This window comes from Pelobates fuscus, chromosome 2 (genome assembly GCF_036172605.1).
Source record: "Pelobates fuscus isolate aPelFus1 chromosome 2, aPelFus1.pri, whole genome shotgun sequence".
Classification (NCBI taxonomy): Eukaryota; Metazoa; Chordata; class Amphibia; order Anura; family Pelobatidae; genus Pelobates; species Pelobates fuscus.
The window spans coordinates 149602917-149675005 of NC_086318.1; positions in this window are offsets into that span (position 1 = coordinate 149602917).

Below are 72089 nucleotides of genomic sequence, written 5' to 3' on the forward strand. Positions count from 1 at the left end.
AGCAAGACATCTCATGGAAAATCATGGCTGTTTATCCTTATATTAGACTATAATTCAAAGTCTACACTCCAAGAATATGACATATGCATGTATGTAGGAGGAACTAGTAATACAGCTAGGAGGAACTAGTGATTAGGCGTAGCATGTATGTAGGAGGAACTAGTGATCAGATAGGACTCAATAGGGTCCCATGCGAAAGCGGAAATGACATTGTCTGGAATATACCCAAAGAGAATGCAGAAAGCAAAAATAGTACTTGTCCCAACGTCATATCCTTAGTCATATCCTTAGTCATATCCTCAGTCATCTGCAGTTTTTTTAACAGACTTGTTCTGCCGGTCGTTCTGCATAGTTTTTTTTCCAATCTACCCATCTTATAGTGGTGGACATTGCGTGATAAGGAATTGGTATTATGTCCGTAAATTAAGATAAAACCAATCCAACAGGTTGAAAAATTACCTGAAATTACCCCCACAGTGTCGATGACAGCAGTTCTTAACTATAGATTTAGCTTATTGTTCTTTTTCCATCTGTGTACTGTGTACCTCTAATGTGTACTGTGAAGATCATAGTGTACAATTACATTGTGAAAGATATGATTTGTCCTATGATTATGCCACAGGTATTGTGTTCACACAATGTACGTCCTCGTTAACAGTGTACCTTGACAGGTTAAACAATTTCATTATCCTTCATATTTATTGATATTTTCAGCAGTACTCATGTTCATTATATTGTGTTTCTTATGAGAAAAAAAAACAAACAATTATAAATAAAAAAATATTCACTGTATGTATGCACCGTGCAGAATGCTGGGAATTTTTTTTGTCTGTTTTGGTGCAGTTTTATTATTTTATTATGGATGTTTATTCCATTTTGGACATCTGCGTTTCTTGTATATATCACTATAATGTCTGTTATATACGTTGGACTTACACATAACACATAACACATAATAAGTATGTGGATGAAGTATGTACCTTGTAACAAAAGTTAACCAGGACACTGTATATTATGACAGTACAAACAAGTCATAAGTGCATGTCATTTACATTTTAGAAAAATTACTTCCATGTTTGAGAGTAGTTTCCTTTTTTTGGACAATTTTTATTCGTTTCTGGGATACAGAAGGATAAAAAGGGTGGGGAGGCTGTTGGTACAATATCAAAGACTTCTCAACAGTACAATAAGTATAACATCAGTCACCTCTTCACTATGTTTCAGTTCAACTTGTCCTTTCTTATGTTATGCACTTCAGGCGTCAATGACCTTTTTGGTGAGCGACCTTTCATGTGCAGGGGAGGTGGGGGGGCAAGGGCGGGAAAAGGAGGGGTACAGAAAGAAATTGAGAGTTTGTGGGGGGGATATGAGTGGGGGCTGACACGTTCATTTTTACTTGTTTTATTTCCTAATTGTGATAATAATCAGTGCATCCTATTTGGCCTGTTTTCGTTTTCTATTATCGCTGGGATCTAACGTCTCCAAGGTCTCCCGAGGACCTTTCCCTTGTGGTCTATTGTTTGGCTTTTGTGATCCCTCCTTCCTTTCTTTGTGATTGTGAACCTGCATAGAGGAGCACCTCTGTTCGTGTCAATAAAACTAAAAACTAAAAACTATGTACATGTGGGTGAACAAGCCCGGTGCGGGCGGCTGTCTCCTCTTTCTCTAACTTTTGTAGTGCCCTTTCCCTGTGGAGGGGGTGTTTTTATCGTGTCACAAGAACTAGTCCCTTTTTTTTTTCTCTCTCTCTCTCCTACTCCCTCTCCACTCCCATCACTGTTACCCACTTCGTGTGGGCCAAGATGGCGTATTTGTTGGTTGGGTTTTGTCTGTTCAGTCCCCTTTCGTACTCCAGGTTCGAGGTTATTTGCTGAAGTAGGGCCTCCCTATTGGGTGCTTGCGTTTGTTTCCACGCCCTAGCAATTAGGGTGTTGGTTGCTGCTAGAATATGAAACAGTAACCAGGAGTTTGTTGTATTGTATTCTTCTAAACCCATGAACAAGAGTCCACACTCTGGTGTTATTATGACCTCTCTACCTAGTGCTTTTGTCGCTATTTCCTCCACCTCCCCCCAGTATTTGGCTATGCTTGCACACTTCCACCATATGTGGTACATCATTCCCTTCTCTTCTCTGCATCTCCAGCATATGTTGGAAGTGTTTGGGTAGATTTTTGCCAATCTCTCAGGCACCATGTACCAGCGGTACTGTAGTTTGTGCATCTGCTCCAAGTGGGATGCGCAATTGTCCTCTTTTTGTATTTCAAAAACGCTTTTCCCCATTGTTGTTCAGTATAGGTTGTCTGTTTGCCATGCAGTTCTAAGTTTGTCTAGGGTACTTGCAGACTGCTGGATTAACAGATTGTATAGGGTGGATAATAGCCTCTTGGGCTGTTTTGTGGCTTTACATAGTTGTTCAATGCGTTTGGTCATGTCTGTGTCAGTGTCATTTTTAGATCCTTGGATCATGGATTTCACTTTGAGGTATTGGAAAATGGTGTTGTGTGGTAGTGCATATCTGCGTTGTAGGCTATTTTGCCTTTGTCATACAGCTGACTGATTGTTGTGCATTCCTGTTGTACCTGTTGTATGGGCGGTAATCAAAGGTGGGGTTTGCTAAGTGCAGACTGTACAAGGGGGTCGCTCGCGCCCACCCTGTGGTGCTTCTCCATTGTGACCTGAAAGTGTCCCATATCTTAAATAAAAGTCGTGTAGTGGGTGGCACATCTTGGTGCACCTTCCTGTGTGTATGGGTTTATCCAGAATAGATTTCTCAGGCCCCTGGGACATGCCTAAGAAGCCTCCATGTCCACCCACTGTGGCACCTCCTCCTTTGCGTGGGCCTGTATGACCGTGGTCAGGAGAGCCGCTTTGTAATATTGTTTAATGCCTGGCATCCCAAAGCCCCGTTGCGCTTGCAGTTTGCACACTATTTTGGCTGGCACCCTGGCTTTTTGGTGAAGCCTGTTATGAGTTTCTGCAGTTTATCTAGGTATGTTTTTGGTACATGGATTTGTATGGTTCTTATCAAGTATTGACATTTTGGTAACACTATCATTTTGACCAACCATCCTGCCCAGCCATGACAGGAACTTCCCCTCCCAACCCTTCAGGGTGTTCGCTATACTCTTCAGCAGTGGGTCATAGTTTGCCGCTAGTAAGTCTGTTGGGTTTTTTGTGAGTTTGATCCTTAAGAATGTTAAGTGGTCCCACCTCCAGTCTAGCGTGAAAGATTTCTGTAGGAGCTCCAACTTATTTTTTGTAATTCCCACTCCCATGGCTTGTGTTTTTGTGATGTTTAGTTTATAGTAGGAATGTTTTCCAAATGTGGTTGTTTCCTGTAGCAGGTTGGGGAGAGAGATTTGAGGTTGGGTGAGTGTCAGTAAAATGTTGTCTGCAAATAGATTGGTCGTGTACTCCCTTTCCTTGATCGTGATGCCGTGTATGTTTTTGTTGGCTCTTTATCCTTGCCGCCAGGGGTTCCAGGGCTAATACATATAGCTGGGGCTATAAGGGACACCCCTGCCTTGTGCCGTTTGTTAGTTTTAGGGTCTCTGAGAGGAACCCTGAGTTTAGCACCTGGGCCCCAGAGGAGCTATACAACGCTTCTACCATCGACGCAAACCCCTCTGGGATATCAAACTTGTGCAGCACCGCGCGGAGGAATCACCAGTTCAGGCGATCAAATGCCTTCTCCGCGTCCAAGGAGACCAATAGACCTCCTTGTTCCTTTCTGTGGAGATGATGCAAGATATTGAGCACTTTTCTCGTATTGTCAGACCCTTGTCTCTCTTTGATGAAGCCCACTTGGTCGTTATGTATAATAGTTGGCAGGATTGCCCCCAGCCAGAGCGCATATATTTTTGCCAGAATTTTGGCATTGGTATTTAGTAGGGATATAGGCCGGAAGTTCTGTGGCGTTGTGGGTGATTTTCCTGGTTTGGGTAGCGTGTGCGCCTTTAACATTTCAGGGGGTAGGGTTTTTTGCTCAATGGCCTGTGCATAGTTTTTGACTATGTAGGGTGCCAGGATGTTGCCAAACTTTTTATAATATGTGTTGTCTAGCCTGTCAGGTCCTGGGGACTTTCCCGATGGCAGAGACTTTATTACCCCTATTATTTCCTCTGTGCTTATTGGTTTCGTGAGTTCCTGCTGTTGACTGCTCGTGAGGCGCGGTAAAAGTAGTTTACTTAGGTATGTTTGTATGTCTTGCTCTATTGGTTGTGGGGTTGTGGGGTCTAGTTTTAGGTTGTATAGTTTGGCGTAGTAGCGCGCAAATTCATCGCTTATGGTTTTTGGGGTATTTAATTTTAGTCCTGCGTGCGAATAGAGGTAGGCTATCTTTTGGGAGGCTTGTTTGGCCCTAAGTCTTTGCGCTAGTAGTTTGCTAGCTTTGTTGCCTTGGGTGATGTTTCAGGCATTGCAGGATGTGCTCTGTGTGGTCTAAGGCTTGTTTATTTAGAGTTCTAGTTATTTGTAGTATGCGCTGTCGTTTGTCATCGGTAGGGGAGATTTGGTTTTGGCGGGTTATGTCATATAGTTCTGTCATATGTTATGTCATATATAAGTTGAGTGTAAGTTTTTGTGTCTGCGGAGGTATGATGCACGCCGTATCAACAGGCCTCTCACCACTGGTTTGTGGGCCATCCAGACAGTTGTGGATGAGACGTCCGGTGTCTCATTTTCCACAAAATACTGTTTCAATTGGGTAGATAAATCGGCCACGAAATGTGGGTTATGGAGAAGGGAGTTGTTAATTCTCCAGGGGCTACAGTGCTTGAAGTCATATAGATCTTTCATTTCCAGGAGTACTGCGGCGTGATCCGACCATGTGATTTGTGCTATGTCACAGGTCTTGATCTGGTTGAGGTGGGGGCCTGATAGGAGGTACCCATCTATTCTGGAATATAAGTTATGAACGTGTGAGAAATGTGTGTATGCTTTTTCCGAGGGGTGCGTAATTCTCCATGTGTCATAGTAGTGGTAATTGTATAAAAGGGTCTGGAGGGCTTTACTTTGGCGCCTAAGGGTTCTGTATCTACCACTAGATCTGTGTATGGTCGTGTCCAAGGTTGGGTCAAAGATGTGATTAAAGTCTCTGCAGATGAGTGTTATTCCTTGCCTTATTGATGTCAAGGTTTGACATATTTTGTGCAAGAAGTTCCTCTGATTTTGGTATATGCTTGCAATTGTATACTCCATGTCATTGAGTGTTCCCACTATCACTACATATCTGCCCAGGGGGTCCACATGTTGCGATTTTAGGGGGAAGGATACATGTTTACTTATCAATATAGAGGTGCCTTTGGACTTCGTTGGGGAGGTGGAGTGAAACTGATGTGGGTATTCCATAGCTAATACCTTTGGGTGGTCATTTGTGCGGAAGTGGGTCTCCTGCAGACAGACTACGTCTGCGCCTTGTGTCTGTAGTTCTCGGGTTAGTAAGTGTCTTTTTGCTGGGATATTTAGTCCCCTTACATTATGTGTGTATACTTTCATGTAGGGTCTAGCATGAATGGTTGTGCTGAGTATTGGGAATGTCTGTTTGTCGCGGGGTGGCCCACTCCTCCCAGTGCCATCAAGCGGAGTTTGCCTGCCCCTTGGGTCTGTGTGGTGTTTCCACAGGTACTTTGGCTTAAGTTAGGACTTATGTTTTCCCGTTTACCATTGGAGGCACATGACTTGTCGGTCCCTAGCATAGTCCCCAGCGTCATGAGCAACCGGCCACGTTCCGCTGAGTACGACAGCATAAAAACATAACCAAACAGTAAAGAAAGTATATACAATATTTAACTTTGCCCTGGTTAGACACTTCATTCAAGTGCTTTCGGGGTAGAAGCTCTCTGCCTGGGACAGTGTACGCTTTGCATAGGCCTTTTCAGCTATGGCAATCTATTTGGTTACTACTTTTTTTTTTGCGTTTATCCAGTGTAACAATTGGTTTTCCGTAATTTGTAACCGGGGTACATTACAGTGCGTCTCTCTGGGATCCCAATCCCTTCAAAACCTGGTTCCCCCTTATATTCCTAGACACTTATAACTACCCCAAAGGCAGTATCCAACTCCAGTTTCCCTAGTTAACAGTGTAGGATTGTAACTGTGTTTGGACAATGGAATAAGTATAACATTTACATTGATTGTAACCTAAGCAGAAATACTGTGGTAATACTTGCGGCTCATCTCAGAATGGTCTATTAAGCCTTCTCCGTCACTATGTCCATACAGTTTATGAATGCTTGGCTCTCTTCCAATCTGGTACTAAACTTTTCGGTTCCTTTGGCTTGTTGTTTTGGGGTTCAGATGCCATGCCTATTCATTCAATAAGCGGGCGCCTTCCTCCGGAGTGGAGATTATTATGGTTTTGCTGGCTCTCTGCACCAGCAACTTGACTGGATACCCCCAGCGATACACGATCCGCTGCTCCCTGAGCGCTGCAGTGATGTCATGAAATTCTCCTCTTTTCTTGAGCGTGAATGCTGAGATGTCTGCGAACAGTACGATGCTCCGGTAGCACTCCGGCAGGTCTTTGCGTGTTCTGCTGCTCTTCAATATGGCCTCCTTGGTGTAGTTATAGTGCATGTGCACCAAGATATCCCTGGGTGCATCCGATGGGAGGAATTTGGGCCTTGCCGTTCTGTGTATTCGATCAAAGAGGAGCATGTCTTGTGGCATGTTGGGCACTAGTGCCCTCAGGTACTCTGTGACATGCGCTTTAAAGTCATTTATGCCCACAGCCTCTGCTACTCCTCTCAACCTGCAAATTGTTTCAGCGGCTTCTATCCTCCATGTCCGCCTGTTTTACTTCTTCTGCTGTGATGCGCTCCGCCATTTGCGCTAGCTTATCCTCCATGTCGTTGTATGCCTCCTCAGCGCAGGCCATTTTTTCCTCGAGCCGTGAGGTTCTGGATCCAAGATCCCCCAGCTCTCTGCGCAGGTCTCCTATGGAGGCCTGCACACTCTTCATAATCTTAGCAGACATCGCGTCCAGCATACCTTGCATTATTTCTTGGGTTAGAGGTCCCTGATTGATTCCCCCACAGGGAGCTGCCTCATGGGCGTCGTCTGCGCCATCTTGGCTTCTCGCTGTCTGGGAGGATTCTTTGTTTGTTTCGGAGCGAAAAATTGCGCTTTGTCCGCCTTCTCCGTTTGTCTTTTCGTTTTATGGTAAGACATTATAGCAAGTTAGGTTGGTGGTTGCCAATGATTTGTGGGGCAATTGCTCACTTTAGGCCTTTTGGCACGGAGCTGCTGTTACATGTGAATTCTCCCGCTGAAGTCCAGGCCATGCCCCTGTAGTTTCCTTTTTAAGCAAATAATAACATTTTTAATACATTTTAAACTGACAAATTGAATGATTACATAGATGGTAGGTAAAATGTGATATTTCTAATTTCTTTCAAGCAGGTTAGATGAGGTTAAGTCCATTTTCTTTACTTTGTAATTTTTTTTTTTTTAAGGTGTTTTTTTTAGGTGACACTCTAAGGCCTGCAGAACACCCTGATTAAATTTATAATAATATGAAATAAATATTTCAGCTTTCGTTGAATCTACAAGTTAAGTGTCATGGTGGTATAGAGGAGAGTGCATGGTCAAGGTTACTGAGTGGTGATGTCATATGGTTTTGGATCCAGAGGAGGACTAGGTGAACATGGAATAGAAATCTTCCAGTAAAGGAACTTTGCATGTGCATATGAATCAAAAGTGAAGTCAAGAGTGTGTTGCAGTCTTTGCAGTCCTCCAGTTGCTTATCATGGAGAAGCTTTTCAATCTATGGGGTTGCAGGTGTGTGTCTATGGACTTTTCTCCTGTACAGACTGTGGATGCGCTCTGGAAAATAGCATGAGGGACGTAGAGGATGGAGGACAATACACTTGTCTTGGACCTGTATTGTCTATCCTATTACTCAAACTTACTATAACATGTCTGTAATCGTAATACCATACATTAAAGCGGCACTGTCATGCCGAATTCCGTTTTTTTTTTAACCCCCCTCCCGCCTCAACTACATCCAATCGACCCCCTAGTCATCCCCAAATGTCCCTATGCCCCCCACATTACCTATTTTTTATTCTTTATTTTCTGCCCGATCTTTATTCAGGGCGCCGCCATCTTTGTGTGGGTAGGTGAAGTCCCTGTGGGACACGTCATCTGCCCACACTAGATAGCCCTGAGATTCCCGCACATGCCCAGTGAAACACCTGGACATGCGAACGGGAATTTCACCTATTCATTCATTCATTCATCAGACAGACGAATGAATGAATAGAAAAAATCAGACGAACAAACTAACACTGTGTATCAGTGTTAGTTTGTTCGTTCAGTTTATTACAAGGAGGGAGCTACCGGTGTGCAGCTCCCTCCTTGTAATATGTAACTATAGAAGCGGCAGGGAGCAGAGCTCCCCACCACTTCATAAGCCCCCCAGGTCCCCCCCTCACTCTATGGGGGTCAATATGACCCCCATAATAGCACAAGGGAGATTAAAATCTCCCCAATGCCCCTACTCGCTATATCGCGAGTAGGGGCATGTCCACTAAACAGTGAGCAGCCTGTGGCTGCTCACTGTAAAAAAAAAAAAAAAAAGGGTAATAAGGGGGGATGGGGGGCCTACTGTCCTCCCCCGCTGGCCCCCACCCCTGGACGGCGGGTGGGGGCCATAATGGGAATGAGGGGGGACCTACTGTCCTCCCCTCAGGCCCCCACCCCTGGGCGGCGGGTGGGGGCCATAATAGTAATAGGGGGGGGACCTACTGTCCTCCACCCCCCGGCCCCCACCCCTGGGCGGCGGGTGGGGGCCATAATAGTAATAAGGGGGGGGGACCTACTGTCCTCCAGCCCCCACCCCTGGGCGGCGGGTGGGGGCCATAATAGTAATAGGGGGGGACCTACTGTCCTCCACCCCCCGGCCCCCACCCCTGGGCGGCGGGTGGGGGCCATAATAGTAATAAGGGGGGGGGGACCTACTGTCCTCCAGCCCCCGGCCCCCACCCCTGGGCGGCGGGTGGGGGCCCTAATGGAAAAAAGGGGGGGGGACGACCTACTGTCCTCCCCCCCGGCCCCCACCCCTGGGCGGCGGGTGGGGGCCATAATAGTAATAAGGGGGGGGGGGATCTACTGTCCTTCCCCCCCCCGGCCCCCACCCCTGGGCGGCGGGTGGGGGCCATAACGATAATGGGGGGGGACCTACTGTCCTCCCCCCGCCCCCACCCCTGGGCGGCGGGTGGGGGCACTAAGTAAATTCCCCCCCCCCCATCAAGGTGACTAGGGGTGCCCAAGCCCCTAGTCACCCACCCCCCACCCAAATAAAAAATGCCCCTACCTACCCCCCTCACCCTAAAAAATAGTGAGGGGGGAATAAAATTGCTAACCTGTAAAGTAAAATTAAACTTACCATTCGACGTCTTCTTTTTTCTAAAATCTTCATTTTTCAGCCCCAAAAAAGGCCAAATAAAAAACCATCATAGCCGTCGAACTAAAAATAAAATAAAAAACCCGAGCGCAAAAAAAAAAACCCGACGAAAAAGAAAAAACCCGAGCGCACAAAAAAATAATCCATCTTCACCCATGGAGGGCTCCGCGCAGACTGAGCTCCGCAGGGCGGGGCAAGGCTTATAAAGCCTTGCCCCGCCCTGCAATTAGCCTAAGAACACTCTGATTGGTGGGTTTAAGCCAATCAGAGTGCTCTTTGTCATTTTACAAGCGTGGGAAAGTTCTTTGGAATTTTCCCACGCTTGTAAAATGACACAGAGCACTGTGATTGGATGGCTTGAAATCCATCCAATCACAGTGCTCTGTGTCATTTTACAAGCGTGGGAAAGTTCTTTGGAACTTTCCCACGCTTGTAAAATGACACAGAGCACTGTGATTGGATGGCTTGAAATCCATCCAATCACAGTGCTCTGTGTCATTTTACAAGCGTGGGAAAGTTCTTTGGAATTTTCCCACGCTTGTAAAATGACACAGAGCACTGTGATTGGATGGATTTCAAGCCATCCAATCACAGTGCTCTGTGTCATTTTACAAGCGTGGGAAAATTCCAAAGAACTTTCCCACGCTTGTAAAATGACAAAGAGCACTCTGATTGGCTTAAACCCACCAATCAGAGTGTTCTTAGGCTAATTGCAGGGCGGGGCGAGGCTTTATAAGCCTTGCCCCGCCCTGCGGAGCTCAGTCTGCGCGGAGCCCTCCATGGGTGAAGATGGATTATTTTTTTGTGCGCTCGGGTTTTTTCTTTTTCGTCGGGTTTTTTTTTTTGCGCTCGGGTTTTTTATTTTATTTTTAGTTCGACGGCTATGATGGTTTTTTATTTGGCCTTTTTTGGGGCTGAAAAATGAAGATTTTAGAAAAAAGAAGACGTCGAATGGTAAGTTTAATTTTACTTTACAGGTTAGCAATTTTATTCCCCCCCTCACAATTTTTTAGGGTGAGGGGGGTAGGTAGGGGCATTTTTTATTTGGGTGGGGGGTGGGTGACTAGGGGCTTGGGCACCCCTAGTCACCTTGATGGGGGGGGGGGGAATTTACTTAGTGCCCCCACCCGCCGCCCAGGGGTGGGGGCGGGGGGAGGACAGTAGGTCCCCCCCCCATTATCGTTATGGCCCCCACCCGCCGCCCAGGGGTGGGGGCCGGGGGGGGGGGAAGGACAGTAGATCCCCCCCCCTTATTACTATTATGGCCCCCACCCGCCGCCCAGGGGTGGGGGCCGGGGGGGAGGACAGTAGGTGTCCCCCCCCTTTTTTCCATTAGGGCCCCCACCCGCCGCCCAGGGGTGGGGGCCGGGGGCTGGAGGACAGTAGGTCCCCCCCCCCTTATTACTATTATGGCCCCCACCCGCCGCCCAGGGGTGGGGGCCGGGGGGGGGAGGACAGTAGGTCCCCCCCCCTATTACTATTATGGCCCCCACCCGCCGCCCAGGGGTGGGGGCCGGGGGGTGGAGGACAGTAGGTCCCCCCCCCCCTTATTACTATTATGGCCCCCACCCGCCGCCCAGGAGTGGGGGCCGGGGGGAGGACAGTAGGTCCCCCCCCCCTTTTTTCCATTAGGGCCCCCACCCGCCGCCCAGGGGTGGGGGCCGGGGGCTGGAGGACAGTAGGTCCCCCCCCCTTATTACTATTATGGCCCCCACCCGCCGCCCAGGGGTGGGGGCCGGGGGGGGGAGGACAGTAGGTCCCCCCCCCCTATTACTATTATGGCCCCCACCCGCCGCCCAGGGGTGGGGGCCGGGGGGTGGAGGACAGTAGGACCCCCCCCCCTTATTACTATTATGGCCCCCACCCGCCGCCCAGGGGTGGGGGCCGGGGGGGAGGACAGTAGGTCCCCCCCCCCTTTATTACTATTATGGCCCCCACCCGCCGGCCAGGGGTGGGGGCCGGGGGGGAGGACAGTAGGTCCCCCCCCCCCCTACTACTATTATGGCCCCCACCCGCCGCCCAGGGGTGGGGGCCGGGGGGGAGGACAGTAGGTCCCCCCCCCCTCATTATCTTTATGGCCCCCACCCACCGCTCAGGGGTGGGGGCCGGGGGGGGGGGACAATAGGTCTCCCTCCCTTATTTTACTTAACGGCCCCCACCCGTCATTTAGGGGTGGGGGGCAATATTTTTTTTTTTTTTTCTACAGTGAGCAGCCACAGGCTGCTCACTGCTTACTAGACATGCCCCTACTCGCGGTATAGCGAGTAGGGGCATATTATTTACTAATACCAAGTCATTTTTACTTGGTGTTAGTAAATTTGGCTGAAAGACCAATTCAGGTCTTTCAGCCTTTTAGTAGATAGCTCCCTGATACCGTGGGAATTAGGGAGTTATCTACTAAGCGGCTGCAAGATGCAGCCACAGCAATGAATAGGATCGGAGTTTCATTCATTTGAATGAAATTCCGATCCGAACAAAGTACCGAATTGCATCCTAACACCAATGGAGAAACTCTTCTCATTCTGTTAGGATGCAATTCGGCAGTTTTGCCGGCGTTCTGTCTAAGTGACAGGACTTTCGGCAATACTGACAGGAAGCATTGTGGGAACTGGGAGGAAAGCTAGGGATCATGGGAAAATTGCTCTGACCAGCGGAAATGAAGCACACTTTGCTCCTCCGCTGGTCAGAGCTGGTCAAGCGGAGGAATCCCATAAGACAAAGAGTCCCTACTTTGTCTTATGGTTTTAAAGAAAACTAAAGAAGACAGGAAGAAAAGAATAACAGATCCTGAGAGAGGGGGAGAAGAGGAAGAGATTGAGGAAAGGTAAGTTCGGCATGACAGTGCCGCTTTAAGTGAACAAAAGTAAGATAGAATTCTGATATAAAAAATAATACAGAAGAAAGAGGGAAGAAGACCTTTATATAGAAAGCTCTGAAACTGGAAAGATATAGGAATACACAAAAAACCTATGGGAACAATATACATAAAATGTATTATACTATAAAAATAGCAACAGGTATCCAGGAGCTAACTAATAAAATAAGTAAAATAAGTAAGTATGTAATAGAAATGAGACTTAATCTCAAATGACACACTTATGTATTTAGATGCATATAGAAATATATATATATATATATATATATATATATATATATATATATATATATATATATATATATATAAATGTAATTGCAATATATACATATATGCCTTAGATGTATAATGTCAAAAATATTGTTAAAAATAATTGCAGGGATATCTGTATGGCATGGGTATCCTTAACCCAGGAAAAAGAGATATCCCAGGGCAAATATAACCTTATGCCAAGTATTATACTTCCATCAGAGTGAAAGATGTAATAGCCAAATGGCATAAAAATACTTGAATTACACTGACTACTACCCAGCAAGTCAGATACTTATGATGATCAAGCAAAACCAGTACCAAGAGATCTACTCACCTACTCACACTTCATCTTCTGGAACGTCTCATTCTTTGAAGCTTGTTAGTAAATGTATGTAAGGGGCAATTCAAGGTGACCCCATTGTGTCGAGTATTGCCTTCTTTCTCCCTTGCTGTCTATTAATTTACGTGAACACCTTTATTCTATTTTTGTACAAACCCTATCAACTGTCCTGAAATGAGAAGAAATACAAACTGATTTTTAAATTGTAGATTATGCTAGCTTTAGTGTACCTATAATCTTAATTTTATTAATGACAGGAGGCGAGTATTTGCTTAAGTCTCTCTTTACTAGAACTCCACAGCAGCACAGAAAAAACAACCAATCAGAAAAAAGTTAGGTACTATAAAACTCCCCTCCCCATGCATCATTTCCTCTTTCAAGCTGCGACAAAACAGAATAAAAGGCAGAGAACATCATGGGGAAGAAACGAAGTCCTAGATACGATGAATATAACGATGTCCACCATCCGAGAGTAACCGTCAAACTAGATAGTGTTGATGGACTGTAAACTGAAACGAGAGAAAAACAGAATCGAACAGGTTGATTATCCAATTAAATGTACTCAGAATAAACATGTAGGTACCCAATGTAGCAACCAAAATTAACCTTAATATGTAGATATCCCAACCCTACTTATGAAAAGAAACACAGATATAATGAACAAGCGACAGGTATCAGAGACAACAAACAGAGTTGCATACGTACCTGATAATCTAAACTATAACATTAAACAAGGGAGGGACAAGAATGGGTGGGAAATACTCGCCTCCTGTCATTAATAAAATTAAGATTATAGGTACACTAAAGCTAGCATAATCTACAATTTTATAACATGACAGGAGGCTTCGTATTTGCTGTTTCAACGCTCAATTCACCAATCCAACGCTGTTTGTGTCGCTGGTATCTATTGCAGGAAATATCAGAGTAATCCTAATTGGACATTCCAAGTTCGATAATTGACAGTAGACGGATAAAAGAAAATGCCAGCCGACGAAGCATCTCAATTACGGAAAAAAGTACCATCCGCTGGTAAATCCATTGTATGTGGTTGCGACTTGTTTCCTAGCAGCCGGTCCATGAGCTGGCAAGCTGACCTATCAGCCACCTTCCTGTAGTTTTAATATCAAAGGTCAAGTTCGGACTTGGGGACGCGAGAAGAAACTGTCACCGTCTCAACTCATGATCCGTAAGGCGGTTCCTCCGATCATGCCAGGGATATTCGGCGATGCGGTCTTGCAGGTAGATCTCCAATTTCAAGGAATGCGCCCAAGTCCACTACCAAAATCGTATTAGAAACCGAGGAGGAACTTTCGTTCCTTCCTGTCCTACCCGGTGACATGTCTCATCCGAGAATAATTTCATAATGCTGGCAAGAGCGTGGCCAAACTAGCCGTATTCTAAGTGATTCTAAGATTCCAAATGGACTGAGTAAACCTTGGACGCAGTAGAGAAAGACTCCAAAGGACGTCCATTCAGGGTTCCGAACTGAACTTGTGTGGAAGGACGGTGGTCGACTATACTGGGAATAGCGAATCCTGGAAACCTTCAAAGGAAGGGAAAAGCCAACCGGAACGCAGATTTCCATCCAGCAATGCCCTCGTCAAAGAGTGAAAGATGTCTGTAGGAGTCGGGGTACACCAGGTACCTCCGTAAAGTCTCATAGATCCCCTCGACGGTAGTTGAAAAAAAGGGGGTAGCGCGAATCCAAAACAGACGGCTCCCGTGAGGGATGAATAGAGTATAGACGAAGGGTCCTCCATCTCCGAACCATGTTCACCAGGTATGCGCTCCGATTTTATCCCAAGATCGTAAAGACCGGAGAAGTCAAGACAAACGAGGATTCCTGATTTACCATATGACCCATACGTACGGTTTTACCTTCAGACCGGGCAATAGTCCTTCCTTAATGTTGTTACCCGAGCAAGGCGGTGCCTGTTTGCTCCATGAAGGTCTCCGTATCTCCCGACATCTTGACATGGGGGAAACTTTCTGCTCAGTTTGCTAGTAATGGTCTGGATATCTAAAACAGAAAGCAAACTCTGTATTATATGGTGCCGAATATGCCAAAAACCTGCACTCTCAAAATACCGGAGGACCATCCGTTAGTGTACCATCTCCAGGAGTGTGTGTAAATAAATGGGAGACTCCCCCCGTTATAGCTCTGAGTATTTCTCGCGTGTTTTACAGCAGCCCGGATCCAGTAGATCCATCACGGGAGATAGAATAGAGGGATCTAGTCCAAACATGTAATACTTGCATGACCAGGCAGTCCTCTAGGACGAAGCCAGTAGCGTGGATGGCAGCTCTAATTGAATTCCGGAGGGACGCCCCTCTATGTAGTCATCAATGTCTTGCACAGGCACAAGCCTGTGTGATGAACAAATGGCCGGTACTGTAGAGCGTCGAGTGCATGAAAGAGCCGCGTTCTCTACTACTGTGATTGCATACCGTGAGAGCGTCCGGGTGCTAGCCTAAGCGGGCCGCACCCATTAGTAACCAACAGCAGAGTCTACATCCGAGACCGGTTCTCTCTATGAGAATGGGTCCACCCAACTTGTACTTTGTATCCAGCCCAGTATCTGGTTGATGACGAGTGAGGGACTGCGCCCTCTAATAACAAATCAGTATCCGGTTCCGTATGAGAGGATTCGCCAACTGCTCCTGAAAATAAATATACTCGGATCGAGGTGATGGAGGGCCGCACCCTCCTGTGGTGCAAACTAGAGTCCCTAGAGATTCAGGGTGACCAAAACCGTAGGGCGCACCAATTACAAATGTCAGCATAAGGCTGAGGGCAATCTGGGAAACAAGGAATGGAAAACTATCAACCGACTATCCGGATCCCGTGCGCGCGCGCGCGGGGTCCTGGTAGGCTGTTGGTAGTCCGAGGAAAGCTGGAGACGTTCTCCGCAATCCACGAGTGCCCGGGAGGTCGGAGGAGACCAAGTCAGGCCTCACGACGACCCGAGCAAATAGGAAAAGGAAGTCATGAAAAAAACAAAACAAAAAAGCAACAATAAACGAAGATAAGAGAAAATACACCCATTCTATCTCGGATAGAATGTAAACAGCAGGCCGGAAGGTAAGAAAAGTAAATCCCACTGGACAGGACCAGGAGCTAACCTAACGCAGGAAAAAACTACCGAACCTATAGGGACTCCGGGAGGCATATACAGAGTAGATGGTAAAGACAAGGGAAAAACACAGCTTTCTCCTGAAGGAGTCTGAATACCGGTCCCTGCCGGTGCGAAGTTCTCCTTGGAGACGTGCAGTCGCCGGTTTGGAGTAAACCGTGGATGTGTCCGGGGTCTTCATAAGAAACTTTGCCCTTCAGGCATGAGGTTTAGGGCCTTCACCCTTCCCGCCATATTCAGATGGCCGTATACTGGTGTCCTCTCGAACACTATGGCAATGGTGTTTGCCCGGACACCTGCCTATCTCCATGTCACTGGTGTTTACTGGGTTTTCCTCAGTGATATTACCCCAGGCCTGCGGCCAAAAGGGGTTCGGTACCAATAGCGTAGGCCCGTCCTTAGGGCATAGTCTCAGCAGGTCAAACGAATGGACACAGAAAGGTTAGCCAAGCAAATAGTCACAGGCATAGCCGGCCATCCAAGTAGGCACCGACATAGCAGGCTATCCAATGGGGCACAGACATAGCAGGCCATTTTATTGGGCACAGGTATTGCAGGCCAATCTTATGGGCCAGACCTAGCAGGCCAATCTTATGGGCACAGACATAGCAGGCCAATCATATGGGCACAGACATAGCAGGCCAATCTTATGGGCACAGACATAGCAGGCCAATCTTATGGGCACAGACATAGCAGGCCAATCTTATGGGCACAGACACAGCAGGCCAATCTTATGGGCACAGACACAGCAGGCCAATCTTATGGGCACAGACACAGCAGGCCAATCTTATGGGCACAGACATAGCAGGCCAATCTTATGGGCACAGACACAGCAGGCCAATCTTATGGGCACAGACACAGCAGGCCAATCTTATGGGCACAGACACAGCAGGCCAATCTTATGGGCACAGACATGGCAGGCCGTTCCTATGGGCACAGACATAGCAGGCCAATCAATGGGGCACAGACATAGCAGGGCATACCCCGGTGTTGTATTCCGACAACAGCAGGGGGTCAATATGTGTAGAGCCCCCTATATGTGTAATGAAAACCAGGGAACCTAGGGTGAAATAACTCCAATATGCAAACCCCCCTAGGCAGAGGTAATGTGTCTACAGATATACAGGAAACTGTTAGACCTTAATGCTTGTGGCCAAAAATAAGGATATCCTGTTGCAGGAAAACTCAGAAGTACAGGGTGTATTGCCTACAGGCTGATCTCCAGCCCTTGAAGAAATATAGAAGTAAAAATATATAATATATATGTTTGATCACATAATTGCTATATGTCTCTATATGGATATGCACCCTGAGCAGGGTGGGAGGTGGTCCTCCCAGACTGCCAGCGAATTAGGTTGGGGTCTGAATACACCCTGCCTATAGATGGGGGAGGAGAAAGCCCCTCCACAGACCTCCGCCAAGAACGGTACTGGCGGGGAAGGAGCTGCGCGTGGGCACACCCCCCGCCCCCCCGCACTCCGTGAAGCCTCTACGTGGAGGAAACGATCCGACAACCGGGTACTCGCGCTCACTCGCGAGTACCCCTGCGACCGCGTAGAACACACAGGACCCACGTGGTCCGCGGCGAAGACGGCTGTCGCGAAGCAGCCATGTGGGAAAGCAGATCCGGTCGCCGGGTACTCGTGCTCACTCGCGAGCATACCGGCAGCTGGAAAAAACACACTGGGCTGGCGGAGATTAACTCCGCGGTCCCAGATCTCGGGGGACAGAGGAGGCAAATGCTTTGGAGGTAGAAGCAGCGATGATCCGAAGTACAGACACCGAAGAAAAATCCCACAAGGCCTATAACCTACTGCATTTACAGGAAAAAAATCCCATAAGCACAAAACACACTGCATTATAAAAAATAAAATGCCACAAGGCCTATAACCTACTGCATTTACAGGAAAAAATCCCATAAGCACAAAACACACTGCATTATAAAAATAAAATGCCACAAGGCCTATAACCTACTGCATTTACAGGAAAAAATCCCATAAGCACAAAACACACTGCATTATAAAAAATAAAATGCCACAAGGCCTATAACCTACTGCATTTACAGGAAAAAATCCCATAAGCACAAAACACACTGCATTATAAAAAATAAAATGCCACAAAGCTTATAACCTACTGCATTTACAGGAAAAAATCCCATAAGCACAAAACACACTGCATTATAAAAAATAAAATGCCACAAGGCCTATAACCTACTGCATTTACAGGAAAAAATCCCATAAGCACAAAACACACTGCATTATAAAAAATAAAATGCCACAAAGCCTATAACCTACTGCATTTACAGGAAAAAATCCCATAAGCACAAAACACACTGCATTATAAAAAATAAAATGCCACAAGGCCTATAACCTACTGCATTTACAGGAAAAAATCCCATAAGCACAAAACACACTGCATTATAAAAAATAAAATGCCACAAGGATAAAACACTGTATATAAAAATAAAATGCCATAAGGATAAAACATACTGCATTATAAAGATAAAATGCCATAAGGATAAAACCTACTGTATATAAAAATAAAATGCCACAAGGATAAAACACTGTATATAAAATAAAATGCCATAAGGATAAAACATACTGCATTATAAAAATAAAATGCCATAAGGATAAAAATCTACTGTATATAAAAATAAAATGCCATAAGGATAAAAACCTACTGTATATAAAAATAAAATGCCAGAAGGATAAAACATACTGCATATAAAATAAAATGCCATAAGGATAAAACATACTGCATTTACATGAATACAATCCCACATGGATAGAACATACTGCATAATAAGAATAGAATCCCACAAGGATATAACATACTGCATATAAGAATACAATCCCCTAAGGATTACAACAATACTGCATTTATAAGGCTAAAAGACTGAATATAAGCAATAAAAACCCAAAGCCACCCACTATAAGCAGGAGGCAGTGGTACTCTGACCTGTACTGACTGCAGAGCAGCAAAGAAAGAGGAAATGATGCATGGGGAGGGGAGTTTTATAGTACCTAACTTTTTTCTGATTGGTTGTTTTTTCTGTGCTGCTGTGGAGTTCTAGTAAAGAGAGACTTAAGCAAATACGAAGCCTCCTGTCATGTTATAAAATCATATTTTAATGAATCACCTCTGCTCATTAATTTGCTGTATATTTATTGTTTCTGTGTTTCAAATGAAATATTCTAATCTATTGATAAAGATGAGCTGATTAAACAGTGAGTAAATAAGGACTAATCGATTCTACTTGATTTTTTGTCTGCGACATGTGAAGCCTAATTTAATTGCCTGGGGGTATTGTTTCTGTTAACAAATCAATGTCATTTATATAAGCAATTCAAGACATTGTTTTAGCCGATATTTGTAAAATGACATCAAAATTACATGCTAAGCAACAGTGGCGTACACATGACCCATAGGGCCCCGGTGCGAAAATTGATCCGTGGGCCCCCCCCCCCCCCTCGCGCTTACTCTGCGCGGGCCGGGGCAGCAACACATGGCGGCGGGCACCTGGTCGCAGGGGTTGCGACCGCGGTATGTACGCCACTGCATGCAGATGCACACACACTTAAAGGACCACTACAGACACCCAGATCACATCAGCTCAATGAAGTGGTCTGGGTGTCAGGTCCCTCTAGTTTTAACCCTGCAGCTGAAAGCATAGCAGTTTCAGAGAAACTGTTATGTTTCACTGAGGGTTAATCCAGCCTCTAGTGGCTGTCTCACTGACAGCCGCTAGAGGCGCTTCCGCCATTTTAAGACACTGAACGTCCATAGGAAAGCATTGAGTAATGCTTTCCTATGGGCGGTTTGAATGCGTGCGCGGCTCTTGCCGTGCATGCGCATTCGGAGCTGAGAGGCGGAGGGATCCCCAGCGCCATGGGAGTCCGGCGCTGGAGAAAGGTAAGTGCTGAAGACACACACACACTCTCACGAACAAATGCATACACACTAGCTAACAGACACACACATTTACTGACAAAGACACACTCAGCGGCAGACATACATACACACTCACTTACAAAACATACACTCTCACTGACAAACACACACTCACTAACAGACATCAAACAGACTCACTAACACACACACACACACACACACAAACACACTCAGTAACAGACACACACAGTAACACACTCACTGACACTCACTAGCAGACACACACTCTAACACAAACACCAACACACACACTAACACACACACACACACTAACGCTCACACACACTAACACACACACACGCTCACACACACTAACACACACACACTAACACTCGCACACACTAACACTCACACACACACACACTAACACACACACACACACACACACACACTAACACTCACACACACACACACACACACACACTAACACTAACACTCACACACACACACACTCACACTCGCACACGCACACACACACACACACACACTTACACACTTACACTTACACATACACACACACACACTTACACTTACACATGTTTTTTTTTTTATTTAATCCCCCCAGCCTCCTTACCTTTTGGAGTGCTGAGGGGATTCCCTGGGGTCCAGTGGTGCTGCTGGGCTCCTGGGGGGGGCGGTCACCCGGCGGGCTGGCTGGTCCTGCGGGCGCGCGAGGGAGCACTCTCCCCTGAGTGCTTCCTCTTCAGCTCCCTCGCGCGCCGCGTACTGATACCGGCGCCGGAAGATGACATCATCTTCCGGCTCCGGTATCAGTGCGGTGCGCGAGGGAGCTGAAGAGGAAGCACTCAGGGGAGAGTGCTCCCTCGCGCACCAGCCGGCCGCCGGGTGTAAGGAGGGCCAGCCTCGGGGGGCCCGGAGGTGGCCGGCTCCTGGGCCCCCCAGGAGAAGAGGCTGGCCCAGAGCGTACATACCGGGTCGCAGGGGCGACCCTGGTATGTACGCCACTGCTAAGCAACCAAAACCACTATATCATAAATGGACATTATAGTCAGTAGAACAATTATAGCTTATTGCAGTTGTTTTGGTGAGTATAGTTAGTCCCGACATGCTTTTTAATGTAATCATTGCCTTTTAGGAGAAAAGCCAGTGTTTACATTCCTGCATAGTAACACCTCTAGTGGCAGTCACTCAGATGGAAAGTAGAGATGCTTTCTGGGTCAGTGCTGCGCAATGTACAGCACTGACGTACAGCATCTGCACGGTCTGCATTGAGACACTGAACTTTTCCCATAGAGATGCATTGACTCAATGCACCTCTATGACCAGATGCTGATTGGCGTGTTTTGTGGCACATGCGTAATATTTACCCAATGCTTTCCAATATCTGCTGGATAAAAAAATATCTGCTGGATTAAAGAGATCACATGTACAATTTCTTTATATGCCATGTAAGGAACAGGCTAGCATTAAAAATAAGTATGTTTATATTGGTTGTGAGAGCCTTCCTTTAAAAGTGTTCAAATGGAGGTATTGTATTTTTTTTTATTCTGTATTCTTTTGAACCTCTGAAGGAGTACTTGAAAAGATCTTGACCTTTTATGAAGCATCAGATTAGGAGTGCATAGCCATGAAAGTCCTAATTTATTAACTTTTTTACTCAAATAGTAGTTGTTAAAATCAATACTAAATAACCAGGAGGTGATTACCAACCACTATTTGGTTTTCAGCTGTAGTTCTTTAGGAAGTCCAGTTTCTATGACTTAAATAACCTACAATTCAACTACTTTTAAAAATAGTGGTGCCACAAATAACTTCTCCAACTAATATTAACCACACTGTTTGTGTGGAGAGAGGCAGTGATAAGAAATTACGGCATCTCCCTCCCTGCCTCTCTCTACTCACTGATGCGCGGGGCAGCCGCTCTGCACAGAGTCCAGACAGCAGCTCCGAGGGACGCTGAGACATTGGGACACTGGGGAACATGGGGACCCTGAGCATGGGTGTCTGGAATTTTTCCAGGGCGCAGGGGGGGGGGGGGGACAGGGGGGGGGGGGCATAATTGTAATGACATCCATGCTTGACCCCTTTTTGACAGTGTCATGAAAGGGAAGGAGCATAGTCATTTTCACATAAAGCAAGGATGAATAGCGTTTTCACAACTATGGTGTCAGGAATATATGTTTGTATTCCTGACACTATAGTGTTCATTTAATCAAATTACAGGAACATTCTGGTCACCATAACAACTTCATCTAAATGAAAATGCTATGATGCCAGGAAGTCCCTGGGTGCTCTCTTTCCTATAAGGTGTTAAACCTCTCTCAAATGGTTTACCCCCAAAGGCTTCCTTCAGCTCCAGATCTCCAGGTCGCTCAGTGGTATTCAGCTTCTGAAACAGAGAGTCAGGAAGTGCAGATTGACGTTAGGCATGGGTGCCGCTGATTGGCTAGAGTGGTCAGCTGACGCTCTAAGCCAATCGCTAGTTCCCAATTCATAAAAATGTTTTACATTTTTATGAATGGGGAGCTACTGATTGGCTTAGAGTGCCAGCTGACCCTCTACCCAATCAGCAGCACCCCTATTCAGCAGCCCTCTGTGTTTCCTGACACTCAGTAAATAAAAGTGAACACATTAACACTGATATTGTTTTTACCTGGTGTCACGAGCGTGGGCTATAGGCCCAGCCGAGACAGTAGGGAGAGTGTGGAAGTGACAGGGTTAATGACACCAGACCCCTGGTTACCTGTTGCTAGTCCCAGCAACCACTCAATTAACCCCTGCAATCCCTTCTACACTATGCCCCTAGTACACACTTTACTGCCACCACCAAGACTTTAAACCCGGGCATCTTAGGTTACACCACACACAGGAGAATTATAGAATCACAGTTCTACTTTTACTGATCAAACACATATAACTAACCCTTTTTGGTAACGTGTTTACCTGTGCTTTCCTCTGGAGAGTGAAGCTCATAGAGAATAGAGACACAAGCTGATTAAGTAAACATTTAATCTGACAAAAAAGATTCACAGTGCTGAGTACAAAATACAGAAATAAATGACATACAGATAACAAATTGCAAAACAGGACATAAAATAAAATAGGAGAAAACACAAGAAATTCCTTACATATATTTACCCCATATAGAATTCTTGTGGGAGTCTTAGATAGTATAGGTCTCTTAGAAGTTGCTGACCAAAGAAAAAAATGAACTCCCTGGATAGTCCAGCACCCTCACTATATACCTAAACGAGTTGTTGCTCAGTGGGCAGACCCCTGGGGGGGGGATCAGAGGGGGTTAGTCTGGCAGTTTATTGCCCACTCTATGCAATTCCTTGTGTCCAGCTCTGGTGATGGCTATCTAGATGTTTTATGGTCTAGGCCTGTTGCCAGATCAAATATTGATATATAGATGGTGGAACTGCACTAAACCCTTCGATTTGGACTCTCAGGGTGCTGCTGGATACGTCCCAGTACCAAAGAGACCATATATGAAGTATAATTGTAGAAAATAATCCAGGCACTCCAAATTGTTCCAAACGATAGGCAATTTTTTTTGGACCCAAGAACCACACAACGTTTCGACTGCTTCTTGCTGCCCTTCCTGCTTCTTGCTGCTCCTTCCAGCTTCTTGCAGCCCCTTGCTGACCCTTTATGTTCCTTCTGATTCTTTCTGCCCCTTCCTGCTCCTTGCTGTCCCTTCTTTCTCCTTGCTGCCCCTTCCTGCTCCTTGCTGCCCCTTCCTGCTTCCTTCAGACCCTTCCTACTCCTTTCTGCCCCTTCTTTCTCCTTGCTGCCCCTCCCTACTCCTTGCTATCCCTTCCTACTCCTTGCAGACCCCTCCTGCCCCTTGCTGCTTCTTCATACTCCTTGCTGCCTCTTCATACTCCTTGCTGACCCCTCTTTCTCCTTGCTGACCCCTCCTGCCCCTTGCAGACCCTTTCTACTCCTTGCTGACCCCTCCTGCTCCTTGCTGCTCCTTCTACTTTACCCTCCTGCTCCTTGCAAACCTTTCCAACCCCTTCCTGCTTCTTGCTGCCCCTTTCTATTCCTTGCTGACCCCTCCTGCCTTTTGCAGAACCTTTCTGCTCCTTCTACTTTACCTTCCTCTATGTAGTCTCTCCCACCCCCCCATCCCTCACTTACCTGATCTGTAGGCTGCCTCTGTGCTGCTCCCCTGTGGTTTCAGTCATGAGAGAGCGGCAGGGATAAGCTGTAGCTTCCTGCCTTTCTCCATTCACAGCGCCACCTACTGGCCAGGTATTGCCGGTATTGCACTGTATTCTCACACTAAAACGAAAAATAGCAGCACAAGCTGAAAAATCCAGGGGGGGGGGGGACACAAGTGCCCCTCTCTGCCCCCCCTGCCCCCCCATGCGGGCACCCATGACCCTGAAACACTAGGGATACAGTGGCCCCATGTCTCCCAGTGGCCCCTAGTCTGTGTCCCCATGTCTCCCAGTCACTGTCCCTAGTGTCTCAATGGCCCCATGTCTCCCAGTGTCCCCATGTGTCCCCATGTCTCTAAGTGTCCCCTAGTGTCCTAGCGACATCGGGACACTGGGAGACATGGGGACACAGACTCTAAGGGACACTGGGAGACAAGGGGATACAAACACTAGGGGACACTGGGTGACATGGGGACACTGAGAGACATGGAGACACTGAGAGACATGGAGACACTGAGAGACATGGAGACACTGGGGGACACAGGGAGACATGGGGACACTGGGCAACTTTGAGACCTAGGAGACATGGGGCACTCCCAGTGTCCCCATGTCTCCCAGCCAGTGTCCCTAGTATCTCAGTATCCCCTTGTATCCCTGGTGTCTCTCGGTGTATGTAGTGTGCCAGTGTCCCTAGTGTCTCAGTGTTTCCTAGACTCCCAAAGTCCCCTAGTCTCCCGATGTCTCCCAGTGTCCCCATGTCTCCTAGTGTCTCAGTGTCCCCTAGTATAAAAGAAAAAATCTCAGGCACTTCTCTGTGATAGATTTAGGCAGGTTTATTGGACACTGCAATGTTTTGACCTGTACCCAGGTCTTTATCAAGTCTCCAATGTCACCTATGTATCAGAGTGTCTCTCAGTGCCCCATGACTCTCAGTGCCCGTAGTGTCTCTGTGCCCGTAGTGTATCAGTGTCCCCTAGTATAAAAGAAAAAAATCTCAGGCACTCACTGTGATAGCTTTAAGCAGGTTTATTGGACACCGCAACATTTTGACCTGTACCCAGGTCTTTATCAAGTCTCCAGTGTCCCCTATATATCACAGTGTCTCAGTGCCCCATGTCTCCCAGTGTCCCCTCCTGTCTGTCACCCAGTGTCCCCATGTCTCCCAGTGTCCCCAAGAGTCTCAGTGTCCCCAAGCCTCCCAGTGTCCCCTAGTATATGTGTCCCCATGCCTCCCAGTGTCCCAATTTCTCTCAATGTCCCCTAGTGTCCTAGTGACATGGGGACACTGGGAGACATGGGGACACAGACACTAAGGGACTGGGAGACATGGGGACACAGACATGCCCCCTTTTTGTGTATGTTCGCCCTTTCGGCTGTTCTGTTTATGTGATTTGTGTCAGTGGCCCACCCTTTTACCGCATCCATAGACTTACTGCTTTACTGGACACTGCTGTTAGGGGGTATGGGTTTACTTGAAAGATGAAAGCATGAGATTAGCAAAGGGTATGAGTTTTATCATAGTTGCATCCTATGAGTTTCCCTCCAGCACCATCTCCATCAGATACATGACGCTTAGGAGGTAGGACTGTTTTAGTGTTTTTGGTCAAAAATATTTTGTAATTAGGGCCATCATAATTATCAGCACCAGGCCCACTGGGCTCTTAATCCGGCCCTGTATATATTACACATAGAAGAGATCATTGTGATGCGTATAAGCCTTGACATGCTTGGACAACACTGACTGTATACCGTTAATTATTAAAAGCTCTGTGGCATTCATCTTTTTTCATTGGAATCCAATGACTCAACATGTCGCATTTCCCAATTAGGTCACTGCAACCCTTTTAGCCTTTGAATTTTTGTCCACGTAAAGTAGATTTGTGGCCATTTGAATACCACCAATACTCTGGACAATCCGTGTCTGCATGCATTCAAAGATCATTTTGTCTTCAACTGCTGCCAGCCAACATATTTGGACTAACTGTGGAATAAGATACAAAGAGGCATTGCTATAAGTCCTGTTATTACAAGGTTTCCTTTACCAAGTAAATACAACTTATCACAAGATGTGGTTGATTCATGGAATAGTGAAGAATCTTCCTGTCAGAGCCTACCTGCCGGCATCCGCTACCCTAATACTTCCGGGTAGACGGAGCGCGGCCACTCCCCCTCCTCTGATGCGGTCGTTCCCAGGATACATAGGGAGACCGCGCCAACGCCACAGTGCTGGATCAATTTGAAAGCCTCCCGCGAACTTCAACGCTAAGTGCAATTGTGTATACCTCTACTGTGTATCGGACCCGGACTGTTTATCGTTTACCCGCCTTCTCCTCTCCTCGACCACGGACTTGCCTTTGGATACTCTTTTTGTCTGCAGCTACCTTAATCCACTCTGGGAACATCTCTCACCGAACTGGACTACCACCCCTACAAAGCTAAGTAGTACTCATCGTCATTAACAGGATTATAACTACCTTGCATCTCTGCTTACACTCTATTGCCTCTACCTAACTAAATATTCTGCTGCCAAATTACTAATTCTACTTTGGAAGCTCCTCTCTGCTTGGACTAATTATTGCCTTAACCTAAACTCACTGCAATTCCTGCTGCTGCTTATTTTCTGCCAAAGAATTAAAGAGACGGCACAAGTTCTGAATATTCCTTTATTTCAAGTGTAACCATTTAATTCACATTATCAGTTATCTGCAGTTGTGTTCCATATTGTCAATAAGTGAGCATTACAGATTGATCCAGCCCCCTTGTAATGGATCTAGCAGATCTCACTTCTGAAATCACTAGATTGAACCAACGAGTGGATACGCTTACCCAAGGCATGCAAGATCTACAGATCACCAATGAACGGATCCTTACTTATGTAAGGGATTTGCAAACACATACTCCTCATACTGTTACACACTCGGCTAGTGACCCTGCTGTCTCCAACCCCGAAAAGTTTTCTGGAGATCGGTCTCAATACAGGGAGTTTCTAAATTCCTGCAAATTATTGATTGCTTTAAAACCTAGATCGTATCCCACCGAAAGATCTAAGGTTTGTTCCGTTATTTCATTTCTAAGAGGTGAACCCATGGCCTGGGCTCACTTCTTTCTGGAGAACGATGACCCCATCTTAGACTCCCTGGATGAATTCTTTGAAGCCATGTCTCTTCTTTATGAAGATCCCAATAAACAAGCGACTGCAGATCTAACCATCAGAACTCTGCATCAAAGAAACAGACCAGTCGAAGATTACATTGCTGAATTTAAAAGATGGGCACCAGAAACCCAATGGAATGACATAACCCTACGCAACCAATTCCGTATTGGGTTATCTGAAGCTGTCAAAGATGAACTCTCCAGAACTGAACTACCTACTACACTAAATACTCTGATCCAACTTTCAATCAGCATTGACAGACGACTTAGGGAAAGAAAAGCAGAGAAAACTCTCTCTAGTTCCCTATGGAAAAAACCCTTCACTCCGTCAAGGGCACCTGAGAAACCGATAACTTCTACAGAACCTATGGACATAGGGGTGGTAAGAAGTCCTCTTACTCCAGAAGAGAGAACCAGAAGAAGACAACTGAACCTTTGTATGTACTGTGCTTCACAAGAACATGTGGTCCCAGAATGTCCTCTATTGAAACGTCCAAGAGGCGGTAAGCATGCTTCTATCACAACTATAATGAGTGTACTTCCTTCAAAACCAACCTCTCATTTCTCCTCTGTTTCTCTCATATTACAGTGGGACAAAGAAAGAATTACGACTGAGGCCATTATTGATTCCGGTGCTAATGGGGTGTTCCTTGACTCATCCTTTGTAACAAAAAATAAAATTCCTTGTGTTCAGAAACGTAATTCCGTCTCTGTCAGAGTTATTGATGGCTCCTTAATATCCTCGGACCCATTCGAGATGAAACTATTCCTTTAAGAACGACTACTAATAATATTCATTCCAAATTTCTTGTATTTGATGTTATCACATCTCCTCTTTATCCAATTATATTAGGAATCGACTGGTTAAGGACTCACAACCCGCAAATTACATGGGCTCCCTTTTCTCTCACCTTTGACTCTGCATACTGTAAGGAAACATGTCTACAACACATCCCCATTTTACAAGTTACTGAAGAACAAATTATACCTCCTGTCTATTCTGACTTCAATGATGTGTTTAGTAAAAAGGAAGCTGAGACACTTCTACCTCATCGACCCTATGATTGTCCAATTGACCTCATCCCTGGGGCTCCTATTCCTTTTGGACACATTTATCCTCTCGCCGAATCAGAGTTGAAAACCCTCAAGGAATACCTGGATGAAAACCTCCGTAAAGGGTTCATTAGACCTTCCTGCTCACCAGCTGCTTCCAGCATGTTTTTTTGTAAGAAACAAGGACCAGACTATACGTCCCATCATCGATTACAGATCTTTAAATAAAATAACCGTCAAAAATCGTTATCCTCTTCCCCTGATAAACGAGTTGATCGAAAGATTAAGAACAGCTACCATCTACACTAAACTTGACCTTCGTGGGGCGTATAACCTTGTTAGAATCAAGGCCAATGATGAATGGAAAACGGCGTTCAGGACCCGATATGGCCTTTACGAATATCTTGTTATGCCCTTCGGGCTCTGTAACGCCCCTGCAACCTTTCAGCATTTCATAAACGACATCTTCAGGGATCTTCTAGATGTTTGTGTTATCATTTACTTAGATGATATACTTATATACTCTAACAGTCTCGAGGAACACAGGAAACACGTTAGATGGGTGTTATCCAGACTAAGAACTCACAAATTATACGCAAAACCAGAAAAATGTATTTTCGAGGTTAATGAAATTACCTTTTTGGGATACGTTATCTCACCTCATACAATAAGAATGGATACTTCCAAAATAGACTGTATTCTTAATTGGTCTACTCCTACTACTATAAAGGACTTACAACGTTTTCTTGGATTCGCCAACTTCTACAGGAAGTTCATTAAAAACTACTCCGATGTAGCTCATCCACTTAATCTGCTCAATAGCAGTAAACATTCCTTTGCTTGGAACGAAAAGGCTCAAGCAGCCTTTAATGAATTAAAGAGGAGGTTTACAACTGCTCCCATTCTTCAACTCCCGAATCCTGCATTCCTCTACGTCCTGGAAACAGATGCTTCTGACACAGCTATCGGAGCGGTCCTCTCTCAACACCAAACACCTCAAGATCCTCTCCATCCAGTAGCCTTTTTCTCACGATCCATGTCTCCTGCTGAAAAAAATTATCCTATAGGAGAAAAAGAATTATTGAGTATTAAGGCAGCCTTCGAAACATGGCGACATATTCTTGAAGGGACACACACTCCTGTAATTGTATATACTGACCATAGAAACCTTGAATATCTTCATTCTAACAAAACTCTTTCGGCCAGACAAGTAAGATGGAATCTTTTCTTTGCTCGGTTTAATTTTCAAATTATTTATAGACCCGGATCCAGAAACAAAAAGGCGGATGCCCTGTCCAGAATTCACCAAGGCCCTCCTTTAATTGGAACTCCTCCATCTAAAATTATAGGTATCATATCATCATTAATAGATGACATTAAACATCTTAAGGAAGAAGCTCTTGAACTTCCCAAGACAAACAAACTAACAAAAAAGGACGGTATCTACTATTTCAAGAACAGAATGTATATTCCTCCCTTATTTAGGAATAAAATACTCGACTTGATTCACGATTCCCCTTTGGCGGGTCATCCTGGTATAAAGAAGACACTAGAGTTGTCTAAAATATATTATTGGTGGCCTCGCCAGGACAAAACCATAGAATCCTATGTCAAAACCTGTCCAACCTGTCAGAGATCCAAGTCTGAACATCATCAACCATTTGGTCAATTATTGAGCCTACCTATCCCTGAAAGACCTTGGCAATCCATTTCGATGGACTTCTTGGTAGAACTCCCTCCTTCGCAACATCATACCACCATTCTAGTAGTGGTAGACCGCTTCACAAAAATGTCCCATTTCATTCCCTTGAAGAAGTTGCCCTCTTCATCTGAACTTGCCAAAGTATTCATCGACAATATTGTGAAACTTCATGGACTTCCTGAGGAAATCATATCGGACAGAGGAACACAGTTCACCTCCAAATTCTGGAACGAGATGTGTTCCTCCCTCCATATTCAACACAAATTGTCTTCAGCCTATCATCCCCAAACCAATGGGCAAACAGAAAGAGTTAACCAATGTGTTGAACAATACTTAAGATGTTATTGCTCATACTTACAAGATGATTGGATCACATGGTTGCCGATGGCAGAATTTTCGTACAACAACTCTATTCACGCCAGTAGTAAAATGACTCCCTTCTTCTCAAACTTTGGGTTCCATCCCTCTTCATTTCCTGATCGCAGACTTCCTTCTTCTAACCCCTACGTCTCCAATCAGAACGCTTTCATGTCTTCCCTCTTCCTCAAATTACGTGAAAACCTTAAGAACGCGTCATTTGCTCAGAAGAAGTTTTTCGATACTAAAAGACAACCTCCTCCTACTTATAATGTAGGTGATCTTGTATGGCTCTCCTCAAAGAACATTGTCACCAACCGTCCCTCAAAGAAACTGAGTTCCCTCTTTCTTGGTCCCTTTCGTATATTGTCCATAATCAACGACAACGTGGTTAAATTGAAACTTCCACCGAACATGAAACTTCATCCGGTCTTCCATGTTTCCTTGCTTAAACCTCACCTCTACGACCCTTTCCTGAGGGATGTTACTACTACTCCTGATCCTATTTTGGTGCACGGTGAAGAAGAATACGAGGTCCAAAGGATCCTGGATTCACGGATCCATCGTGGCTCCCTACAGTATCTTGTTTGGTGGAAAGGTTACGGAGTAGACGAAGATTCTTGGGTTTACTCCTCCGTGATCCATGCTCGTCGGCTAATCAACGCGTTTCATAATCGCTACCCATCTAAACCTCGTTGATAGCACCCTGTGGCTGCTTCTTATGGGGGGGGGGGTACTGTCAGAGCCTACCTGCTGGCATCCGCTACCCTAATACTTCCGGGTAGACGGAGCGCGGCCACTCCCCCTCCTCTGACGCGGTCGTTCCCAGGATACATAGGGAGACCGCGCCAACGCCACAGTGCTGGATCAATTTGAAAGCCTCCCGCGAACTTCAACGCTTAGTGCAATTGTGTATACCTCTACTGTGTATCGGACCCGGACTGTTTATCGTTTACCCGCCTTCTCCTCTCCTCGACCACGGACTTGCCTTTGGATACTCTTTTTGTCTGCAGCTACCTTAATCCACTCTGGGAACATCTCTCACCGAACTGGACTACCACCCCTACAAAGCTAAGTAGTACTCATCGTCATTAACAGGATTATAACTACCTTGCATCTCTGCTTACACTCTATTGCCTCTACCTAACTAAATATTCTGCTGCCAAATTACTAATTCTACTTTGGAAGCTCCTCTCTGCTTGGACTAATTATTGCCTTAACCTAAACTCACTGCAATTCCTGCTGCTGCTTATTTTCTGCCAAAGAATTAAAGAGACGGCACAAGTTCTGAATATTCCTTTATTTCAAGTGTAACCATTTAATTCACATTATCAGTTATCTGCAGTTGTGTTCCATATTGTCAATAAGTGAGCATTACACTTCCCTTAGGTATTCTGATCTCCTCATAGAACTATCTGTCTCCCAGGGTTCCTCCCAGGGCCTGCCCAAGACATTGTGCTGCCTGTGTCCAAGGATGAGATGCTGCCGCCCCCCTCGCCCCAAACATATATGCGTCTGCAATGGTAGTGTGTATATGTGTGTGTGTGCTGAATGCTGAAGTGTGGGTGAAGTGTGTTTCTGTGTGTGCTGGGGCTGAAGAATGTGCGTGCTGTGGGTGGGTGGGGAACTTCCTCCTCATGGTTTGCAGTCCAGTTGCCTTTCAGTATTCCACTACTAAAATAACTATATATCTTAGGGCAGTACTGACAGGCTCAAATCAACAGGGCTGTTTCATGTGATATATATATAGACATATATATGCATCTATATATGTAGATGATTATTATAGTACTATTGTTAGACAAAGCCACAGCCTCAGTACATTGTGCTGTATAATTAATTGAAGTGTGAATGCGTGTTGTACAATTCATCTAGTAATGCTCAGAGTGACACATCTAAAGAGCTGTTTTGATAATAAGTTTTTTTTTGTTTTTTTTTATAAATCTTTATTTTTGCTGTGCAGATACATAGTACAGGTTGGCGAGAGGTGCCCCAAAAGCAGTCCTCCGGCTATTCCCACGTGGAACATGTGGGGCACATGGAGAACAAGCACAATTTTTTATATATTTAACAGGCTTAAACAATCGTAGTTAAACAAAGATTGAAAGTTTTATGCATTTATCAGGCTTGTACAGTCGTAGTGAAACAGAGATTGAACATGTAATTAAGTTAAGTCGTTGCAATATTTTTTTTGTTTTATTAAAAACAAACTTAGTCTCAATGTTTAGGTTCAATTGAGTGTTTCCTTGTACGTGTGTAACAAGGGTGTGTTGCAGGATTGTAGCATATGTTATGCGGGTTAGGTACAAGCTGTGTAATAGCGACCTGCTCGGCTGTCCTATACTGTGTGCAGGTCTACAACTCAGCTAGTCTAGTCAGGTGTAGTATAATGGCGTTTATACCTTTATGGTGTATGTTGAGGGGGAAACATTTAGAGTGAGCCGTGGCAGTGTCACCAGTGTTACCAGCTAGGTTGCTTGTTTACATGGATTAGCAAGTGTGCGCATGTAATCAGTGAGTATGCAATGTACAGTTTAAGACATATGTTAGGTTTGCAGTAAGCCCTTTTCAATAACCAGTAGTCTGCAGGAAAGGTTTAACAGAGTACCTAACCGATGCCCACAGGTAGAGGCCCATATGCATACAATGGTGACTGTATAGTCAAGCTAGTATATTTTGCCCACCATGAGAGTTGGCTCATAAAGATCATTGAGTAACAGAAAGGTCAGCATAGTTTAGAGTATGGTAAGGAGAGGTATTCGGGCATGTTAGGCAATATGGCCTGGCCTGTGTTTGCCCTACCGACTAAGGGTGCAGCAGACCTGTGTGAATTTACTAACACCAAAATAAACAAACAGAAACAGTAAGGCAGGCAGAATGAGCATTGAGCATTGCAGATATTGCAGTTATGCAGTGATACGCTTGGACGTCGGGTGTACAGTACTCATATGATACATAATAGGCATATTGTAGCTGGTTTGGGTAGCTGTTAATGTGGGCAATGTTAAAGCATAATACTCGCGTATCAAGGTACCCCTTGGGGTCGTGCCAAACTAGGCAGCTGAGGTAATGGTTTGCAATGCTCCCAGTTCAAAGTCCCAACTGAGTACTAGTGGGGTCGCCAGGCAGTGACTGGCATGTCCCTTTGTGTCTGTGATTATACTCAGCCCACTCCGCATGGTGCTCTTCTCCAGCGGTGAGGTCGGATGATGTGCTCCAATGACGTGGTGTTACTGCGTCCAGGGGCCGCTTGTCTTCGGCCCGAGGCCTTAGTGGGTGCTCTTGCCCTGTTGCCATTGATCCCTTCACCAGGATCGTGGGCCCAGGGATCTGCCGGAGCCCGGTCTCCCTGGGTGTATGGCAGGCTACGGAGGATTTCCTCCTGGTGAGCGCCCGGCTCAGATGAAGGGTAAGCGGTCACAGTGGCAGCGTCTTCCACGTGGGCGTTGCGACTGGTAGGTACACTAGTGCCTTGCGCTCGGTGTGTTTCCAGGCTTAGGGGTTGCTGGACAGATCGGGTAGTCTGCTGATGCCCGGTCGCTGGCTGCAACGGTGGCTGTGGCTGTACTGCCCGGGATGCAATCCGGTGCCAGAATGCTGCACAGATTTTGTCGAAGGCATCATGAAATCGTGCCTCCCATGCTGGCATCCGTGTGTTCTCCTCTTCAGTCGCCATTTTAGGTTGTTGTGAAGGAGCAACCTGGGGGACTGGTGAGTTTTTTGTGCTTTGTAGACGCTGGGCCCCCAAGTGGGACCGGGATAACCCCCTCCGGTCCTGGGGGGGGATCGGGTTGATTAAGGCCCTCTGACGGCGAGTGGCTGAGAGACCGGCCGTGTCTCCCCTCCATGTGGTCCGCCTTTCAGTTAGGCCGCAGTAAGTGATTTGGTCGCGGGTCGTGGACGGTGCTCCTCAGCCGCTTGTGGGTGGTCCCCCTTCCGTGTGGGGTTCCGATTGCAGCCCTTGAGCCTCAATTTAGTAGTCGGTGCGCTATTTTTTCGTAGTTTTCGCCGTGGGGATGTGAGGAGCTCCCCTCAGACACGTCCGTCGGCCATGTTAGCTAGGCCCCACCCCCGGTAATAAGTTTTTTTATGTGGTTAGTCTCGGCCATGTGACAGGTCTACTACCAAAATTCCTATATTCACCGTCACTGTAAAAAGGAATGCACCTATAAATAGAACATAGCCATAAAATGTGTTTGTTTGGTGTTGCAGTAAAAATGTTTTAATGATAATTACCACATACAGCCATTTCCCTGAAACAGTTCAGCTTGCAGGAAACTCAAACATGTAATGTTAGGGTATTTTCTACACTATTTGGATTAAGGGCCCTCTAAAATTAAATAATTAAATAAATACTTTTTACTTACCTCTCAGGTGCTCTAGTCTGCCTGAGGCCACCACTCCTCCACTGGCTGAGATCATAAATGGGAAGCGAATAGCAATGGGGGGCTGTCTTGTGTGGCCATCGCTGAGCCAATTAGCATTTCCTCATAGAGATGCAGTGACTCAATGCATTGCTATGGGGAGTGTATAGCATCTTCTTGAAGAGTATGCAAATGCTGAATGTTGGACCTGCAAGGATTGCAGAACTGGACAAGGAATCCCATCTAACGACTCTTTAAATGACACCTACTTGAGGTGGCCATAGGAGACAGTGTCAAAAAAGGCAGAGCATTATTTGCACCATAGCCTGTACATTAAAGGAACACTGTAGGCACTATTACAGTTCATCTTAAAAATAACCATTTCATCTCGTTGAATTGGTTATAGTGCCTGGAGTCCTCTGGTACTGTCCTTCCATTTAGTATAATACTGAATGAGCGGGTTCCCGATTCTGGTGATGAGGCTAACTTAGGCAAGGGAATAAAATAAGCCATTTTTCTTTTCTGACATAGGTAAATCAACAATAAAGCCTATAGCTATACTAACATGGTTGAAGCAGACCACAGGGGAGTGTATGAGGCTTTACAGTTTTATTGACCCAGGTCTGTAGGTTAATACATATTTGAATCTAGACAACAAAGGTAAGGTAGCAAAGGGCTGTTGCTGAATGTTGTTGCCACAAGGGGGTCTTCTCTGGCTGAACGTTTCTCTGACTAGAGGACTATTTCTGAAATAGGGATGCCTAAATTTGTTCATGGAATTTTAGCCAAAAGCCCTGAAATAACTCATCGAGGCTCAGCAGGATAAGGTCGGAATAGCTACAGTGACCCTGTATGTCAAATGAAAGGGCAGCTGCCATCATGGTTGATCGTGATGACTGGCAAGCATCCTGAGTGTCGTCCAGTACAGCAGGGGAGCAGTGGTGTATTTCCCATGAGGCTAACAATGCGTTTGTCCTGGGTGGCACTTTTATTAGGGCGGCAAAAAACGCAGCCACCCAGGCGCCTTGGCAAATGCCCTGTTAGACTCTCTCATGGGGGGCCCAAGAGCTGGGGGCAGTAGGGTAGGGAGGGCGAGGGAAGCACGGCCCTTTGAGCCCTTCCTGCTTAACTCTCCTCGATCCCCGCGGTGATCTGGGGAGCCGGAATGTGACTTCACTCCAGCTCCCCGCATAACTAAGTGGCGTGCAAGGGAGCTGAGCAGGAGGAATACAGATCCCTTTACTGTGAGCCTGCCTGCCTGCATGCCTTGCAGCAGAAAGCCTAGGAGCAGCCCAGCAGCAGCAAGCTCAGCCACCAGTAGACAGCCCAGCAGGCCCAACTGACTCCAGGGAAGAATCCACTCCAGCTCTCTCAAAAGTAGGGAGGCTGGGTGGATTAAAATTAAAATTGAAAATATATATATACTTTGTAAGTGTGTGAGACAATGTGTGAGTGTGTCTGTATCAGGGTGAATGTGTGTGTCTGTCAGTGAATGTGTGTATCTGTCAGTGTGTCTGTGAGTAAATGTGTGTGTCACTGAACGTGTGTCTGTGAGTTAATGTGTGTTTGTCTGTTTGTCAGTGAATGTGTGTGTACCAATCAGTGTCTGTGAGTGAATGTGTTTGTCAGTGTATGTCTGTGAGCGAGTGTGTATCTGTTAGTGAGTGTGTGTGTCTGTCAGTGAATGTATGTCACTGTATGTGTCTCTGAGAGTGTGTGCCTGTCAATGAGTGGGTGTGTCAGTGTGTGTCTGTCAGTAAACTGCATGTTCATCTTAAACTGGTAAGGGAGGGGCAAATTTAGATCAGTGGGGTGCCCGAGTTTCATCATGCCTAGGGCAGCACATATCTCAAATAAACCACTGCAGGGAGGTGCAGCTGAGACAGCACCAAACAATCAAGTGTGAATCTGGATATCGCCCACCAGCCCAGAGGGAGGAGTAAGAGTGCAGAGTTCCATTATAGCAAGGTAGAAGCCAAGGAGAGGCCACCTCTCCCCAGCTCCACCAGCAGGTATGCCGCAACAAGAGTTCTCAGGTTTCCAGGTGGAATAGACTCGTATGTGAGGTCTCTGAGTACTTGTATGGCAACCCCTGACCTGTGTGGCACGGGTTTGGCACCCATAAATTAGTCCAGTATTCAGGAGCTCCCGGCACACTCGTATTTAGGAGCTCTGCCCCCTGGGGTTATGCTTTTTTAACCAGGGAAACCCTAAAACAACTTGAAAAGCTGGAGAAGAGGTTAATTGAAGTACACATTCACATGGAGAAAAAAAGAAACATCCAAGGCTTGCCCTCCAAAGGAACTTGGTGCAGGAGTTTCCCAGCCTGCAAGGGCAAGTTAAGCAGAGATGCCCCCTTTGCCCACAGTACATGCACACACCTTCTCTTCTCCTATACTGTCTTTCGGCTTCACTTAACCTTGCTAACCCCAAGTGCATTGGTTCAGGCAGAGCTAAAGCCATAGAGTCTGCAGAATTGCTTGATGGAGCCAATCTAATGGAAGACCTATGGGGTCTATCTCTGATATTTCTGTCTCATACGTTCATCTATACGTAATATAAATGTGATTAGTTCTTCCAAGTTTTCTGGAAGTTCTCTGGTAGCTATCTCATCTAGAATACCATCAGAGAGGCCGTTAAGAAAAACATCCATACAGGCCTAATTGTTCTATACAACCTCTGTAGCTAAAGACCTGAATTCCAAGGTGTATTATTCAAGGGTTCTAGTAGCAGTAGGAAAAGCATAAGGCTGTAATTCAAAACTAGCCATCGGGGGGACCTAATGCACATGAGCGGTGAGCACTGTACTTGCATTGGGACTACCCAATATGAAAGCATTGCTCAATGCTTTCCCATAGGGTTTTAGATTACGCTGGATGTCCTCATGCAGAGCTTTTCAGGGAAACTCCCACCCTACCTGAGCACAATGCTTTCCCCGGCTATTCCCACTTCCTATAACCTCCGATCTAGTACCAACACTTTACTTAGTCTACCTCAATACAAAAAGAAAGCAGTCCGATCCTCCACACACTTTCAAATCTTCTCTAAGCCTAAAGTCCTTTAAGAGATCCCTCTCTACATACCTCAAAACAGAATGTACCTGTCATGGTTGATTATATATTTCCTACCTGTTCTATGTTAAAGCTTGTATTTATTGTGTATTAATATTGTTTTTGTATTTTATTGTACCCTAATTGTAACAATGCAATGATTTGTGGACCCAGGACATACTTGAAAACGAGAGAAATCTCAATGTATCTTTCCTGGTAAAATATTTTATAAATAAATAAATAAATAATAACCGCAATAATTACAATTGCAGGGTTAAGGAGACTGGGACAGTGCACCCAGACCATTTCAATGAGTTGAAGTGGTCTGGGTGCCTATAGTGTCCCTTTAACAGTATATAGAATTGGATGAGTCCTAGACCTCAGTAATATCCAGCGTATAAGCCTACATTTCTGCTTATATAAAAATATATATAAATCCAAATTATTAATTTTATCTGTACAATTTTATTTGCATAAGACTAAATTGATAGGATATACATGAACTAATTAGTATAGAAATCTTCTGGATTACTTTTATTTTTATTAGTTTTAATCATTAGGGCAACAATTGATTATCCTCATCATGCCCATAATAATTGTATATCAAAAACTATCATCCACAAGGAGGAAGTAAAGAAAAAAAATAAAGTAACACCCTATATACATGTATGAAAACATGTATACTCATAAGCACAGACACACATGTAAATAGAGAAAAAATCCACACACGAATAATAGATTCAAACAAAAAGAAAGCCAAAATAAAAACAAACAATTACGCGAGAAAGGAAAGAGGGGAAAGTGAAGAGGAAAAAAAAATGGGAACGAGAATAAACAAAGTACAATGTATGCAAAAAATTTGAAAAAGCCATAATCTAATTTAATGTAATCTCTGTCAGTGTATGTGTGTGTATGTGAGTGAGTATGGTATGTCAGTGAATGTGTGTGTCAGTAAATATGTGTGCCAGTGAATGTGTGTCTGTCAGTGAGTGTGTGTCTGTCTGTAAGTGTGTGTGTCTGTCAGTAAATGTGTGTGTCTGTCTTTGAGTATGTGTAGCTGTGAGTCAGTGTCACACACACAGTCTCTGATAATAATATACACAGCCTCAGGGCCGGATTTAGATGAAAAGAGGCCCTAGGCTATTCCACTTATGAGGCCCTTTCACCTCCCATTTTTAAGTTTGTAAATTACATGAGAGACAATAAAATACATCATTACTTTGATATATATCAATATGTTAAATGAAACATGTTGTGATTGGTTCTAACCTTTATAAAAAATGTGGCACGGATAATATATTTAAAAAAAAGTTGAGATGAGGAAAGGGGGGGTGATTGTGAGAGGGAGGGGGGTGATGAGGAGAGGGGGGTGATTGTGAGAGGGGGGGTGATTGTGAGAGGGAGGGGGTGATGAGGAGAGGGGGGGTGATTGTGAGAGGGAGGGGGGTGATGAGGAGGGGGGGGGGTGATTGCATACATCCCAGCAGTCAAACATCAATGCAACACGCAAACACACCCCTGTATCAACCTGACAAAATTATATACAAACACTCCTTCATTCACATACTAACACAACACAAAAATGTACACCTGCATTTAAACCAAATCTACATAAAAAACACATCCCTGCATCCAAACACGAACACTACACACAAGCACACCATTCCATTACAATAGCAATAGTAGATACATGTACACCTATACATGCACACACATACAAAAAAACATGTTTACATTCAATCGCTCAAATACTGCTCACAAATAAAATCCTACAAAGATAGACAAATAGAAGATCTCCACCTAGCATAGCATCATGGGATCTTCCTTTTGGCTACCCTTCTGCTAGAGTGGGGCCCAAAGCAATTTCTTGCACCAGGTCCCTTTCTTCATTAGTTCCCCCACTGGTTTGTGTGTTTGAATGTAAGCATGTTCTTGTATGGAGTATGAATGTTTGAATGTAGGAGTGTGTTTAAATGTAGCGCTGACGTTTGAATAAAGGGGAGTATTTGTGTGCAGTGTTGGTGTTTGAATGCTGAGATGCATGCACATATACCTATACACTGCCAAACACACACGCACACACACACTGACATAAATGCAGATACATCAACACACATACTGACACACAAGGCCGGCTTTAAGGGTGTGCAAGCTGTATGGCCGCACAGGGCAGCATGGCAGCATGGGCGCCAGACTTAGCTCTCACACGCAATAGTTGGCAGATGCCTGCCATTGTGTGCATGTGAATTACTGCCTGTAACTGTGTGTGTGTGTTTGTGATTATAAGCTTGCCTGTCTGCTTGTAACTGTGTGTGTGACTGTCTGCTTGTAACTGTGTGTGACTGTCTGCATGTGACTGTCTGCTGTAACTGTATGTGGCTGCCTGTAACTGTGTGCTCATAACTTTGTGCCTGTAACTGTGTGCGTGATTGTGTGCAAGCGACTATGTTCCTAGGACTTTGTACATATTTCTCTATTTGGCAGCATACATGTATAACTGTGTGCATCTGACAGTGTGTCTGACTGAGAGACTGTGTGCACTGCAAAAATACACACCTGCATTCACACATGGGCCTACATACAGATGTTTTAAATTCTAAAATAAATAACCATCACAAATATCACAAACAGTCAATATACACATATATTTTACACAGTCAATACCCATAACAAATATCACACTTGGGTGCAAAGGCACAGACCAGATTCCCTGCACACTGGACCACCAGAAATCAGAATGCCCCCCCTTCTGCAAGGTAACAAGAGGGAAGGGGGAATTGATAATTTTTTTTTTTTTTTAAATAATAATTCATTTAATATAGCCCCTATACAAATACTACTGACACAGATGTAGATACACAGACACACAGATACACAGATACTGACACAGATCCAGATATACAGGCAGATAGAAACACTAGCAGATACACTGACACCAGTATGCCATCAAAGAGAGAAAGGGATACTGGTCACTTGCACTCCCTAAATCTGTGTGAAGTGCATCAACAATCCTACAGCCTTTGCCAGCTGTTCCCTCAATCATAACACACGGGAACAGTACAGTGATGTTTCTGCTGAAAGTGAATGATAAGGAAATGACATATTGCAGAGACAGGGCTTGTATCATGGAAAAATAAGTTCCCTTTGCAGCGATCAGCTGGGAAATCAAGTGGGTGATTTTGTTAACCTGCGGTTTTGACATGCCCATGGAATGAAATCCAACCACATTTTTGGGGTGATAAGGACTTGGATTCCGATTGTACCTAGGGTTGCCACTTGGCCGGTATTTGATGCTGTGCGGATGGTGCCGGTATTGCAAAAATACAGATAATGCAAATACCGGTATGTTTCTGTGAGGAGAATGTGCTGCAATATCAGCACCAGACACTAAGGTGTGAAATGCTCTCAGACCATGTATGTACGTAGCAGGGCATGTGGTGTGAATAAAGACAGAGACTACTCCCCTAACCCCCCAATAACGACAGACAATGAATATTAAATTAAACAGGCTACAGCATTTATTAAAACTTATAACTGTAAGACTCATCCGAACTTTATTCTTTTCCTTTAATCCAAATATAAATAAACACATAAATATATAGACATACCATAATTAACATATAATTTAACACTTATTCCCCTACAGCTTCCAACTTAAATAACCGTCCTTGCCAACGAACTTAACCAGGTGCCTATGCATAAAAAAAACTTTACCCACTGGTGTCTCGCCTCCCCCCTCGTCCAAACCAAAATTTCCATAATCTTAAATGCTCTACCACCAGCCGGCTTTTTGCTCGGTGGGCACGTCCAATTCGGTAACTTGAAAGTTTACCTTACAGAGCAGGGGAGGTTGAGACCCACCTTGTCCATCTCCTGACATTCCATCTGCTCCCCAATAGAGATGTTGCGAACATAACATTTTCCGTTCGCGAATGGCGAACGCGAATTTCCGCAAATGTTCGCGAACGGGCGAACCGCCATAGACTTCAATAGGCAGGCGAATTTTAAAACCCACAGGGACTTTCTGGCCACAATAGTGATGGAAAAGTTGTTTCAAGGGGACTAACACCTGGACTGTGGCATGCCGGAGGGGGATCCATGGCAAAACTCCCATGGAAAATTACATAGTTGATGCAGAGTCTAGTAATCCATAAAGGGCATAAATCACCTAACATTCCTAAATTGTTTGGAATAACGTGCTTTAAAACATCAGGTATGATGTTGTATCGATCAGGTAGTGTAAGGGTTACGCCTGCTTCACAGTGACAGACCAAACTTCCCGTTTAACGCACTGCAAACAACCGCAAACAGTCCATTTGCACAACCGCAAACTCCCCATTTGCACAAGGTTGAATACCAAGCTAGCCATGTCCCGTTCCTTGTCCTCACTGATGTAATTGAAGGTCTCTTCCTCCACCCAGCCACGTACAACACCAAGGGTCCCCGAAAGGTAACAACAAGCCCCCTGGGACGCCTGCTGTGTTTGGTCTTACACCTCCTCAAAGCCACCTTCCTCCTCTAACTCCTCTTCTTCAGACTCCTCTCTCTGCGTTGCCTCTCTCTGCGTTATTATAAGGTGTGTTAAGTAGTACTATTCCTATCAGTTTAATCCCTGTTACGTCCCCTATCAGGGGACGTGTATATGGCATTGATTTTAGGAACTGGGAGATGGAAAAAGATGCTTGGTCGGTCCTCCTATTTCAAATTTGGGGCACTGCGCATGTAATCTAATGTGCCACCAGATAGGAGTGGTGTGTTAAGTAGTACTATTCTTATAAGTTTAATCCCTGTTACGTCCCCTATCAGCGGATATGTATATGGCATCGATTTTAGGAACCGGGAGATGGAAAAAGATGCTTGGTTGGTCCTCCTACTTCAAATTTGGGGCACTGCGCATGTAATCTAATGTGCCACCAGATAGGAGTGGTGTGTTAAGTAGTACTATTCTTATCAGTTTAATCCATGTTACGTCCCCCTCATCAGGATTTTTTTAGTCAAATGTATCGCCCACTGTCAGTCCCTTCGGGATCCATCCCTCATTCATCTTAATAAAGGTGAGGTAATCTAGACTTTTTTGACCTAGGCGACTTTTCTTCTCAGTGACAATACCTCCTGCTGCACTGAAGGTCCTTTCTGACAGGACACTTGAAGCAGGCCAGAAGTTCTATCGCAAATTGGGATAGCTCAGGCCACAGGTCAAGCCTGCACACCCAGTAGTCAAGGGGTTCATCGCTCCTCAGAGTGTCGATATCTGCAGTTAAGGCGAGGTAGTCTGCTACCTGTCGGTCGAGTCGTTCTCTGAGGGTGGACCCCGAAGGGCTGTGGCGATGCGTAGGACTTTAAAAGCTCCGCATGTCATCCATCAACAACACGTCTGTAAAGCATCCTGTCCTTGCCGGCGTGGTCGAGGGAGGAGGAGGATTACTTTCACCTCTTCCCCTGTTAGATTCCCGTTGTGCTGTGACATCACCCTTATACACTGTGTAAAGCATACTTTTTAATTTATTTTGGAACTGCTGCATCCTTTATGACTTGCGGTAATTCGGTAAAATTTCAGGCACTTTCTGCTTATACCGGGGGTCTAGTAGCGTGGACACCCAGTACAGGTTGTTCTCCTTCAGCCTTTTTATACGAGGGTCCCTCAACAGGCACGACAGCATGAAAGACCCCATTTGCACAAGGTTGGATGCTGAGCTACTCATGTCCCGTTCCTCGTCCTCAGTGATCTCACTATGTTCTTCCCCCCAGCCATGTACAACACCACGGGTACCAGATAGGTGACAATGAGCACCCTGGGATGCCTGTTGTGGTTGGTCTTCCTCCTCCTCCTCAAAGCCACATTCCTCCTCTGACTCCTCTCGCTCACAATCCTCTTCCAGCGTTGCCGCAGGTCCAGCAAGCGATGCTGATAAGGCTGTTTCTGGTGGTGATGGTGACCACAACTCTTCCTCTTCCTCTTCACGCTCATCTACGGCCTGATCCAGCACTCTTCGCAGGGCACGCTCCAGGAAGAAAACAAATGGTATGATGTCGCTGATGGTGCCTTCGGTGCGACTGACTAGGTTTGTCACCTCCTCAAAAGGACGCATGAGCCTACAGGCATTGCGCATGAGCGTCCAGTAACGTGGCAAAAAAAATCCCAGCTCCGCAGAGGCTGTCCTAGCACCCCGGTCATACAAATAGTCGTTAATGGCTTTTTCTTGTTGGAGCAGGCGGTCGAACATTAGGAGTGTTGAATTCCAACGTGTCGGGCTGTCGCAAATCAAGCGCCTCACTGGCATGTTGTTTCGCCGCTGGATATCTGAAAAGTGCGCCATGGCCGTGTAGGAACGCCGTGTAGGAACAAACCTTCCTGGCCTGCTTCAGGACATCCTGTAAGCCTGGGTACTTAAGCGCAAAGCGTTGTACGATCAGATTACACACATGTGCCATGTGTCAACTTGCCCAACTTCAATGCCGCCAACAAATTTCTTCCGTTGTCACAAACCACTTTGCCGATCTCCAGTTGGTGCGGAGTCAGCCACTGATCCACCTGTGCGTTCAGGGCGGACAGGAGTGCTGGTCCGGTCTGCTTTCAGGCAAGTCAACCCCAAGACGGCGTGACACTGCTGTATCCGGGATGTGGAATAGTACCTGGGGAGCTGGGGGGGTGCCGTTGATGTGGAGCAAGATGCAGCAGCAGAAGAGGACTCAGCCGAGGAGGTTATGGAAGAGGATGGAGTAGGAGGAGTAGAGGAGGTGGCAGCAGGCCTGCCTGCAAGTCGTGGCGGTGTCACCAACTCCTCTGCAGAGCCACGCATTCCATGCTTGGCAGCTGTCAGCAGGTTTACCCAATGCGCAGTGTAGGTGATATACCTGCCTTGACCATGCTTTGCAGACCAGGTATCAGTGGTCAGATGGACCCTTGCCCCAACACTGTGTGCCAGACATGCCATTACTTCTTTTTGCACAATCGAGTACAGGTTGGGGATTGCCTTTTGTGCAAAGAAATTTCGTCCGGGTACCTTCCACTGCGGTGTCCCAATAGCTACAAATTTTTGGAATGGCTCAGACTCCACCAGCTTGTATGGTAAAAGCTGGCGGGCTAAGAGTTCAGACAAGCCAGCTGTCAGATGCCGGGCAAGGGGGTGACTTTGTGACATTGGCTTCTTACGCTCAAACATGTCCTTGACAGACACTTGACTGTGGGCAGATGAGCAGGAACTGCTCAAGGCGAGAGACGGAGTGGTGGATGGTTGAGAGGGGGCAAGGAGGACAGCAGTGGTTGACGTGGCTGAAGATGCTGGACCAGGAGGAGGATGGCGGCTTTGAGTTTGTTTGCTGCTTGTACTCATGTTTTGATACCATAGGTGTTTGTGATGTGCGATCATGTTCCTTCGCAAAGCAGTTGTACCTAGGTGGGTGTTGGACTTCCCACGACTCAGTTTCTTTTGGCACAGGTTGCAAATGGCATCGCTGTTGTCAGAGGCAGACACACCAAAAAAATGCCACACTGCTGAGCTCTGCAATGACGGCATTCTGGTTGTGGCAACAGCATGCGTTGATTGGCGTGGTGTCTGGCTGACCCCGGGTGCCGATGCATGCTGTCTGACTGTTCCACTAGCTCCTTGCGACGACCTCCCCCTGCTTCCAACTCGTCTCCTCCTCCTCTCTGTTTCCCCATCTGAACTTTCCCCCTGTTCTTCTTCTCTTCTAGCGGGCACCCACTAAGAATGCAGCTTCCGGGGGACGGGGCCTAGCTGTCATGGAGGAAAGACGCACTTTGTGTGAGCTCCCTCAATATCTCACTTTAAGCAGCTATCAACAAGCGAATTTCACCCCAGAAGGGGATGACCCAGCAATGTTGCTCCTATCTGACCGACCCGACATGCTTAATAGCGGTCAGCAACTCGACAGAGTCTTACTTACCTCCGCGTGGCAAATGTGGCCCGGTTCTCACCGGGCGGGAGAGGCGACCGATCTCCCGATCCTGGGATGCCCAGGAGCAGCTACTTCCCGGCAGGAGCTCCGTTACCCCCCCCCCCCTCGGACCGGTGGGGGTTATCCCGGTCCACCCCTGAGAGGCTGTCTGGAGCTAATGGACGCACAGAGCACAGCCGCCCAGGCTGACATACTCATCTGCGACTCTCCCAATATGGCGGCAGCCGCGTGTCCTCCTGGTACCAGCACAGCATAGCAGGATATTGAGTCTAAGCTGGACAGACTCTTTAATCAATTTTGGAAGCAAATAACAAGCAGGAAGCCCCAACAAGCTCCACCACAGCCCCAACAAGCTCCACCACAGCTAAGCGAAGCAGTCCCCATTAAAATCCACCAACGCAAAAGGCGTCGAAGACGGGACCGGAGGCACAAACAGAAATGCAGAGCCTGCCCCACGTCAAGCACTCGCCTCCACCTTAAGCCACCACAATATCGCACCGGACGTGAAGCACCACCGGGACAGATCCGACCACCCGACAAAACAAGCTTCCACCACCTCAAGCCGCGAACCAGGCACTCAGCCAGAGACTTGCCTTTGTTGTTCCAGGTATCAGGGACTCCTAGGGTCTGCACCTGACGCCCAGAAGGGATCGGATGAGCTCAAGCAGTAAACAGCAGCCTGCCAAGCATGTCCCACTATAACCGATCCTCCACACCATGCCTTTGATCACATGAACTGCTCTCTGCACATTAACTAATCATAAAGTAGCAAGCGTTTAAACATGTCATTATTTCACCTCCTAAAGAGTTTATTGTCGCAGTTCCTTACATGCCTTTACTTTAGCCGTTCATGTATTATGTTATTCACTAGGCTCATCTCATGGGGCGACTCACACTTGATTTATAACTAGTGGTGGAGCTGCTAATATAAATACACAGTTGATAACGTGCAAGCTACACCCTAAACATGACAGCCATCTTTCACAACAATGTACTGCTATATATTCATACCCTCAGTGCAACTAGCCATGATATACGCACGTTCAGCCTAGCATGCTCAAATATAACACACTTATGTCTAAAAAAAAAAAAAAAAAAAAAAAGAATGCAGGTTCCGAATGAATCTAAAATGGATGCTGTCCAGGAGGTGGGAGGGTCTGGGAGGGAGAGTCTGCTGCTGATTGGCTGGACTGTGTCTGCTGACTGTGAGGTACAGGGTCAAAGTTTACTCAATGATGGGGGCGTGGCTTGGACGTCGGCCGGGATGGATGCTTGAACTGTGAGCTCCGCTCCACCGGTCCTCGAATAGCCCTACTAATCAGCCCTTATTAGCACTAATGGGACGGAATCGTAGAGGCGACCCTCCCAGGACCCCCAGGGGATCTCAACCTAGCCACTCACTTGGCCCAATGGATAGTTATCTGCAGGCGCCGGAGGATAACCACGCCGAGGTTGAAGGCCCCAAGATGGCGGCTGCCTCCTCTACACCCGGGGCGGCCCCTGCTTCCACCTTAGAAGGCATCGGGGCAGAAATACGCACGATGGCGGCGGCTATGGCCACGAAAGCGGACCTCCTGGTTCTCACCACAACTATCCAGGACGCATTGCGAGCTGAAATAGCCGGGCTCCGGACGGAAGTCACAGCGCAAGGGAGCCGCGTTCAGGAGCTGGAACACACCCAGGAGGCCCAAACGGCCAGACTAGCGGCAACCGATACAGCCCTGGCGAGACAAGGCGACCTGCTCCTACAGTTAAGAAGGTCAGTTGAGGATCTTGACAACCGGGGCCGCCGGTGCAACATACGGGTACGCGGCATGCCGGAGGCGGACGGAGATGAGGATTTAGAAGAGGCCCTAACAGCCCTATTCCGCTTGATTCTACCTAATGACACACCCTTAGAACTCCGATATGACAGAGCACACCGGGCCCTACGACCCCGCTCTCTCGAGGAAGGCCCAAGGGACATTATCTGCTGCATCCACTCATTTGCTACAAAAGATGCCATCATGAAAGCGGCCAGATCACGGCCCACTTGGGAATACCGCGGGGCGCTTATTTCACTATTTAATGACCTGTCCCCGGTTACCCTGGAGGCCAGAAGAGCATTGCGGCCTATCACATCACTACTCAGGGACCGCAATATCCCATACAAGTGGGGCTTCCCGTTCGCTCTGTCAGCTAGACACCGCAATGGCTGGATATCGATCAGATGGCCTGAGGAAGTCCCCAGATTCCTGGAGGAGATGGGACTCCCGCCTACGCATATTCCAGACTGGATTTTGGGAGCAGGTCAAAGGCAACAACGTGCACCCCGCCGCCGCGGAGGACGGTCGCCACCAGGCCCAGCACCCCGCCAACGTGAAGCATGAAGGGACCGGCACCGACGACCGCCCCCCTGATGTAGCCAACCCGCTTAAAAGGTACTGTCCCCATCACCCTGTAACAGCTCAGGCCTAGTCATTGGCCCGTTGCCCCCTTCTCTCCTCTTCCTGGACCGTCCCCCCCCCACTTTGCCGCATATATATATGCCAACCTACAAGATAACAAGAACGGGTGGGCTCCCACACTCTTACATTTTAGGTGGGACACAAGGAGCACTGCGGCACCCCCTGCCTACCACCGAGACTGCACATTTGGGCACCTTGCCCACATGGGGTACACATATGGTCTGTGAACAGACAGAGACGCCCATCACTTTGCCCGAGCACCCTAATTGCTAACACCCGCATCTTCCTCTTATATTTTTGGGACTTTGGCAGTGGACCTACTCATGCCGACATGGGGCCCCTGACTGGAATTTTGGGAGGGGGGAGGCAGGGGCTAGGGTTTTAATGATCCCACCTCACTAACTGTACAACCACGGCCGGCTACTTACGATCCCGTAAGCTACGTGTCCATGGACCGCTACCCCTCTAACAACCGAAAAGAACTTTCGATATTTGAAGCCGAACCCACCCTAGAGCTCCTCTCATTCTGATATGTAACACCATCTATGTAGTCTATGATTTATGTAGTCTATGATGTAGTTTATGTTTATAGGAGCTAATGATGTGCTATGTATGTGGTAGGGGATTGCTGGGTGATATGCTGGGAACTATACTTGTATATTGTGGGCTTCTTTCACGACAAGGCAGGGATGGGGAATTGAGCGGTATGAGAGAGGGGAGTGGGCATAGTAGAAGGTTGATATATGCTTCATTCATTGCATCGGGGCCACAGCCCATACCCATGCTATCTATATGTGTGGCAATAGATGTGATCTCCCCATACTCAGCACCCACACTACAGAGAATAGGGGGCGATAAGGCAAATACACTGATCCCATATGGTTTGAATGGCCAGCCCACCCACAATACACCAGGCCCGCAAACCCCGGGGACAACATGGAGGGGGGGAGGGAGGATATAATTGCCACACTGGACCTGCGCTGAGGGGTGGGGGAGAGAGGGACATGAAGACGGGAGGCACAGACGGGAGGGCGGGAGCTGAGTAACTGTTGGTCACCCTTATTGTTGTTTTAAGTTTATGTTCTGATCTTCCTGTTTGATATGACACTGTATTGCTTCTAGATGGACACTACCTCCCTAGTCTACACGCACTTGGGCTAGGACTCGGTCGGAGCGGAACAGACCGGAATTTATCTCACACACACATTCGTTATACCACCCCTGGCCTAGGCCCCAACCACGACTCTACACGTTTACTCGCGCGAGATCCTCGGCGGAGCCTCAGGACAGTCCATCCATCAACCTGGTTGTTGACAGGACACCTGGCCACTCCTGCTGAAGCGCAAGTACTCCTCCTTTTCGAAGGAGATCCTGGGGCGATACCACTCTCTGACCCCGCGGGGACAACACCCGAAGGGGGGCTCACACCGCCCACCCTTGTTTTAACCACACTGACTACACTATTTGTTCCACACTAACTCGGCTCACTTGAACCCACATATGCATACATCCATACATACACCACCCATCTCCACTACAGTACACACTTAGGCTTGGCACAGATATCGAGAGACGACATCACCTTAGGCTCCGGCGCATAGACGACAACAAACGGAACATTCGGACGCCTACTCCGAATAACCTGACTTAGAACCCACGTGTAACTGCACGACACAGACGGACGTACACCTTCATTGGGCTGCGCTGTCACCCCGGCCCCTCGCTCTGCGCGGCGCACCCCCTGCGGACAGGCGCTGTTACCAGCGGGTCTGATAATGGCATACCACCACGCTCCCATGTCCGTCATGACACTCAATTGCAGAGGCTTAAATATACCAGAAAGACGCACCCACTTACTGAGGGTATTACGACAGAAGCATACCTCCATAGCATTGTTGCAGGAAACTCATTTTAAAGAGGGCGCAGCCCCCAAACTCCGAAGCACTTCCTACCCCATAGGTTACTGCAACAACCACCCGTTCTCACGCCGGGCGGGAGTTGTGATCCTGATCGCCGCTGACTTGGGATTTCAGGAACTAGACAGAATGCCTGACGACCAGGGACGCTTCCTCTTCCTAAAAGGGGTTATGGCAGATAGAGTGTATACTCTGGCTACCATCTACGTACCCAACTCCAGACAAGCACAATTTCTTAGGACCGCCCTAAATAAACTACAAGGATTCTCCGAGGGAGCACTGATTGTCGGAGGAGACTTTAACGTTACATTGGACCCGCTTTTGGACTCGTCCACCGGCCATTGCTGCCTCCGGCAGTCCCACATCCGATCTATACGCAAATCGATGGGGGAGTTGGCACTGGTTGATTGCTGGAGGGTAACACACCCCACCAGCAGAGATTACACTCACTACTCGGTGATTCATAATCGCTACTCCTGCATTGACTATATACTGATTAGACAAGAGGGACTCTCGAGATTATGAGCAGCTTCTATAGAGCCAGCCACATGGTCGGATCAAGGCGCGGTCCATATAGAACTGGAATCCCCGCTCTTTAAACCAGCAATTCGGACGTGGCGCCTGAATGAAGCTCTACTCCAGGATCCCGCGGTGAGAGATGAAGTTTCACAGGCGCTAGAGACTTACTTCGTTGAAAATGGGACGGAAGAGATGTCCCCGGTTTCCGTGTGGGAGGCACACAAAAGTGTCATCCGCGGTACTCTCATCGGTATCGCAACCCGCAAAAGGAAAGAGGCAACCCACACGATGACTGAACTCTATCGCATCATAACACGCTTAGAACTCCAGCATAAACGCTCCCGATTGGTGGAAGTTTATGGTGATTTAATGGAAGCCAGGCGACAGCTGAAAGCCCTACTCACACAAAGGTACCTGCGCTCGATCCAAAGATCGAAAAACTTTTTCTACTCACACGCAAACAAAGGGGGGAAGTACCTCGCACACCTTTTGCGAGGAGATATGGTGCGCACTCAGGTACGTAAGATCCGATTGCCCTTGGGCCGGGTGTCTCCATATCCGGAGGAGATAGCGGGTGAATTCCGAAATTATTACAACTCTCTCTACAACCTTCGCCCACTGGAGAATCAGGAGCAGAGTCGGGACTCCTCCCTACACATTCGGGCATACTTGCAGGACACTGTGCAGACGCGGATGTCTCCGGAAGCAGCTCTCATGCTTGATGAACCGATCACTGCCGAAGATCTCACCGCCGCACTAAAACATACGAAAACGAGTAAGGCCCCTGGACCAGATGGGTTCTCCACTGGCTACTACAAACACTTTGCCCCAATATTACTACCGTGGCTGGCGAAGGCGGTTAACAGAGTGGCAGAGGGAGAGGCCTTTGGCATGGAGTCCCTGATGGCAACTATAACTGTCTTGCTCAAACCCGGTAAAGACCCAGAACAGTGCAGCAGCAACCGCCCGATCTCCCTGCTGAATGCAGACACGAAGCTACTAACTAAGGTTTTAGCGTCCAGACTACAACGGATATTGCTGAGCCTCGTTCACGTAGATCAGACGGGTTTTATATCGGGCCGAGAAGCACGGGATAGCACGCTGCGCTTGTTCTCCATACAACATCACGCGCGAAAATACAAGAAACACCTCCTGCTCCTGTCTACGGATGCGGAGAAGGCATTTCGATCGGGTCGATTGGGCGTACCTGATGAGAACACTTCGGTATATGGGTGTGGGACAGAGGGCCATGGTGTGGATCACCGCCCTATACAGCTCACCGAGAGCCTCGGTGCGCGTTAATGGTGCACTAACAACCAGTTTTGGAATCGCGAACGGAACCAGACAGGGATGCCCCCTGTCGCCGCTCCTGTTCGCCCTCTCCCTAGAGCCGCTACTACAGGCAATCCGGAAAAGCCCAGATATACATGGCTACATATGGCAGGGCACGGATCACAAGGTGGCCGCATACGCGGACGATCTCCTATTCTTTATCTCACAGCCGCGACTCACATTGCCATGCCTGCTATCGGAAATTGACAAATTTGGCCATATATCGGGATTCAAGCTCAACCTGGCAAAATGTGAGGCACTGAACATCACGGTACCCTCTGTGGAATATGAGGCCCTAAGCTTGCTCTTCCCATTTCACTGGTGCACAGGAGCAATGAAGTATCTCGGCATCTGGATCCCCACGAACCCTACAGAAATATATGAACGCAACTTCACACCGCTCCTACAGAAGATTGAATTAGACCTGAAAAGATGGAACTACCCTCACATCACGTGGTTTGGCCGCATAGCAGTGCTTAAGATGAATGTCCTTCCGAGGGCCCTTTACCTTTTCCAGACAATCCCAGCTGCGTTACCAGCGACATTCTTCTCGGTGCTGAAATCGGCGGTTATCCGATACGTGTGGAGGGGGGAGAGATCCAGACTGCGCCATGATCTCCTGTGCATGCCCAGACACAGGGGAGGTTTGGCGTTACCGGACTTCAAGAAATATCACCAGGCGACAACACTACAGCATATTCTGGAATGGCATGCAACAGACGCACCCAAGCAATGGGTAACCCTGGATCAAGATGGGGATGCGGCCAAATTGAAGGCTATGGTATGGAAGAGAAGAGCAACCAGGAACAGCAGGAGCCCCGACGAGGGCCCCGTATCACAAACGCTACTCACATGGGAGACCCTCAGGGAGACACCTCAGGTTTCCCCGACACCATGCCCCTTACTACCGATATCACACAGTCCCAATATAGGAGGCGGATTACCTGCGGAAGCCTGGACATTTATAGGTGACGGGGACTACATCCCAATCTATAAAGCAACTCGAGCCGGCAACCTGAAGACACTAGGAGAGCTAATGGGAAACATGCCGCGGTCCCCAACGTCGGTACTACGGTATATGCAACTACGTCATTACTATAACTCACTCCCACATAAAGATGGTCACGGTCGGACAAATACGGGATAACCAACGACGCGACCTAGCCTTCACCGACCCGGACAATACTATACAAGTTAATGGCTGATAACTAGGACCCTACGACAATGCAAACCACAGGACCGTGGGGGTGCCCCTAGATGACCTGACAGACTTCTACCGTGACCCCACACTCCTACGCCACTTCTCTAGATACTGCCACTACCACTTCTCTCCCTAGGACTTATAAGACACACTCATCCCCCCCCACCCGCTAGTATGCGCTGACTACCTGACTACTTCCCTCACACACCACTCCCAACACGGGACAGCATGCTACCCATAGGGACATGATGTAATAATCTACCAGACCATCTGACTCTGAGATAATTGCGTAGACGTACACATGGGGAGATCCCCCCAGGGTTCTACGAAATGCGTCCCCCATTGGTTTAGATGTGCCCAGGAGCGACGACCACGATATAGACAGGAGAGGGATACTTATGGAGGCCTACATGACTGATAGGGAAGCTCGATACAATATGATGGGGCATACCTGGTCCCGATCTGCCCCCTGATGATTTACCCCCACCCACTATACTCGCTCTGTGCCGGGCCTCTTCTCTACTGCCACTTATCCACGGACCCCCATGGGTCTTACCGCAACACAACACTGTACGACACGCCTACACACCTCTCAACCAAAGCCAACGATACGGATTGATTGCAACCGCATCATACCAAGGGAACTCTGCACAACGCTATAACTACATAAATTCAATCTCTAAGGGACTGACTTAACTGACCAAGGCTCCCACACGACGTAGCATTGCAGTTTTAGTTGAGAAACATGATAACAACCACACCAAGTTATCCGCACTACCTGTATCACTGTTTCCTATGCCTGCATTGAGCACACATACCATGCGGTTGATGCTGGTCAGGGAAACCTAAATATACCCTACCCACGATTTGATCTTCAATACCAGACATACACGACACCACTGTCTATGGTCAGACCCACTTGGGCCTTACCACGCTCCGACACAACACAACACTTATTAGTGAAAACTGGCGATGTCAACCACATATAGCCATGTAACCCCAAAGAAACTCCACGCATCCACACGGCTACACGGACATGGCTATTACAAAACTAGTATGTCCAACCACGATTTTCTACGCAATGTAACACTAACATCACGGTTGGAAGAGTACAATCACAAACCCATTATGTTTGGATACATGTTGATACTGCAAATGATGCTAAATGTTACTATGAATATTTGATATGTATGATTATTGACAGCTATCATATTGTACCTGTACACTGCAATATTTCTGCAGGCCTGCGTGCCCATAATTTACCTTGTTCACACTTCAATAAAAACTGATTAATCAAAAAAAAAAAGTTTACTCAATGATGACGACTAGGGGCGGACCGAACATCGCATAGGTTCGCCATCCGTGGCGAACGCGAATAAGCTATGTTCGCCGGGAACTATTCGGGACATCTCTACTCCCCAACCCTGTTGGCAAGGACACGCTCCCTGCTAGCTGTGACAGAACAAAAACATAAAATTATGGTGGATGGGAGGGAAGTTGTTTGCTGGCCAGAATCCCAAAAGGCACTGAGGTAAGATGATTCCTGCCCCACAACAAACACATAACCACTCCCCTAAACACATACAGCCAATCACTAGCACCATCCTCACACTCATACATGTGCCCTTATCCGTTTAGCTGCGCTGACTCCCAAGGGCTTTGCTCAGAAAACTCGTTGGTGCTTGGCTATGTGGAGAGAGCTGAGAGGGAATATCACAGCATGTCCCTGCTCCACATGCATGGCAGGAGCAGGAGCTGCAGGTCAAGGGGATGGAAGCATGGCAGCAGACACGAAGGCCTTAGAGCAGGTACGTGTGTGTGTGTGTGTACACAGCACTCTGTGTTTGCGTGTGTATACTCAGCAGTCTGTGTGGCTGTATTCAGCAATCAGTGTGTGTGTATTCAGCAGTTTATGTCTATGTATTCAGCAGACTGTATGTATTCAGCAGTCCATGTGTGTGTGTTCAACAGTCTGTGTGTGTGTCTGTATTCAGCAATCTGTGTCTGTATTCAGCAGTCTGTGTGTGTGTATTCAGCAATCTGTGTGTGTGTACTCAGCAGTCTGCGTGTGTGTACTCAGCAGTCTGTGTGTATTCTGTGTGTATTCTGCAGTTTGTGTGTGTATTTAGCAGTCTGCGTGTGTATTTAGTAGTCTGCGTATGTCTATGTATTCAGCAGTCTGTGTATGTGTATACAGCAGTCTGTGTGTGTGTGTTTTTGTATTTAGAAGCATGTGTATGTTTTCAGCAGTCAGATGGGAGAATGATGAGAGAAATAGAACATGAATATACATCTCTGTTATAAATTGTATATCACACAAAAATATATTGAATGGTGGGGAAAAGAGTGATATCATCACCAGATTTATCATCACTAGTATCAAGCGACATTAGGGACATTTCTTCAGTACTCTGCTAAAAGAATGAGCTGCAGTGCAAATGGAAGCTGCAGCAGAAGTTATTGAGGAGCTGGTGGTCACATTTGTGGGCCTTTGCTGCTGCAAGAGTTTTCTGCTACTATAGATTTTGAGGCACCAATTGCACCAAAAAAAGTACAAGTAAAAAACATTTGCCTCCTGGGTGGTGAATGTGATTAAAGCTTGTCTAATTATACTTTGTAAACTTACATCCAGTCTTTGCATGTTGACCTTCTTATCTGTTAAGACATGGTCTGCATTGGAATTTATCTTGAACTCAATATCAGTGCCAGGATCTTCTATATGCTCTACCTAGTCTGACAGGAAGTGCTCACTGAGAGCACTGACCAGCTTTCCGTCAGACCAGGTAGAGATTATCCAGAAGATCCTCTACTGTGGTCTGTGTGGCCATGCTCTACCCCAGTCCACACTTCAAAGGGGAGGATAGAAGACACAGAGAGGAGAGGTTGGAATAGACCACAAAGGGGAGCGGTGGAAAAGACCACAAAGGGAGTGGGTGTGTGGAAGATACACACATAAGGGACTTGGGGGGAGACATACAGAGGGGCTTGGGGAAAGAGACAAGATTATAGGCAGATGAGAAACATAGAGGGGACGGGAAAGGGGACAAAGAGAAACACAAAAGGGAAGGGCCACAGAAAAGTCTGGTTAGAGAAAGAGACAGACAGAGGGGCTGGGGAATAGGAGAAAGATACACTAGGATGAAGGGTGTAGCGGAGCTGCAATAGTGAAATCCACGATCTCCACTGGTACAGTCAAGCGCTGAAAAGTAAGGCAATATCCCAAATCCCCCAGTAACCGGACGAAACACAGTTCTGGGAGTCAACTGAGGTCTTTATTCACAGTTTCCAGTATTTATGCAAGTCCCCATGCAAGGGGTTTCCTTACTGACATAGCAGGGGTAATACAGTAGGGGACTACATGGGGGACTTAACATTTGGAGCATTTCTCCCATCAGGCACTGCTGCGCGAGAGGGACACTCCCACTGAAATACACCGTTAAGTGGATTATTCCTTGGTGCAGCAGAACCGGCAATTCACATGAAAATCTATAACTTCCATAATATTCACTTTATTTGCACGGACGGATGTTCGGTAGATAGCTGGGGTCTGAGTGCACATTTCGTGAGAGTATCGCTCAGATCCCAGCTAAAACAACCGAACGCCGCACGAAATACACTTTATTACTAAAGTCATCTGAAAGTACCGAACACCGATGGGGAACCACAATAGGGGAAGACCGGAGCTCCCAAACGGCCTGGAAGTACAGTGGTGTTCGTGCCGTCAAGTAGCCGTTTTCAGTTCCAGGCACTCAACGACAAAACACCGCTGGGGAGACAAAGGATCCAAGATGGCCGACCGCCGCGTGGTTGGTAGTCGAACGATGGCCACCCAGGAAAGCACTTAACTACCGATTGCAACAATGTTGTAATCTGTTAATTGGTGCCACACGGCCCTCAGTGTGTGGGCTTGGGTTCGGTACTTAATTTGTTTCACGAACAGCCGGTAAAGTTGCTGTTTGTGAAACAACCAGGTAAATGCTAGCGGCTTTCGGCTGCCAGCATACGAATGCTATAGGAATACAGGTAATCATACGGTTCAATACAGAAAGCAAATTACATTTGAACACAATATGGCAGCAGTGTGTAGGACAACCTTTAGAGCCACAGTTCTATCATCTGTAGTGGTTAGGTTTTGCCACACAGGTGGTTTAGACATGCACAGGGGTTGAAAATGATCAAATTGTTGCTTAATTGAAAAAGAAACACTCTTTTTTAATTTTAATTCTCGTAATTCTTCACCGAATGAAAATGCACCGGACACACCTCTTTGGGAAGCATATGACCTATCCCTCCTCAATTTTATAACATGACAGGAGGCTTCGTATTTGCTTAAGTCTCTCTTTACTAGAACTCCACAGAAGCACAGAAAACAACCAATCAGAAAAAAGTTAAGTACTATAAAACTCCCCTCCCCATGCATCATTTCCTCTTTCTTTGCTGCTCCACAGACAGTACAGGTCAGAGTACCACTGCCTCCTGCTTCTAGTGGGTGGCTTTGGGATTTAATATGACTTATTTAGGGTTTATATTTGGTATCATATTATTTTTATTTATATTTTATGTATTCTGTATTTAGTTATATATTCATTCTATTTTGGTATCATATTTTATTTATTTTTTTATATTTTAGGTATACTGTATTTAGTTATATATTCATTATATTTAGTATATATTGTATTTATTATTTAATTTTTATGCATACTGTAGATATACTTTTGTTATATTTTATATATTATTTTATTTTTATATATTTTATATATATATATTGTGCTCAGCCTTTCCTTTATTAGGCTTACAGTTTGGGGATTTCTATCCTTCTGATTCTCTCCTTCCCCTGTACCCTCGGGATTTTTTCCCTTCACGTGGTGGTTCTAGGGGAGTTCTTGGGGATCCTTTTCAGTTGCTTCCCCTCCCCCCCTCTACACCATGCGTTCGCCATTGCTTGCGCTGGCTACAGTGTGCGCTCGGGGTGTCAGGAGACTAGCCGTCTGGCTGCCTCCTCTGACTCCCCGAGCTCCTTCATGTGTATACCGGCGGCCGGCCCGCTCGAGCACGTATCCGCCTTCCGCGATCGGCTCCTTCTAGAGCCGTGGGCGTCCGACCGGGTAGAGGAGGGTGCACCTGCTCGCGGCCCCTCCTCCACCCACAGTGGTCTGCGCCGGCTGATTTCCTCAGGTGCTTCCTCTCTGAGAGGACAGTTCATTCAGATCACTGTTTCCTATGACAGTGTATCTATATCAAGTACAGGGTATGTGTCCCAGCTGCCTATGAACGTTAGGTAGATTTACACCTCAGATTGCTGGTTTTCTATACAGGGTAGATGTCACAGCTTGCTGTGGGTGCTTATGGCAGTTTTCCTCACAGATCACTGTATTTCCTAGGACAGTGTATATATATCACATATTGCTGTGTCTTTTACTGACAATGTATATTTCACAGATTCTGTGAGTTTTGATGACGGTGTATATCACAGATTACTGGGTGTTTTACTGACAGTGTGTACCTAGATTTAGTCTTGCTGACAGTGTATGTCACAGATTGCTGTGAGTTCTACTGACAGTGTATATCACAGATCGCTGAGAGTTTGGCTGACTGTATATCACAGATCGCTGAGAGTTTGGCTGACTGTGTATATCACAGATCGCTGAGAGTTTTGCTGACAATGTATATCACAGATCGCTGAGAGTTTTGCTGACAATGTATATCACAGATCGCTGAGAGTTTTGCTGACTGTGTATATCACAGATTGCTGAGAGTTTTGCTGACTGTGTATATCACAGATCGCTGAGAGTTTTGCTGACAATGTATATCACAGATCGCTGAGAGTTTTGCTGACAATGTATATCACAGATCGCTGAGAGTTTTGCTGACAGTGTATATCACAGATTTCTGTGAGTTCTTCTGACAGGGTATATCACGGATTCCTGTGAGTTACAGATATTTGTGAACTCTGTTATACAAACTCCGTACAGGGTGTATACAGTGCCAGTTGGCTCTAGGATTCATGTGCTTCGCAGTATATATTTTTTCCGGTCCTGCTATGAGGTCTCAGATGAGACTACTCTGGTATGTATTCCCTGTCCTTGGCGTATATATAAGCTAACAGACCTGGCTCTGACTCTAACTGGTAGGGGAGACCAGTCTACGCTGATACTATACAATTCTATCAGATTCTCGGGGGAATTAATTGAGTTGGCTATTGTTAGCCCTACTCCTGGAAGTGTCCATGGTTACAATACCCTTCAGGTGGTATGATGATGGTAATCTATAATAATGATAAGAAATTTCGAACAGATCTGTGTGAGCATGGGCATACCAATTCACAGTTTAAGGAGAGTATTGCTCAGTGTATCTTACATTCATGGACATGATGGTAACTGGAACAACTTCCGCTTATACCCAATACAGCTGGAATACCACTATTTGCCTGCTGGGCATTTAGGGACTGCCAGTCCCGGGTCAGGCTATTCACACGGCATTACGCTGTCTAAAAGGGTTGGTGTCTAGGGGTCCTATGTCACAGGATGCTCTGAGGATCTACAATTTCTTTAGGGACCTCTACCCAAACTCAGAGGTCCCCATTACTCATTCAATACCCATTGTAACGCGCTGCGGAAATGTATGGCGCTAAGTATTAATAACATATAATAATAATATAATAATAATGCACAACCCAGGATTGGCCTGCTATGTATGTGCCCCATTGATTGGCCTGCTATGTCTGTGCCCCATTGATTGGCCTGCTATGTCTGTGCCCATTAGAACGGCCTGCTATGTCTGTGCCCATTTAAATGGCCTGCTATGCCTGTGCCCATTTAAACGGCCTGCTATGTCTGTGCCCTTTTGCTTGGCCAACTATTCTGTGTCCATTTGTACGGCCTGCTGAGCCTGTGCCCTTCTGATGGGCCTACTCTATTGGTGCCGAACCCCTTTTGGCAGCAGGCCTGGGGGAATATCACTGAGGAAAAGCCAGTGCCCACCAATGATGTGGAGTTAGGCAGGTGTCCAGACAAGCACCATTGCCATACTATCCAAGAGGACACCAGTATACGGCCATCTGAATATGGTGGGAAGGGTGAAGGCCCTAAACCTCATGCCTGAAGGGCGAGGTTTCTTATGAAGACCCCGGACACACATCCACGGTTTGCACCTGACCGGCAATGGCACATCTCCAAGGAGAACTTCGCACAGGCAAGGACCGGTATTCGGACACCTACAGGAGAACGCAGTGTTTTCCTTGTCTTTAACGACTAACTCCGTATCTGCCTCCTGGTATCCATATAGGTATCGGTAGTTATTCCTGCGTTAGGTTAGCTCCTGGCCCTGTTCAGTGGGGCTTACTTGTCTTACCTTCTGGCCTGCTTTTTGCCTTCTAGCTGATTTGCGTTTTTACTCCTATCTACGTTATTGTTTTTTGTTTTCGTGACTTCTTTTTCCTTTCGCTTGGGTCGTCGAGAGACCTGAATTGACCTCCTCCGACCTCCCGGGCGCTCGTGGATTGCGGAGAACGTCTCCAGCTTTCCTCAGACTACCAACGGGCATCCTGGACCACGCGCGCGCACGGGATCCGGACGGTCAGTTGGTAGTTTTCCATCGTTGTTTCCGAAGATTGCCCTCAGCCATATGCTGAAATTAGTAATTGGTGTACCCTGTGGTTGGTCACCCTCAGTCTCTAGGGACTCTAGTTTGGGTCACAGGAGGGTGCTGCCCTCCATCACCTCGATCCGAGACTTTTTATTTCAGGAACAGTGAGTGAACCCCTCTCAGATACGGACCCGGACACTGATTTGTTACCCGGGTACTGAGCTGGATACAGAGGATATGTTTGGAGGACACATTCTCATAGAGAGAACCGGTCACGGATGTAGACTCTACTGTTTGGTTATTTACGGGTGCGGCCCGCTCATGCTACCAGCCGGACGATATCACGATATTCGATCACATTAGTAGAGAGCGCTGCTCTCTCATACACTCGATACTCTACAGTGCCGGCCATTTGTTCACCACACAGGCTCGTACCCGTGCAAGACATCGATGACTACTTGAAGGGGCGTCCCTCCTGCTTTCAATTAGGTCTGACGTCCGGGCTACTGATTTCGTTATAGAGGACTGCCTGGTCATACACGATATACATATTTAGACCGGATCCCTCTATTCTCTCTCCTGTATGGATCTACTGGATCAGGACCGCTGTAACACACGCGAGACATTCTCACAGAGGTATAATGCGGGGGAGACTCCCACTTATTTATACACACTCCTGAAGATGGTACGGCTACCAGATGGACCTCAGTTATTACGTGAGTGCAGGTTTTGGTGTTTTCTGCACCATATAAACAGAGGGTTGTTTTCTGTTTTGGATATCCAGTCCATTACAAACAACTGCACAGACAGTTTTCTCCCATATTTAGATGACAGGAGATACGGAGACCTTCATGGAGCAAACGGGCACTGCCTTGCTCGAATAACAAGATTAATGAAGGCCTATTACCTGGTTTGAAGGTAAACCGTTTGCATGGATCACATGGTAAGATCGGAAACCCCGGTTGTCTTGAGTTCCCCGGTCATTACGATCTTGGGATAAGGTGACAGGACTTTTTTTTTTCTCTCGTTTCAGTTTACAGTCCATCAACACTATCTGGTTTGGCAGTTCTTCTCGGATGGTGGACATCGTTGTATTCATCGTATCTAGGACTTTGTTTCTTCCCCATTATGTTTTCTGCCTTTTGTTCTGTTTTTGTCGCAGCTTGAAAGAGGAAATAATGCATGAGGAGGGGAGTTTTATAGTACTTAACTTTTTTCTGATTGGTTGTTTTCTGTGATGCTGTGGAGTTCTAGTAAAGAGAGACTTAAGCAAATACTCGCCTCCCTTAAGATTATAGGTACACTAAAGCTAGCATAATCTACAATTATTGTCTCATTTGCGCTTAAATAGTGTTTAAGGCTACACCTTGCTAATATCTCTCTACGCTGTGTATATCCGGGAGATGAACCTTTTGTTTCAACATTGTATATATTGTAAATAGCGGGTGATGTAAAAACATTGTATAAATGTGACATTTTCACCTTGGCCTCTTTGGAATGTCTTTGCTTACTAAGTTTAGATTCCAGACTGCTCATATGCATTGTCATAAATATAAGGAGTGACTTTGTAGTAGCACAAAAACTTTAAAAAAACTATAATTGGAGAAATGTGAACATGTAACACCTTAATGGTCAATGATTGATTAATCTATTCATAATTTAATATCACAGGACTGGTATCAAAATGAAACACCCCACTTACACTAAGGCTGTATATAACTGCCCATTATAAATAAGTAATGAATTTAATGCTGGCACAATATCTTAGAGACTAGTTTGGTTCCTTGAGGGGTTAAAGTCACTAATACAGCAACAGGTTCAGTCCCCAGCAGGGTGTGCCGCAGGCATTAAGCATCACCATGGAAAGCAAAACAAAATAGACTAGGACGATATCACTGAAAATGTTTATTAATTTTAAAACAATCACAAAATGTCCAAGTCTTAATGACCCAGATAGCTTTGAGGGGCATGTGATGATAGATGGAATATTTTGTATCTATTTGTATTTCTTTTACACAAGATTCATACCTAGCAAGATTCATACATGGCAATATAGAATGACTGCAATAGAAAAGGACCTCAAGTCACTGGAGCAATTCTAAAATAATGTGTTCCCATAGTAAGTCCTCAAATTTACCACATTTAATGTATTTGCAAAATTAACATTGTAACATGATTAGCTTGTCCGTTTCTCCACTTTGGATCCAGACATGAACTTGCTACTCAATATGCCCCTTCTCTGTGCCACCAGGGACCACAACAACTTGGTACCTCAGCACTGTGCCACAGCACCTCCTTGTCCCTGGATTTTACATCTTTTTGTTCCCTTTGCTTGTTTGTTCGGTGAAACACATCCACTACATATGCTAACTTTGCCCCGTTCGACTACCTAATAATCTACTGAACAACCGACCACCCATGTGCGGAGTGTGCCGCTTGTTGACCCCATTAACCTCAGCTAACCCCTCTGTAACCGCAAACACCTCAACATTCTAAGCGGTCAGCCGGGTGGTCGTCGTTCGTATGTATGAACACATGGCGTCTGCCATCTTTGGACAAGAACACAGACAGCGGTGTTTGGTCGTTGAGTGTATTGAACTAAAATCGGACATTTGATCGCGCAAACACCACTAATACTTCCATACCCAAATATGTTCGCACTATTTACCTGAAGAAAGCGGCATTCGGTAGAAACATCCTTCAAACCGCAGATACTCTGGGAACATATTCACAAACTGTTATTTGTATATATAAACTATGTATTTGATATTCCCGAAAGAGGCCGACTGTACAACCTGATTTCATGGAACTATTTTGGGCAGGCGCCTCGTCGTGCGGTCGGTCTAAACTATACCCCGGTGGCGTTTCGGCTGCGTTTGTGGGATTTGAGAGCTTTGGGGATATGTTGGGCACTCAGACCCAGGCTAACCCGGGATATAGAACTTGAAGGGATATCTCACTGTTAAAAATATATTTTTTGGTTTATTTTTATTATGCTTGTCCTGGACCTGAGAGGTAATGTAATTATGTGTGTGCTTATGTTGCTGTCCCCTCTCCGGTCCAGTGGGGAATGCCCCTGGAATGTGTCACCGGAAACCCCTTGCATGGGGACTTGCATAAAAGGCCAGCTGTGGCTCCCATTAAAACAGTTCCAGTTTTACCATTAATACAGAGCCTCGTCTCGTGTCTGTAGGGAACAGTGATAACAGCTATTTTACTACGTTTTAGGATTCTTGCAGCTCTACTCACACTGGGGGAAAAGAACACCTCTGGTGGCGAAACACCTCTTCCCATCGGGGTGTCCGCCACACTGCTTATCTTGCAGGCTAAGCTTCTTCAATTATTGGATAAAGTGATAAATAGCTCTCCTATCCTCAAACTCAAACATTAGGTAAGTCTTAGTGAAGGAATAGGACAACCTATTTATTGAACAATAGGTAGGGTATAAATAGGGTACATAATAAGTGTGGGAGCAGGACAGACAAACTCTAAGGACTGTGGACCGTATAGGAAACTTAAAGGAATGGTGGCACAGCCAGTTAGGACTGGGCAGGAATATCACTAGTTTAACAATGGTGCAACACACTAAAGATATAACACTGACACAGAGGTATAATAAGATGTTAAAGATTTCCAAACCCCTCCTTCCTCCCCCCAAAAAACTCACAAAATTTACTATGCATATGAATGTAACAAAGCAGACTGTTCTTTGTGATAAGGTGACTCGAGTACATCCTTGTACTTTCTTATATTGTGTTGCTTGTTAAAAAATAGACAGATTGTTTGGACAATCTACATATGTCCTCACCTTTAACAATGGTACATAACATTCTTTTAGTGTGCTTTCTGACCGAGTAACACTTTATAATGCATTGCCCCCCTTGCAGACAAGTAATGAAAAGCAATTTTCCTTTATAAAACTTATCTTATGAGATAAAACATAATTTATATATCTAGACTCGCCAGTATTCTTGTCTGCAACATGTTCTTCAGGACCCTTGGTGTTTAGGGAGTTTTTTTTTTCCAAGAAACCAGTCTGGTAAGGAGAGGGAAAATGTCACATGCAGGAAGGTAGGTAGGGACATACCAAACACAGTACTTCGGTCAGTAATAGCTATGCTGAGACAATGAAATGTATTGGAGCTGTGCAAACATACATGTTTAAAGAATGATACAATATATACATTTACAGCATTTATAATAGAAATAATATTTGATCTACTCACTGCAAAAATCTCGTGGTCAATACTCTATCCTAATTCTCCTTGACCTGTCTGCGGCTTTTGACACTGTTGATCATCAACAGCCTCTTCTCATCCTCCGCAATATCGGTCTACAAGATATTGCTCTCTCCTGGTGCTCCTCCTACCTCTCCCAGCATTTTTTCAGTGTTTCTTTCTCTGGCTCTGCTTCTTCTCCCCAACTCCTCTCTGTTGGTGTCCCCCAAAGTTCAGTCCTTGGTCCCCAACTGTTCTCCATCTATACTGCCTCCCTTGGTAAACTCATTAGCTCCTTTGGCTTCCAATATAATTTCTATGCAGATGACACACAAATCTACCTGTCCTCTCCTGATCTCTCCCCGTCCCTCTTGACTAGTGTCTCTGACTGCCTCTCTGCTATTTCTAACTGGATGGCTGCCCACTTCCTTAAACTAAACTTGACCAAAACTGAAATTCTGGTCTTTCCTCCCTCAAGTGTTGTTACTCCTTTGTCTCCCTCCCTCCAAGTCAACGGTGCTACCATCAGCTCCACCATGCAAGCTCGCTGACTAGGTGTTCTCTTTGACTGCGACTTCTCCTTTAAGCCTCATGTTCAATATATCGCCAAATCCTGTCATTTCCATCTCAAAAACATTGCGCGCATCCGCCCCTACTTAATGCCTGATGCGACTAAGGTGTTGATCCATTCCACTGTCCTTTCTCGCCTTGACTACTGTAATCCGCTTCTCAGTGGTCTTACGTGCTCCCAACTTGCGCCGTTACAGTCCATAATGAAAGCGGCAGCGAGGCTCATCTTCCTGTCCGCCCGCATCTCCCATGCCTCACCCTTCTGTCAGTCCCTACATTGGCTTCCTATAAAATATAGAGCTCAATTTAAAATTCTGGTTCTTGCTTTCAAATCTCTACATAATGCTGATCCCACCTATCTATCCTCCCCTATAAACACGTATGTCCCTCCTAGGCCCTTACGATCCGCTGAAGACTTACGTCTATCTTCTGTTCGTACTCCCACCTCTGATGCTCGCCTTCAAGATTTCTCGAGGGCTGCACCGTTCCTGTGGAACTCGCTTCCCTCCTCCGTTAGATGCTCACCCAGTCTCCACTCCTTCAAAAAAATAGTTAAAAACCCACTTCTTCATAAAAGCGTATCAATTAAACTGTTAATAGCTCCCGACTGATTCCTCTTCTGCAACTGTCACTAGTGTAATACTATCCTTACCTTTTTGTGTCATTTTACCCCACTCCCACTAGCATGTAAGCTCATTGAGCAGGGCCCTCAACCCCTCTGTTCCTGTGTGTCCAACGTGTCTGGTTACAACTACATGTCTGTTCGTCCACCCATTGTAAAGCGCTGCGGAATTTGATGGCACTATATAAATACCATAATAATAAAAATAATATTTCTTGAAGAATGGAAATCCAACTCTCTATGTGTTATATGTAAAAGACACAGATAGAAAAAAAACAGATACATAGTGTGAATTTGTTAACTAAACATATGCTAAAAATAGGTATACTGGGGAATTTTACACTAACATATCCCTGCCAAGGAATAGTCTGTTGCCTTTGGGTAGCTATAGTACCTTACACACCTGAAATCTCTGAGCTTGGACTAATCTCTCATCAATGTGGGAACAAAAACATCATAAAAATATATAAAAACCCCACAAATAATACATCCCCAAAATAGCCCTGACCTAAGCACCTAATAGCGCACAGATCCATACAGTGTAGGGGAAACACCACTGTGTTAAAGTTCTGGCCACACACGTGGTCCTATGCCCAAAACAGTTCCAGGGCGTTTGGTGCTTTGGCCGGTCAACTTTCGGGAGCTCCTGCGTCCGAAATATAGGGTGTTCTGGCTGGCTCTAGCGTTTGTGCCCCTTAGTCTCAGACACCCCCTGAGATGTTTGTGCCCCTTGCAAAGTAGTTCAAAACCCCGGACCAAGTTGTCCGGGAGCCGCACGGTCACCTAATGCCGAAAACAGTTCCATAACATTTGCGGCTAAGTCTCGCTGAGGTGACCGGGAACCCACAAAGTCCTCATGCCAAAATTAGTTCCATAGCGATCACGTCTAAGTACCCCTGAGCAGGGGCGTACCTAGAGCAAATGGCACCCGGGGCGGGTCCTAGTTTTGGCAACCCCCCCCTCCACTCCCCCCTGCACTTTAAAATGTAAAAAACACCCACAATTTTTTAAATGTATGTAGCACTGAGCAGTACTTGCGTGTTTCAATGTAAGCATGCTTTTGTATGGAGTAAGTGTGAGGGAATGTAGGGGTGTGTTTGTATGTAGTGTTGGCATTTTAATGCAGGCATGCTTTTGTGTGTAGTGTACACACACAGTCCCCACAAACATAACACCACTGACAATCCACATACATGCACACAATCCCACAAGCAGTCTCTCACATGCAATACCACAAGCAGTCCCACACATACACACACCACCAAACACACAATGTGACATATCATCCCCACACACAATTTCAGCTCCCATAAAAGCCCTTAACCCCTTAAGGACCAAACTTCTGGAATAAAAGGGAATCATGACATGTCACACATGTCATGTGTCCTTAAGGGGTTAAAGGACCACTCTAGTGCCAGGAAAACATACTCGTTTTCCTGGCACTAGAGTGCCCTGAGGGTGCCCCCACCCTCAGGGTCCCCCTCCCGCCCGGCTCTGGAAAGGGGAAAAGGGTAAAACGTACCTTTTTCCAGCGCTGGGCGGGGAGATCTCTGCCTCCGATCCTCCTCCGTTCCGCCCCGTCGGCTGAATGCGCACGCGCGGCAAGAGCTGCGCGCGCATTCAGCCGGTCGCATAGGAAAGCATTTACAATGCTTTCCTATGGACGCTTGCGTGCTCTCACTGTGATTTTCACAGTGAGAATCACGTAAGCGCCTCTAGCGGCTGTCAATGGGACAGCCACTAGAGGATTTGGGGGAAGGCTTAACCCATTAATAAACATAGCAGTTTCTCTGAAACTGCTATGTTTAAAAAAAAAAAAATGGGTTAACCCTAGCTGGACCTGGCACCCACACCACTTCATTAAGCGGAAGTGGTCTGGGTGCCTAGAGTGGTCCCTTAAGGTCAAATTCTATGTTTTGTTTTAGTTTAAAACTTGGACAATTGCTTCTGTCCTTAAGGGGTTAATAAAGGGGATGGAACAATAATAATAATCCTATTAACCAGGCTAAAATGTTGATTTATAATAAATGTTAAGGTTTATTTTGTACAAAATTCTATCCTGCTATCCTAATTTTCCAAGTATAAATATTGGAAATATAGGATAGCACTCTAGGATTTTGGTAAAAAAAAAATCTTAAATTTTATTGGGCTAGCGTGTATTGCAGGCAGGTTGTGAGGGAGTGTTGTCCTCTGTGCAGTGGTGTATCCTGGTTTTGTGCTGCCCGAGGCATGACAAAACTCAGGCTCCCACCCCACCCACCCCCCAAGCAACCCCACCCTCCCCCCTGCCACGCCTTCTAAATACACACACACATTCACTTACAAACACACATACACTAGCTAACAGACTTACACACTCACTAACAGACCTACACACACACACACACACTCACTAACACACACACACACACTAACACAAACACACACTCACTTTTTTTTTTTATTCAACCCCCCCAGCCTCCTTACTTTTGGGAATGCTGGGTGGGATTCTCCTTTTTCCCTGGGGTCCAGTGGCTGCTGGGCGGGTGGGCGGCACTGGCGAGGGCGCACTTTCCCCTGAGCTCTCTGCTCAGCTCCCTCGCGCGCCGCAGAGTGATGCCTTGAGCCAGAATATGACATCATATTCCGGCTCCCAGCATCACTCTGTGGCGCGCGAGGGAGCTGAGCAGAGAGCTCAGGGGAAAGAGCTCCCTCGCCAGCACCGTCCGCCCGAATGACCGCCCGCCTGGCTTGTCAGTTAGCCGTAAGGCTAACAAGACATTTGCCCTGGGCATTTGGGGGCGGCTTTTTTTGCCGCCCCCTGGAAAATGCCACCCAAGGCAAATGCCTTGTTTCCCTCGCGGCTAATAAGTGCCTGCCTCTGTGCTCTTCTTGCTATGCTTCATTGCGTGCCCTGCTGTAATGCCAGGAGCTGAAATATGTCACTCCTGTCCCGACATCAATAAGCAGCACGCAAGGGAGCAGAACAAGAAGATCATAGGTCCCTCACGACCTCCACTGCATGCCCGTCCAGCAACCACAGCATCTTCACTGGACCTAAAGGTAGGCTGGGTGGATTTCAATTTAGAAAAAAAATAAAAATTGTGAGTGTATGAGAAAATGTATGTGTGTCTGTCAGTGAGTGTGTTTGTCAGTGTGTGTCTGTAAGTGAGTGAGTGTGTGTATGTACCTGTTAGTGAGTGTGTGTGTCTGTCAGTGAATGTGTGTGTCTGTTAGTGAGTGTGTGTGTCTGTCAGTGAGTGTGTATGTTTCTATCAGTGAGTGTGTATGTCTGCCATTGTGTGTCTGTCAGTGTGTGTTTGTGAGTGAGTGTATGTGAGTGAATGTGTGTGTGTCGGAGTGTGTCAAATCAGTGAGGATGTGCGTGTCTGTGAATGTATGTGTCAAATCAGTGAGTGTTTGTGTATGTCAGTGTATTTGTCAGTGAATGTATGTCAGTATAGGTCAGTTAAAGTGTGTGCCAGTGACTGTGTATCTGTCAGTGAGTGTATTTCAGATAATGTATTAGCAAGGGCATATGTCTGTCAGTCAACGTGCATGTTGGTCTTAATCAAGAAGAGGTACAGCCTTGACAGGAATGGAAGGGGCACATTTTGATTAGGGTGGTGACCGAGTTTAGTTATACCTAGGGCAGCACAAATCTGAAATACACCACTGGCCACACTACATTGAGTGACTGGCTGGAGGGGAGCGCTGTGCTGTGCGCTCCCCTCTTGCCAGTCAAACTGATCTAGGTGCTCCCTTACAGCGCACAGGCAACTGCCTGTGCCTCTTTATGGTTATGTGTACCTGTACAGTTGGGCTTCAAATTTTGTACTAAAATAACCTAATCATAAAATTTCCCAAACACAGCTTTTTCTCATCTTAGCTATTTTAACATTTGCCTTTTTGATTCTTTCAATATTCCGCCTCTAGCTAGTGATCTACACACCTTTGACGACTTGAAGGTACTTGAAGGTACTTGGAAATAGCTTCAAGATAGCAATTAAAAAGCTATTTGTGAAATCAAAAGGTGTATTTCAATGATTTTATCAACACAGGAGTGCTCTAGTTGACTTATAATAAAAAAGGATATATAGCAGACATAGCAGACATTTAGGAAACAGAGGGACAACTTCTAGGGAAAGACGGACCACGGTTAGGGAAAGAAGTAAAAGGAGAAAGACTGAAGATATGTATAAATAACGACAGACATGGCTATGTGTTAAAATGAGAATGCAATTGAATTCATGTCAAGTTTGAAATTGAAAGGACCACTATAAGCACCAAAACAGCTTTAGCTTAATGGTTTGGGTATAAATATCATTGTGGTGTGTATATCATGGCCCTGCAGCCTAACTGCCCAATTCTCTGCCATAATAGGAGAGACATCACTTTGTTTATGCAGCCATAGTTACACCTACATGCATGTGACCTACACAGTTTCCCTACACATTTCCTGTAGACTTCTTTTATTGCACATTCTGTTTAATTTTTAATTTTTTTATTCTCCTGCTATGTCAATACCCTACTAAAGCCTGCATCGGACTCCTGCCCTCAGTTTGAATCAAGTACAATTACATGGTTTTGCCAGTCCATAACTGAAAGTGATGATTTTATGAAAGACAAATATCGTGCATATAACTCTTTCTTTACTCCTATAGCAGCAAATTAAAGGAAACAACATATACTTGTTCCACACACCCTTCCCATTATGACACATTTCATCAAAGTCCCAAGACATGTCCTGATACTTTCTGTTTCTTTGCTGCTCCCATGAGATTCAGATAAGCAGATTCCACATAGAGTCTGTAAGAGTATCTTGTCTTCTGTGTGAATAAAGTACAGTTAGCAAGGCAGGAGATAAAAACATCTACAGTAAACACACCATGCTGTCATAAATATTAAACCATTTTTTTTCATTTAGGCTGTGTGAGTCACAGCCAAGTGAAATGTGGCTAGGGCTATATAAACAGAAACAAAATTGATTTCATTCCTACATGAATTGAGCAGCAGGAGCATGGCCTATATAGAAAAACTGCTTCATTAAGCTAAACTTGTTTTGGTTTTAGAGTATTCCTTAAAGGTGAAAATAGCAAAACTGGCAACATTTTCAGTCAGCTTTGCTTTCAATTCTGCTACTCTGGAAGTAAATTTAAAATCCACATTGAAGGGATAGAAAGAGTTAATGAACCTCATCTATAATCTCATCTATCTTTCTCTTCTTTTATGCACTCACCGGAGTGATATTATGCTGCATCCACAAACACACACCCCACAACAGTTTACGCAGACTACTTACAATTTTACATACATGACAGATATATCCCCGAGAATGAAAATATCTACATGTGATTCATGATTAGCCAGGGTATATGCCATGGGAATAGTGGCCGAAGAAGTAATGAAAGTCCTGCAGAATTGGCTAGCAATTCTGAATATACCATGAACAGCTACCCTGGCAAAGATAGTCCGAATGGGGTATGAGCAGGTTTTGCTCAAAGAGGGGAAATGAAGGGATAGAAAGAGTTAATGAACCTCTTCTATAATCTCATCTATCAAATTCAGATAAAATAATCTCTTTCTTATGATTTACACAATAGCTAAAAACCAGACTAACCACAGGTTATTTTTGATTTATAGCTTCTGCTTTTGACCTAACAAATTCTGATTTTGACCTAACAGACACATCCGCAAACTAAGTTTGACTTGCTGAATCCTAGGAAAGAATCACGCAAGATAAAGCATGATTGACCACGAGGCATATGTAGTTCTTGTGCAAGATCAGTTATTTCTGCTTTTAGCATAAACCTGTATCCCGTGTAACCATTTATTGCATATTTTGTATGTCAAAGTTCATAATCAATACTGTATAAATATGACAAGCATTCCATAATACATTTGAAGATCCTTGGAAAGCAAACTGTGTGCACGTGTCATTATTTGCTCCATCGTTCTTCCCTGAATTCAGCCGGCAACGGAGACCAGAGAACGCCTAAGTTGGACCGAGTCAC